Raw genomic sequence first — 53,892 nt, forward strand, 5'->3', positions numbered from 1 at the left:
TTTTAACTTGCAAGCTGATTAGATAATGTCTAAAGTCAGTTTTTAAAGCTACTTTTGAGACAGAAAGAACACAAAACCTTGTTTCTTTGAAAGAAACACTTAAATTGAAACTTTTGTAATTTTTGTTCAGTAGCAAATTTTTGTTCAGTTATTTGATGCATTCGCCACACATTTCATTCAACTTCATAGTTTCCACCCAAAATTGGAGATTTAAAAGGAAAAACAAAACCAGAATTATATTTATCCCTTTTACTTACAAAACTGGCATACTTGGAGAAACAAATTAAGGACATACCAAGTAATGATTTCAACTTAATGTAGAAGTTGTTTGATTATTTGATTCTGCCTTGGTCAGAGAAAAGATAGAACAAACCCCACGCCAAAGGTAAAACCAGCCATGTTCTCACTGCAAGAAAGATTTATACGAACGTTTGGGAACCAGTAACAGATCTTCAAGTTTTCCAGTTTAGGCAACTACTTTGTGCTTGGCTTTAGTTATTCCACAAGACTACAGTTAACTGTTTTATGGACTTTTTATTTGCATTACCACTCTTGCAAATGCTGCCAGGAAGATTAATGTTTTTTTTACCACAACCAGAAAGTAGCAATTCAGTTCATTTCTTTCTCACATTTGTTATTTTAGTAGAACTGTTTCTGAACCATTGCTGTATTTCCTATGAAAATAATTTTTTTGTTCTGATCCTAAAAATTGTTTAAAGTGAATATTCACATTCCATTGGAGGAATTAAAAAAAAATCAAACTACAATACAAGTTTATGCAGGATTAGAGCCAAAGTTGTTTTCTGGTAAGTGATGCTAAGCATTCAGTTTTAAGAAATTAATTTCTCTTTACTTTATTCCCCTCAAACATCTTTGGTACAAGCTCCAGAGTCCACAATTTAAATAGCAAAATCAACACTGAAGAAGTGTAGTGTAATGCCCCGATTTTATTTCAAACTCATACCCTTCAGCAAAAGCAATTTTCTTCTGGTTTTGTAGCAATACATTCCTAAAATTCCTCACAAGTTTTACTCCTTGAGGAAATCTGAAATTAATCCTTAAGGCTGAGTAAGAACCAGTTGCTTTACAATTTTGCACCCAGTATTAATACTTGATTGAAACCATTTTTATGCTCACCTGAATTCACAATCATTTCCCTCCGTACAACTAATCAGACATTTGAAAGCTGTGATCTGACAAATGAGATGCTTGCCCTTGGAAATGGAACATGGAAGTTTACATTCATAGTCGTTTGCTCACTCATCAGCCACCCTTCCAAAGGGCTTTACACATCCAAAACAGATCAAATAAAGGTACTACCAGGCCAGAATTTGTCTGTTAATGCCTGCATGAATTCAGTATGGTTTTGTAGGAGATGAAAGAAAAGCAACTTCAAAAGACAATCATTTGTTTAATTTAAATTAGTAGTATCTGCAAAACCAAGTTGGCACATCCTTCCTTCATTGTGATAAATCTCAATAAATTCTTAGAAGGACTTAATCAAATCATGATATAGAAGTAGACGCAGATTACCCCCACCCCCTCAGGTTAATAAAGATGCATCTTAGAAGCCAAGCTAAAAGGTCTACAGATATTCTATTTACGTTTCAGAAGTTTTAAACCAATTGTGATACTGCCATCTGTCTCAATTGTTAAGACATGAATAACATTCAAGTTTTGATTCTAGGTTTATGATTTTTTTTAAAAAAGTAATGTCTGTCACACAGTGAGGCTTACAAATTATTGCTGCACTTTATGGGATGAAAGCATTTTTGCACTGAACCTGTAAAGTAACACAACTACTTAACAGTGCCGCAGAAAAAATAACTTTACAATGCAAAATACAGGAACAGTGGTTTGACACTAGACTCATATCACCTTGCACATGGTTGCTATTTAGAATGTAACTTATTTGCATCCTTATTCATGCATGATACTTGGTTGATAACCTCCCACAGCTAACATTTTGAAGTGGTTCTTGATTTACCTGGCCAATATCAGGCCCAGTAAGCAACCATACATTTATTCTAAATGCTACCTTTGCAATTTGTCATAAGGCCAGATAAAAGGAGATCAAAATTTTAGGGTTTTAGTTACAGGTAAGCTCTTACCATAAAGAAGACAGACTGCAGTGTGTTCATAAGCAATAGTTTTCAGTTTACTAGATAATAAGAGACCTAGCAACATATTCTGCATGGTTGCAAAATGAAGCAAATCTACAGCAGACGATAATGAAGAAGGGATGGGGGGGGGGAACCAAATCAGAAAGCATACATTTAAAAAAAGTGATGCCTTAGCCCCAAGACTCAAACAAATGAAGTCAAAATCATCGTTAACAAGGGTTCCCTTAGGAGAAAAGTTACTTTGCAAAGTTACGTGTGTTTCCCCCATGTTGCTGGAAGCTTGCCATAGAAACTAGTGCTTGTGTTCATTCACAGCTGAACATTAGAGCATCTTAACAAGCAAGAATTGTATTAAACTGGGGATCCAGTCAAGTACGCAGAAGAAGAGGGTAGTAACTGGCGAAGAAGTGAGCAATCACTGTAATCCTATGGATGCTTAATTTTTGAACATTTTAGTATGGAGGATCATTCTTTCTTGGGAAGCCACAGTGTTTCTTTTCCTCTCTAAACTCTCTTGAAGACTAATAATAGTTTTGTCATTTTTTTTTTTAAAAAAATGATCATTAGGACTTATAGTTAGATGTTAACCATGTCAGTCCTTCGTAGAGTCCATCTCCCGAGGTGGCACAGGATGGCTGAACATACCAATTCCTATCCCTGATTCGGGTCAGGCCTAGTTTCTCTTGGATCTCATGTGGCTTCATGGCATCAGGAAGGTCCTGCTTGTTGGCAAAGATAAGGATGATCGCATCCCGCATCTCTCGGTCATTGATTATGCGGTGCAATTCCTGCCGAGCCTCATCAATGCGGTCCCGGTCGGCACAGTCTACCACAAATATCAGGCCCTGAGTGCCTGTGTAGTAGTGCCGCCACAGTGGCCGGATCTTATCCTGGCCCCCAACATCCCATACGTTAAACTTGACATTTTTGTAAGTCACCGTCTCCACGTTGAAGCCCACAGTAGGGATAGTTGTGACCGCCTGACCCAACTTCAGTTTGTACAGGATGGTGGTCTTGCCCGCTGCATCCAGGCCCAGCATCAAGATCCGCATCTCCTTGTTGCCAAAGATCTTGGACAGCACCTTGCCCATGATGATGGCGATAGAGAGGCAGGCATCCACAGGAGGTGCAAAGGGTTGTTGCTGCACCCACCACCACCAAAAAATCCAGGCAGGACACCTAGCTGGGCAAAGGAGGAAAGCCCAAAAGTTCACTGGTCTGTGACCGACAAACCACGAAGGCTCCAAATTGGAGAAAGGGGCCAGTGGGGGTGGGGAGATGAGATACAGGGCAGGCCCCCCTCACCTTATATCTGCCAACAAAGAGAATGAAGAGCTAGTGGCATATATGGGGGTGGGATGGGGGATGCTGCTTGATTTAACACTATGTCATGCTGGAGAAAGAGGAGTGAGAAAGCCCCTCCCACTAGATGGCGGGGGTGGGGCTAAAAGCGAAGGGGCGGGGCCTCATGGGTGAGGGGCGCGGAGGCCTCCCCGTCTGTCACACAGAGCAGGCCTGGGAGTCTCCTCCGCCCTCGGGTCTTCTGGGCGACGCTTCGCGGCTGTGAGGGAAAAGAGAGAGAGAGAGAGGCAGGCAGTCAGTCAGTCAGTGACGGCGTGAGGCGGGGAAGGAGGGGAGCCGCCCCCGCCCGTCATTACCTCGGATCGCGCCGGCTCGCCCTCAGCGTCAGCAAGGCAGCCAGCCGGCAGGCCGGCCTTTCGGAAGTGGCAGACGGGAAGGGGGCGCCTGCCCAGCCGGCCCGCCTCGCTGCTTCCCTCACAAACTCTCCGCCCGGGTTGACTGGCTCGCAGCGGCCGGCAGCAATGCACATGCGCGCAACTCGCCCGACCGACTTGCGAAAAAGAAGCCGGCCCCGCCTATATAATACGGGAGGAGCGGAGGGAAGGCGCGCACGCGCGCTTTAAGTCCTCCCTCGCGACTCGAGCAAGCATGCGCAGAGGCAACGGTTCGGCTGTCACAGCGGGAAGAGGCAGCGGGCGGGGAAAAAAAAAATCACCGCCGCTGCGCACGCGCACTGGGCCGCACTCGCTCGCGCTCTCCTCAAGCTGGCCACGGCAGCCCCGCGCCTGTATGTATGCTCTCAGTTATTGCAGTAAGCGCGCGCGAAGCGCCACGCCCTCTCCCTCACCCAACTGTCGAGAAAGGGAAAAAAAAGCCACCTGAAGTTTTTTAGTACTTTCATCTACTCCGCATGCGCACCGTCGATTACCGCCTTTCCGGACCCACACACACGCATGTGCGCTTGCTCTTCGCGCAGTCGCATTTCCAGTCCCGGAAGAATAGAGAAGCCCCGCGGGCGGAATTTACCTTAAGTGCCCGACACGGGGCCGCGCAAGCGTAGCGGCGTTCTCACCTAACGTGGCCTTGCTCTCTTGCGCATGGTTGATAGAGGCCGGCTCGGCGATGGAACTGCGCACGCGCATACACTAGAGGCGCAGCCATCTCGATGAGGCGAGGCCGCGCGATCGATGTCAGTCCGTGCGCGACTTGGCCTCGCGTCGCCTTAAAGGGCCAGGCACGAGGCTGTTGCACCAATCGGGTGTTGAGAAGCGCAATCATGTACGTGTTTGTGGTCTCCTCTTAAGGGCTCCGTTGCCCAGACTGAATTAAAACAACCACGTGGATGAGAGGGCGAAGAGCAATTGCAGCCTTTCTTTACCCTCCCCGTCCTCTGGAGTCACAGCTGATCTCATAAAAAGCTTCTCTGGCTGGTTTCTATATTATGAATTCTTTTGCCTGAAATTCTTGTCTCTTTGGTTGGCCCCAAATCTGGGTTTTGTAAAGCTCATGTTATTTTATTTATTTATTTATTTATTGTGCTTTTATACCGCCCTTTAGCAATAAGCTCTCAGGGCGGTGTACAACAATAAAAACAGGTTAAAATACAAGTGAGTATAAATAAAATGCACTATAAAACATATGTGAAAACAAGATTGCAACAAAAAAAAATTAAAATTAACATTTGAAATTTAAAATTTATTGTAATAGGGAGAACGCTATTTTTGACTGCATTTATTCTTCGCTTACTACCTAAAATATCTCAAAGCGACAGTCAAAGAAGCTGTCAGAGGCAAGAAGTCTTCCTTCAAAAAATGAAGAATAAAAAGGAACACATACTCTGGCAAAAGAAATGCAAGTGGACAATTAGGAGCGTGAAAAAAGAATTTGAGGAACACATTGCTAAAAACATAAAGACCATCAACAAAAAAACTCTTTAAATACATTAGATTCACAAAAGAAAGCACTTCTTCACACAGTGCATAGTTACTTCCACAAGAGCAGTAATGGCCACCAACATGGATGGCTTTGAAACAGGATTAGGCAAATTCATGGAAGATAAGGCTACCAGTGGCTACTAGCCACAATGGCTAGTAGCTCCAATACCTCCATTGTCCGAGGTAGATTAGACAAATTAAGGGAGAGTACCAAAGGTCATGCTCCCTCCGTGGCGCAGAGAGGTAAGCGGTGGTAACGCAGCCAAAGCTCTGCTCACGGCCGGAGTTCGATTCCAACGGAAGGAGGAAGTCGAATCTCCGGTAAAAGGGGCCGAGGTCCACTCAGCCTTCCATCCATCCGTGGTCGGTTAAATGAGTACCCGGCATATGCTAGGGGGTAAAGAAAGGCCGGGGAAGGAACTGGCAATCCCACCCTGTATAAACGGTCTGCCTTGTAAATGTCGCAAGACGTCACCCTCAGAGTCGGAAACAACTCGCACTATAAGTGCAGGGACACTACCTTTACCAAAGGTTACTAGCCACTGTTGGAGGCAGTGTGTCTCTGAATACCAGTTGCTGGGAGGAATCACAAGTGGGAAGAGTGTTCTTGCATCTATGCCCTGCTTGTGGGCTTCCTTTTAGAGCATCTGGCTGGCCGCTGTGAGAACCAGATTCTGGACTAGATGGGCCCCCTTTGGCCTGATCCAGCTGTAGGCATGGTAAAAAAAAGTTTCCCACACAGCCCATATAGATGAGTTTCCTTAAAAGAAAAATATAATTATTATTTTGCGTAAGGAATTGCTTTAGGATTTTGTTCTTTGCTGCCATCTTCTGGCTGATGGCAAACAACCAGCCAGGCATGGGGCTCCTGCCTGTAATCTCAGCTCCCTGGGAGGCTGAACCTGGAAGCTTTCTTGAGCTCCAGAGACCTAGGCTGCTGTGGTCTGTGCTGAGCAGGTGTTGTCGCTAAAGTCAGCATAAATATGGGGGTCCCTGGGCAGCTGGGAACAACCAGGTTGCTGGACTTGCCCAGGTCAGAGCTCCCATGCTGAGCAGGCTCTCTTTTCAATCTTATGATATGTAGGTCTTTGAGCTTGTGCAAAGTGTGTCCTCCTGGAAGCCAAACATCGCACTCATCCCAGCTATCAGTCTGGTTGCAGCATTCGCCAATTGCGTTTTGAACATTCATCACTACAGTTTTACACACACACCCTACTTCTTCAAGCAGTGAGAAGTCCTAGGGGTACAGGCTGTACCTAAGTTAAGTTTCCATTAGGCTTACTGGCGTTTTGCAATATTTGCATTTTTAAAAAACAAAAATTCAGGCTGAGCATAACTGGAGTCACAGTCTGAACCAGCAGCAGAAAAACTCCAGACCCTGGGCTTAATTAGGTCTGCCAGGTGTCCCCGTTTCTCCTTCAAGGCTGTTTTGTCACATCTGCCCTATCACCAGAGCTCATATATAACATTAGGTGTGGGGCAGGTAAAGACCTGGCTGGGCCGAAAGTGCTTGCAAGGTACTGTGCCTTTGCCCATGTCCTTTGATTTTAAACCACCATTGGTAAAGGAAAATAGGTGACCTGCTGCCCTTGTGACATCATATGACTGACAAGTGGGTGGTCCTGCTTGTCAAACCTAGCCCTCAGACGGTGGGGGAAATAAGCGTCCAGCTTGTCAGTTCCTCGTCCCTGGTTTAAATGCCTCAGCAGATAGCCGAAGTCCTGTTCTCACATCAGATCTGCAGAGAGGGATACCCAGCCCCTGCAAAATGTTGTTGGCTTTGTTGTTGTTATGTGCCTTCAAGTCGATTACGACTTATGGAGACCCTATGAATCAGAGACCTCCAACAGCATCTGTTGTGAACCACCCTGTTCAGATCTTGTAAGTTCAGGTCTGTGGCTTCCTTTATGGAACCAATCTATTTCTTGCTTGTTCTTCCTCTTTTTCTACTCCCTTCTGTTTTCCCCAGCATTATTGTCTTTTCTAGTGAAAAAGTAGTGTTGGCTTACAGAGGCAAAATCCAGCTCTCACTTAGTCTCTCTCTTTCCCTGCCCACCTTCCACTTAAAAACCAGTTTCTATTGCTTCTTTCTATTGCTTCCCCCTGCCCCCCCCTGAACTTACAAGATCTGAACAGAGTGGGTTATAAAAGATGCTATTGGAGGTTGCTGATTCACAGGGTCGAAATTGAAATTTACTTGAAGGCCCACAACAACAACATTGCTTCTTTCCATATACAGACACCTAGATTACATCATCCATAGCTGGGGGTTGGGAGGCCTCATTTTGCTCCATTCAGAAGCCTGAAGAGAGATCATAACAATTAGTAGCCATGGAAACACATCACCTGCACTTTCCCTACCAAAAGAGGTGCCTGACAACTTTGCCAGGATTATTAACAGAGTCTCCAGGAGAACTTCTCTTGGTCCATTAACTGTCTCCTGTCCAAACCCCCAGTCTCACAACAATACAATGGTAAACCCCCTCTGAATACCGCTTACCATGAAAACCCTATTTATGGGATCGCCATAAGTCGGAATCAACTTGAAGGCAGTCCATTTCCATTTTTTCAAATAAGACCATTGGGAATAACATTACAGAATTATTTTCCTAGATGCTAGCCAAACCAAAAATCCCACAATCTGAGTTGAAATCAACAGCTAGACATGTTCCTCACTATATCAGCTTCAATATGATGGTCTCCGGGGGGCCCAGATCAGAGACGGAGCAGGTCAAAGCTCCCATGCTAAGCAGTGGTGGGACTGCATCTATGAGTAGCCCCTGCAGTGTAGCCTGGACAAGAGAGTGAACGGCAGTCTTTATCTTTTCAGTGAATGGCAGGGGCATAGTTATCTGGGTTTTGGGGGGTCTTAGACCCCTTACGTTTGGGGGTGAGCAGGGTCCCAGCAAGATCCTTATGTCTCCAGAATTCTAAGAGCCAATCAGCATGAAAGGGTATATTAGCCACTGAGAAGAGTCTTCTAACACACTTCCTTGTCCTTTCGTGCTGATTGGAGCCTATCAGAGTGAAAGAAGGCAAGTCAGCCACTGAGATGACTCTTCTCAGTAGCTAACACACTCCCCTTTCATGCTGATTAGCTCCTAGGGATGTCTGTTGTTATGGGAGAAGGCGTGTGGGAAGGACTATGGAGACGATGACAGAGAGCAAGCAAGCAATGGGGTGTGGCATGACTATCATGAAGGGGCCCTGCACTTCTGAATTGCCACTGCACTGCTGGTGAAAGGGGAAATGGGGAGGGTATGAATTAAGCAATTGCAATACTTATACAGGGAATTTTATACTGTGGGATACAGGCAGCTGGAAAGGTAGGGACGATGCTTATACATGGAACAGGATTTATTAAGTGGGACAAGGTCAGTGTGGTGTAGCAGATCCAGAGGTGGTATAGTGGCTAGAGTGTTGGACTGGGACCTGGAAGACCAGGGTTCAAATTCCTGCTTGGTCACGAACCTCACTAGGTGACCTTGGGCCAGTTATTGTCTTTTAGTCTAACCTACTTCACAGGGTTGTTCGGAGGATAAAATTGGGAAGGGGAGAACCATGTTTGTAAGCTACCTTGAGCTCCGTAGAGGAAAGGTGGGATATAAATGTAATAATAAATAAAAATAAAATAAAGGTAAGCCGAGCTGAGCCCAGATTTTCTCTTTCTGTCCCTCTGCACAAGAGCTTCATTTCAGCCCTTCCAGGAAGGGATCACCAGAGTTTTTCTCAACATACAGAGTAGGACTAGCCAACTCCCCTACCCACCTCAAAATATGGGAGCTCGAGGAGATGAGCCCCTCATTACTCTTCCCTCCCGAATATTTCACTTGCTTTTGTACACGCAGCTCTCTGGAGTGAATGCTGCTTTCACCACTCAAGATTACATTTTTCTGGGTGATGTGCTGAGCCAGTATCAATTCAATATTAAAATCAAACTCAGGACTCTCTCTCTCTCTCTGTTTCAGAAAATAAAAAAATTAAAAACAAATCTGAAAATAAAACAAACAGCAGTAACCAACCTACTCAAACATCATTGCAAAAACCCAGTATTGTTTGGTTTGTTGTTTTTCATACTATTGTCTTTGCTTTGATTGTTATAGCTGTTTTGGACTTCCTTTTGACATGAAATTGGGTAATATTTATCTTGCATGCTTCCCTGCCTGTGGATGCTTTTATGTTGCTTTGATGGGAAGTGTGTGTGTGTGTTGTGTGTGTGTGTGTGTGTGTGTGTGTGTGTGTGAGTGTGAGAGAGAGAGAGAGAGAGAGAGAGAGAGAGAGAGAGAGAGAGAGAGAGAGACCTGCCAGGAAGTGGGGTGGGGTGGAGGAATTAGGATACACCCTAATCTCAGATGTTCATGTGTGTATCGTAGAGCATGCCAATATAAAACAACATCAGAATAGCCTGGCTGCTGCGTCTCCTGTTCTCACAGTGGCCAGGCAGATGCCCATTATGGGAAGCCTGCAAGCAGGACCTGAGCGCAAAGAGCACTCTCCCCTCTTGCGGTTTCCAGCAACTGAAAGCATAATGTCTCCAACCATGGAGGCAGAGCATAGCCATCTTGGCTAGTAAGCCATCCAAGTTGGTGGCCATCACCGCCTCTTGTGGGAGCAAATTCTACAATTTGACTTCGGCTATGGGGGGGTATACAAATGCAATAAATAAATAAATATGTGGTGTGTAAAGAAGAACTTCGTTTTTTTCTGTCCTGAATCCTCCAATATTCCGCTTCATTCATATGTATTGCGTAGTAGTCTGTCTGATTTGAAGGAGGGAGGCCTGTGTATGAATCCCTCCTTAGCTCTGAAGCTCACCAGGGTAACCACGAGCCTCTTGCTGCAACTTGCCGTACACCACAATCCTGTGCAGGCTTATTCAAGAGTCAGTTGCATTGTGCTCTATGGCGCTTACTTCCAAGTTAATGTGCGTCAGACTGTAGCTATCATCTGCTTTTTAGGGTTATTACGATTTCCCAGTAGGAGCCCATAATTCCCATATCTATGACTACAGCAAGGGTGTCTATCCAGGTGTTTGATTTGCATGCTAAGGGGGAACTGAATTCAATGCAGCTTACTCCAGGGTTAGGATTGCATCATCATCATCATCGTCATCATCATTTATTGCTCGTTTTCAGAGCTTGGAAAAGTTACTTTTTTGGACTACAACTCCCATCAGCTCACTCCAGTGGCCATGCTGGCTGGGGCTGATGAGAGTTGTAGTTTTAAAAAAAGTAACCTTTCCAAGCTCCGCGAGTCGTTGCTTCATTCAGAGGCCCCAGGACGGGTTACTTACAATAACTTTAAAATACAGTGTTAACAATGGTTAAAGACAACCAAGCTCACAAAACGGTGTGTGTGTGTCCAAAAATATACGCCTCAGTATCAAAGGCTAGGCAGAAGGCAAATAGGCAGCAGCAAAGTAGCGGGTACCTCTAAGCATATAAAAAGTGTTCCCCTCCAGCACTGAACCTCTTTAAGTGCTCCGACACCTTCCCTAGTTAAAGAGGTGCTCCGACACCTTCCCCCCCCCTTCCTTTAACCCTCTGATCACATGATGCACTTGATCAGCGAACCTTTCTCCCGCCCTCCACTGGCTGTTGCCATTCTTACCATACCCGGCAGGGGGCGACTTTCTACAACGCGGCGCGCATTGTTTCGGCCTAGCGATGCCGCCGTAGTTCACGTGGCCCGGCGCGCGTGCGTGTGGGCGACTCTGCGCCTGTCAGGGGACACCGCAGGAAGCGGGCGAGAGAAGACGGAGCCGAACCCTCCGCTCAGTGACACCGGGGCCGCCCGCCTGCCTGCTTCTGTCCCGCCATGAAGTCCCGCTTCAGCACGGTCGATATCCGGGCGGTGATAGCTGAGCTGCGCCAGAGGTAGGTACGACGGCCCTTGACAAACGGGCGGCCCCGCCCCCTCGGCGGACGAAGCCCCGCCCACATGCAATGCAGGCCCCGCCCACTGCCCCTTTTCTCTCCATTCCCTCCAGCCCTTTCTGTCCATCTGTACCTGGTGCCACGACCCCCTCCAGGTGATGTTGGACTCCAGCTCCCATCAGCCCCCGCCAGCATGGCCAGAGGCCAGGGAGGATGGGAGTTGGAGTCCTGCAGTGCCTGGAGGGCACAGTGCCTGTGTTCAGCACAGGGACGAGCATGTACACATCATTAATCTTTTATTTAGGTTTGGACCCATTATGTCAAACTCTTGCTGGATATGAAAGTACAGTGTAGAATACTACAAATATTCACCACATCTCATTAGTTCTGTACCAAGCATATCTCAATGTCTCCCTCTTTACCCTCCTTTTATTCCCATGCCTATATACAAATACCAGTTTAGGAGACTACTCCATGTATATGACAAAGGGGCCTTAGGCCAGAAAAATGCTTGTGTTACAATGAATTTGTGGTCATTTTGTTTTTAAAAAACTGTTTGTTCTCTGCGTTCTCTGCCCTGTCCTACAGTAAGGTTGACAGTCGTTCCTTCAACCTTGTTGTTTATAATCTTGTATAGATGATAAAATAAATACACATGATTTTTTCTTTTTTCTTTTTTTTTACAGCTTGTTGGGAATGAGGGTGTACAATGTTTATGATGTGGATAACAAGACGTATCTCATCCGTCTTCAGAAGTAAGAGTTCAGTCTCTTTGTTTTTTCTGTTTCAGGAGCAGGGAACATGTGGCCCTCCAGATATAGTTAGACTTCAGTTCCCAGCCAGCATGGCCAGTGGTAAGAGATGATGGGAGTTGTAATCCAACAACATCTGGAGGGCCACAAGTTGGCCATCCTTGCTCCATTTAAAGTTCTTTTAATTTAGCCAGCAATAATGTATTCTTCTGAGGCTGTTAAGTGAGGGAAGAAGTGTTTCCTATCCTTGCTTTTCTAAGCACCTTCACACACTGATGCAGTCCTTGAGGGTTTTAAACATTACATGTGGGAAACCTTTTCAATCCTAGGGATGTTGATGATGACCGACGGGATAAATTTATCACAGAGCGTGTGGATTTTCAATTGTGCAAACTCAGAGTTTGATTTTGCAAAAATTAAAAACCCAAACTAGCAATTTCCAGGGGAGGAAGAGGGTGTGCAATGCCCATTTCGGTTCTGAGATAGTGAGGAACAAAACAGAACTGTGACTTGATGCCTGGATGGTCCCTGATTCCTTCTGTTATCATTAGGCCAGACCTCAAGGCTACACTTCTCCTGGAATCTGGTATAAGGATTCACACGACAGAATTTGAGTGGCCCAAGAACATGATGCCTTCTGGCTTTGCAATGAAGGTAAATTCATCTGGTTTTTTTGGTATGCTGAAGATTTCTGTAGTGGGGGGAGAAAGCGTGTCAATGCTATCATGTTATCTCCGGGGCTACCCAAACCAGCATCCTTTTTATTTTTCAAACATGAGCCTTACAGTGTGAGACTACAGACCATCTCCCCCCTCCCCACTTTAATTTATAACAACAGTGATGGTGTTTAATGTTCAGATAATAGCAAGGGAACTGCCTCGGTCTTCTCTTGCTTAGTGGGGAGCAGTCTTTTGTCTTTTCTCCAGTAGCAGAAGATATATAATTTCACTTTGTGCATTAAAAGTCCTGGAATGTTTTACACATCTATGTGTGTTGACATGTGTGGCTAAATGCAGGCTTGAAATATTATTATAGTTGATGATGATCGATGGGATTAATTTATCACGGAGCATGTAGATTTGCAGTTGTGCAAATTCAGGGTTGGATTTTGCAGAAGTTAAAAACCCAAGCCAGCAATTCCCAGAGCAGGAAGAGGGTGTGCAATGCCTGTATCTGTTCTGAAATAGTGAGGAACAGAACTGAATTATGACTTGATGCCTGGATGGCCCCAATTCCTTCTGTTACCATTAGGCCAGACCTCAAGGCTGCACTTCTCCTGGAATCTGACATAAGGATTCACATGACAGAATTTGAGTGGCCCACAAACATGATGCTGCAGCTCTCCTGGGTTTCCAGCAGAGAGGGGTTTTTAACTGGAGACGCTGATGACTAAACGTGGGACCTTCTGCATGCAAAGGAGGTGTGTGGCTGCTGAGCCATACCTCTTCCCAGTAATACTTAAATCAGCTTTTTAAGATTGGCCAGTATTATTATTTGTACGTGGCAGAAAGTTGGCTCAGGCTTGAGAGAGTGGCTTGTCTGAGGCCATCTTAACTCATGGGTGAGCTGTGATTTTTGAACTTAGCCTACATCTCAGCCCCTGACTGTGCAGGCCCCCAATGACAGGTGTAGCTCAATCTTTCAAATGAATGAGTAAACCCATTACAATAACCCTATGAGGTAGGTGATCACTATTTCTGTTTATAGATAGGAGGACCGTGTTTGAGTAGTGATGTCGTTCCTAAGGGAATCCATGGCTAAGCTGAAATTTGATCTCGGGTTTCACTGAAGAAACAGCCTATTGTGACCAGTGATAACAGATTTGGGATTTTATGACAATTTAGGCCAGCCTTCCCCAACGTGGAGACTTCCATATGCTTTGGACTATGAACCCTGTCAACTCCAGGCAACTCAGCAGTGCTTGCTGGGGCTGATGCAGTTGCAGTCCAAACCATCTGGAGTGCACTGTGACGCCCTTCCCTGGCTCTCCCTGTCAGGTTCCTACCTGCTCGTGGTTACTGCCTGTCACTAGGCACCACCAGGGACTCCACCAGTCCGGACTGTCCTTTTTTATGGTTTCTCTCCCCGCTCTAGCATAGACCTCACCAGATCCCCCTGCTAGGCAGCACCACCAGTCACGTCCTATAACCCGTATTCCCAGAGACTCTGCCTGAGTCTCTCTATCAGGTTACCTCTGTGACTGTGTGCTTAAGCTGTCCCAATCCCTTTGTATCAATGCAGATAATCCTGGTTTGCTCTGAATACTTGTGGTGTTATTCTCTTCACCGCTGCCACCATTTGTTACCCTTCAGCCTTGGTATTTACCTTACCCTCCCTTCTGGTCTGTGGAACCCCAGCCAAGGATCAGGCCTTTGGTAAACCAAATATATTTATTAAATAACAGAGATAACAAGATTACTTTATAAAGGCACTTAAGCATATGGTTTCATCTATTCCTGAAGTACTGGTCTTAGTATTAATCCGAACTCCACACTCTCCTCACATCCACCAACTCTCCACCCAATCTCCTCTCAAAAACCCACCAAAACAACCCACTCACGTTCACCGTCCACCCAGATTTAACTGTCATCCTTCCATTTATACCCTCAGCCATTCTAAATACTCAGCCAATCATCCAGCATTCTACTGCCCATTCACTCCCCCCTCCTCTTTCATTCCACTTACCATGTATCTCCTATATACAAACAGCACTTACCATATATACACTAATACATGAACATCACATGCACCAAGTTGGGAAAGCCTGACCTAGGCGATTGTAGGGTTTTTGAATGTAAATTCAATACAGATTTCAGGATCAGCAAACTTTGCTGTTTGCCTTGGTGGACCAGTTAGTTTCTGGGCCTGTCCAAACTTACCTCGATAATCCACATTTTCTATATTCTCTTTGTCATCAGAGAGTCCCCATCTTGCCTGTTTGTCTGCTGTTTTCAATGTTAACAAATCCACTGTTCTCGCGCCCAGACATGAAATACATTCATTGCAGTTTTCCCCAAAGCTACATCTGTCACTCTGCTCCTATGAGCCAATTGGTCCGCAAAATATGACGTGTGCTAGCCCCCCCCCCCATATGTCCGCCCAAGCACATCTAATCTGCATTTCAACACGCAGGCGCTTTTGAGACTAGGTGGAACAATGCGAAAGTTTGAATTTGCTGTGGGTATTGCAAGACCCTCCGTGGTGCAGAGTGGTAAGCAGCGGTAACGCAGCTGAAGCTCTGCTCACAGCCTGAGTTTGATTCCAACAGAAGGAGGAAGTCGAATCTCCGGTAAAAGGGGTCGAGGTCCACTCAGCCTTCCATCCATCCGTGGTGGGTAAAATGAGTACCCGGCATATGCTGGGGGGTAAAGAAAGGCCGGGGAAGGAACTGGCAATCCCACCCCATATATTTATTTTTATTTATTTATTTAAACATTTTATATCCCGCCCTAGTTCTTAGAATTCAGAGCGGCGAACAAATAAAACAATGTCTATTACAACTCAATACAATTAAAAGATAAAGTTAAGAAAATCAAATTATACAGTAATTATAACCATTTAAATGTTAACTTTAAAAGCTTGAAGAAACAAAAATGTTTTTAACTGATGGCAAAAGACCGTGAGTGAAGGGGAACATCGGATCTCTGGTGGTAGGTTATTCCATAAGATGGGAGCTATGCACGAAAAAGCTTTGTTTCTAGTATTGGAGCGGCGGATTATAAAGGTAGAAGGAATGACAAGAGAATGTTCGAGGGGTACTCTTGTCGGTCGCTGAGATTTAAATTCCAGAATACGATTTGATAGATATTTTGGGGCTAATCCATGTAGGGCCTTGAAGGCTAATACCAAAATTTTAAACTGGTGTCGAAATAAAATCGGTAACCAGTGAAGTTGATAAAAGAGAGGTGTAGTATGCGTTTGTGGACCAGCTCCAGTCAGCATTCTGGCCGCCGCTCTCTGAACCAACTTAAGTGGGCGAAGTGATCTAGTAGATAGACCTATATAAAGAGCGTTACAATAGTCCAATCTTGAGGTCACAAGGACCTGTGTCACTTGCCTCAAGTCCAACTTCCTAAAAACGGACGAAGTTGGCGAACTAGCTTTAATTGGTGGAAAGCACTTCTAGATACTGTTGCAATTTGTGGTTCAAGGGTCAAAGCAGAATCTAGAAGAATACCCAAACTCCGAACTTGGGATTTCAAAGGGAGCGTGACCCCATCTAGAATGAGTATGTTGTTAAATTCATGAGAGGGTTTATGTCCAATTAGTAGAACTTCCGTCTTCTCTGGGTTAAGTTTCAGCTTGTTCCTGTTAGTCCATTGCTGTATTGCAGCTAGGCATTGGTTTAAGGGACGAACCGCCTCTGAAGTATCTGGCGGGAAAGAGTAATAGAGTTGGGTATCATCTGCATATTGATGGTAATGTATTCCGAATTCACGGATGATCCTTCCTAAGGGTTCCATATAAATATTGAATAACATTGGGGATAATACGGAGCCTTGGGGAACACCACATCGTAATGGCCAGACCTTAGATGAAGAGTTCTCAAAGACAACTCTCTGGAGTCTGCCCTCCAAAAAGGAACGAAGCCATTTTAGTACCGTTCCACGGAATCCCAGATTAGAGAGGCGGTGCAGAAGAATGGTATGGTCAATAGTGTCGAAAGCAGCTGACAGGTCTAACAACACTAAATAAGTTAGATTTCCTTTATCTAATTCCAGTCGCAGATCATCCACCAGTGCTGTTAACACTGTTTCAGTCCCATGTTTGGGCCTAAAGCCTGATTGAAAGGGATCGTAGCAATTATTTGAATCTATAAATGTTTGGAGTTGTGAGACTACAGCTCGTTCGATGACTTTACTGATGAAGGATAAGTTAGATACTGGACGGAAATTACTGAGAAGTGTGGGGTCAAGGGAGGGTTTCTTCAATAATGGAATTACAATTGCTTCTTTCAAAGTTTCGGGGACATGACCTTGTTGGAGTGAAGCATTAATTATCACACTAAGCCAATTCGCAAGTTCAGCTTTAGACGTTTTTATTAGCCATGAAGGGCAGGGATCAAGTGAACAGGTGGTTGGTTTCATTCTAGAGAGAAGTTGGAGAATGTCATCTGGTTGGATAAGTTGAAATTCTGATAGAGTGTCTTTAGATTCTGCTAATTTATCTACCTCATTATCTGATGGACCATCATTATATTCTACAGTTTTAGCAGAGTCTAAGGTGGAACGAATCTGATCCACCTTACCTTCAAAGAAAGTAGCAAATTCATGGCAGCGTGTTTGGGAATATACTGTATCTGAAACCAGGTCTTTTGGACAGAGAAGACTGTTAACTATCTGAAAGAGTTGTTTAGGTTGGTTTCCAGCTGAAGTAATTGCAGCAGAATAATATGCTTTTTGAGCAGCATGTCTAGCCAAAGTATAAGCTTTCACAGATTTCTTGGTTTGATCTCGGTCAGATGGGCTCCTAGTTTTTTGCCATCGGCGTTCCAGCTTACGATAGGTATGCTTCATTTCTAATAGTTCTTTAGAGAACCAGGGGGCAGGTTTGAATCTTGTAGTTTTTAACGGACGAAGGGGGGCCATTGAATTCATAATTTCGACCATGGTGTTATTCCAAAAAGAGATCAAAGTATCAATTGGAGTTCCAGTAGGGGGGCATGGATATTCCTTAAGCTTTGATAAGAATATGTCGGGATCTAATAATCTCTTAGGACGGTATAACTTAATAGGGGTTCTGATTTTAAGAGGTACAGGAGACACCAGGAGGTTAAAGCTGATTAAATAATGGTCCGACCAAGATAATGGGGTGGAAGTTATATTCTCTATTCGAAGGGCAGAAGTATCTGCTTCTGATTGGAAGACAAGATCTAGGGTATGGCCTGCAATGTGAGTTGGGACTGAGATTAACTGTTGTAGCCCCAAAGTGGACATTAAAGATAAAAAATCAATAGCATCATTTGAGGTGGGGGATTCTATATGGATATTGAAATCTCCCAACAATAAAAGTCTAGGAGAATCCAGGAGTAACCCAGCAATTAGATTAGACAGGTCAGATAAGAAACGGCTTGGTGAATTGGGGGGGGCGATAGATGACGAGAATCACAATATAATTTTGAAGACCAAGCTTCAGGCAGAGAGATTCAAAACCAATGGAAGATTGAAGGAAAATTCTAGATAAGGGAATAGATATATACGGTCTGCCTAGTAAACATCACAAGACGTCACCCTAAGAGTCGGAAACGACTCGCACTACAAGTGCAGGGACACCTTTACCTTTACTTTATTGCACTTGTGGCAGACATTTTTGGCTGTAATGCAGTTGCGTCTGCAGAACCACAAAAAATATAGTTGTAGGCCTTTGCAGATGTTTGCTGGCATGGCAGATTGTACCTTCAAAAGAGTCCTCTTGTTTTTCCTCCCCAGGTTAGGCTGTCCTGCCCTGTACACTTACCCGGGAGTAAACCCAGCCGAACTCAGTCGGGAATTACTTTCGAGTAAGCGCAGAGGCAGCAGGATTGTGGCGCTGTGACTTCCTCAGTCCAAATCCCCTCTCCGCTTTCTCCAGCTGTAGAAGAGAATCTCCCTCCGGGAGGAGGCAAACAGCTCAAATGTCTCATCAAAGCTTTATGAAGGGTGGGAGGGCAACGGAGTTGTTGGGAGCATCTGATCTCTTTCTCTCCCTTCCTCCCCTGCCCCCCTGCTAGCGTAGGAGCCTCTCATGGGCCTGGCTGTACCGCCACCTCCCCCCTGCGTCTGGCTTCTTCTCACTCAGGAATTATTTAGATCTCCGTTTGGGCTTCCAAGCAGGCACACCAGGACTGGGTCGCCCGGTTTAAAGGAACCGCACATCCTCCCCATCACCAGTCCATCCCAACGCAGGACAGCAAAGAAAGCACCCCGCTCCCACTGCTGCCAAATGCTGTTTGTTTCCAAGAGGGGGGTGCATGTGTAAATTTTTTTGTGATAGGTTCAGTCGACCAAACCTCTCTAGGGAAAGCACATGCAGCTGAATGATCGGGTTTGAATACACACTCAAGATTCGTTTTTCCTGGCACGCATCTCTCTCTCTCTGCCATGCCCCATGATCACGAAGCAATCATAAAGTTGCACAACAACAACAACACACACACAATTAAAACCAAAAAAAGCTACTAAACCCATCCTTTCCCTCAGCTTCAGGTTGGGCATTCTCACGCTGCCATTACATATAAATGGCTACATTTGATTCTGCGCAAATGCACAGTTTCGCATCTGCACAGAACTGCTGGCATTGCCCCCAAAACACGGCTCCGTTACACTGACTGGTCGAGATTTGTTGTGCTTAGTTCTCGTGCTGGGATGGAGGGAAGGGGCTCAGAATCTGAAACGCCCATGGACTGCCCCGGCACGCCTATTTAGGCAAACTCTGCGACATTGCATCTGAGCTCCATGAAAGTAACGCAATTGTTTTCTGTTTAAGGAAAGCATATTGCATTTTACAAGGAATCGCAAATGTGGATTTGTGAGTGTGAAAATCCGCAACGACGAGCAAAGTCGTATGGACCACAGAGAATTAATAACTACACAAAGCGATCATATTGCAGATTATACAGTCGTTTGGATGGGCCCTCTGTTGCTCGTCTGCATCTGTTTTAAAGAACGGTAGCCAGAATGAGACACACTGTTTGAATATATCAGCTTATTTTAACTTATTCATGGAAAAAAATCATACTGAACTTGGAGTGCTGTAATGCTTAGCTTCCATTTTCAGAGCAAGTTTCTAGTCCATGTGGTGGCAGAGTGAGTTCTGGAAACAAGTGGGCAGTAGTTGCGGAAGGCACAGAACCCAGACAGATGGAGGGAAGGGCTTTCAGTAGCCAAGGGCTCGTCTGTTCTTCCACCCTGCACTTCTGCCAGTCCTTCCCCATAGTTTTTCCAACAGACTGTTTCCCCATTGCTTCTCCCCTTTAATCAAGTCCTTGATTGAATATGATCCAAAAGCTTAGGATGGACTGCAGTGTTCATATTTTTTTGGTTTGTGAATGGGGAAGTTCCCAGCTTCCATCACTCTTGTTGGCAAAAGCATCTGGCTCTGCTTAACTGCACCTTTTGAGACCGGTTTGTGCCCTCTCCATTGACAGTGCCGCAAACATTTAAAGACCAGAAGGCTCGTGAATGTGCAGCAGCTCGGTGTGGATAGAATAGTTGATTTCCAGTTTGGGAGTGATGAAGCTGCCTATCATCTGATAATAGAGCTCTATGACAGGGTAAGTGGGAGGGTGCCAGGGCGGTGGATGTTGGGGGTGGGAAGGGTGGTCTCTTTCCCTCACAGTGCTAGTATTCTTGCTGGGTGGGGAGGGTTGATCTTTTCTTTTCATGTATTGTCATGAGGCTGCCTCTTGGGGTGTTAAAATAGTCCCGAAGAGGGGCTCTCTTGCCCCATTTATCTTCCTGGCTCAGAGTCTTTGTCTGTCATATGCCTCTGTGTTTTATTTATTTATTGTTGCTGTTATCAATTCATCACTTTCCAGAAGAAAATGTCCCAAAGTGATTTATAAATCTATGAAAATATAAAATAGCTTGACCATCTTTTAAAAACCAAACACGTTGAAAAAATAGAATGGGAATCTAGCAAAGGTGCCCTGTTACTGCAAGGACTTCCACTTGCACAACTTAACTTCCCCTCCTTCTCCTGCCCCCTCCCCCAAATCTATTCTGGGTTGTCCCCCAACCCTCCGGAGCAGATTAGAGAGGCATATGGGGGAAGGAGAGGGAGGGGACGTTCTGTTGCTCAAGCAGGAGTTCTTGCACAAATGGGACAACTTCATAGGATACAACCCAATATAGCCACATTTCTAAAATGCATTCCTGAAAGCTTACAATGATGGTGCCGGGTGTGTGTCTCTGGGGAGAGTATTCCACAAATGGGAATTCTGAAAAACCATTCTCGCATTGCCCCTCTCAGCATCTCCCTCAGGGAGTCACAGGCAGAAGAGCCTTTGATAATGCTTGCAGTGTCTGGGTAGGCTCACGTGGGAAGAGATGGGGTTCCCAGGGTGTTGGGATCCTGAGCAGTGTAAAGCTTTATGGGTTAAAATCAGCACTTTGCATTGAGACTGGAAGCTATTTAGGGCTATACTCCCAAATGAACTTCTGGCAACTTTTCCCTCCCAGCTATTTGATGTTTCTTGGAGTGCTAGGGGGGAGGGGTCCAGAAGCACACGCACCCCGGCTAATACTGCATCTGTGTTGGAATTGTTTTCAAGACGTTTTAAAGATTTTAGGGCTTGTTGTTTGCGCCCTGGGTTCCCTTGGGAGGAAGGCTGGATATAAATTTTGATGATGATGATAAAAATATCTTACGGCCTTTTGGTTTGGGGATGCCACTCTCTTTGAGTGCAGGAGAGGCTGCAGGCTTCAGTGACAAGCTGTGTGGGATTATTTATTTATTTATTTATTTCATTTTTAAACCGCCCATAGCGAATAGCTCTCTGGGCGGTGAACAAAACAAGATTAAAATACAATATTACAATAAAATTACAATAAAATCAGCAACAAGTTAAACGGAAAAAAAATTAAAAATTTGTCACAGGGCAACATTGTTCTTACTGACCATGAATACCTAATCCTGAATATCCTGAGGTTTCGGACAGATGAAGCGGATGACGTCAAGTTTGCTGTGCGGGAACTCTACCCGGTCGATAACGCTAAAGCCTCCGCACCGTTGCTCAGTTTGGAAAGGTACTTCTGTGCTTCGTGCAACATTTCGACTGGGGCGAAAGCAACCCCCCTGAGACACCCTTTCAGTCGCTGAGTAGAGATGGATAGCTTTTCAGAGACTTGGAGGCTGGGCTGCAAGGCTTGCCTTTGGTTGTCTTCAATTTTTTCTGCATTTTGCCATGGACTCTGCTCTCAACTGGTATCGTATGGCTACTTTTTCTGCTTTGTTGGAGATTCTGGTTTTTTAATCTCCTGTTGAATTTGAATCGTGATTCTTTTATTGTAAGCCTCTTTGAGACTTTTTTTTTGTACAAGGCAAGGAATAAATACAATTAATATTGTTAAATAATGGGTTGTATCTAATGTTAGCCATACTCAGAGTAGATCCATTCAAGTTAGACAGGCTTGTTTATATCAGTAGATCTGCTTTAATGGTGAATACAACTTAATAATAACAATGACACATGTTTTCATAGGGCTTCAGTCTGTACCTTACAAAAACTGACCCTAGCCCCCAGATGCACAGTATGCACTAGTGTAATAGATGTGTATGTTTGTTGTGATTGTTGCTGGCACCTATTGGACAGTGCCTGGGACAAGCAAGAAGTGGCCTGAGCATTTGGGGGCTTGAAACTGATTCATCACATTCATGGCACAGACAGGCTCCTGGCTCCTGCACCATTGTCTAGGTTCTAATGCAAGATCTAGGCTAGTGTCCCCACAGCAGTTGTGGAGAATAATCCTGTGTACCAGAACTGAGCCAATACATTTTGCTGCGTGCGGCAAAGGACTAGATGGTGCCTGCTGCCATTTCCACACAGAGAAGCCAACCAGACTCTCAGCTGAATCTTGCCTCCATACTGGTGATGGGACAATGCCCTCCCGGCAGCTGACAGCAAGGTGTGTGGCACAATCAGCTCGGCCCTCCAACATCTCACTGCCATTCCTGGCCCTCTGGCATCTGCTGCCTGGGGCAGCTGTTTTGCTCTGCTTAATGGTAGGGCCGGCCCTGCTGTCTGCACATGCTGGGTTTAGGTACAGTGTGAATAATCTGCTGTAAGGCCCGTAAGCATTAGGCATGGCTCCTGTGTTCTGAGCAGAACAACATCTCTTTGCTTTCCTTTTCAAAATCATTTTATAGGAATTTATTCTTTTTTCTGGTGACTTTCCAATAGGTTGACAGAAATAATAACCAGAGTACCAAAAGGGGAACAGATAAAGAGAGTCCTGAACCCTCATCTTCGTAAGTACCATTTGTGTTAGATTAAAATTAACAGTAAACTGAGTTGTATTCAACTCCTACGCAAAGTAGACCTATTGAAATGAGTGAATCTAAGTTATTCATGTCCATTAACATGATCTACGCTGTGTAGGACTAACATTGAATACCACCCACTTGTTTTGTTCTGAACGTTTGTAAGCAGGATTATAAATACATTAAAGAGATCCTGTTGGAAAATGATATAAGAGATACCTTTCTACCAATAATGGACAACTGCTTTTGAGAGCTCTAATTCACATCTCTGACAGGTTTCTTGCCTCTGATACACAAAATAGCATATCCTCGTTTAAAGTTGGGGGACAAGATGGGCCAAACAAATTCTTATCTGTGTATAAAATGTTCATATTCTGCCTTGCAGGAATTGAAACAAAACCTTTTAAATCAAAGCCTCTGTCTAACTGCTTTAACTGGACCTTTTTCTTCCCCACTCCTTTTTATAGCTTATGGAGCCACACTTATTGAACACTGCCTTATAGAAACAGGATTTTCAAGTAACACCAAAACAGAACAGATAGAAAGTAAAGGTAAGTGCCCAAACACTTAAGTACATAAGAAGAGCCAGCTGGACCAGGCCAGTGGCCCATCTCGTCCAGCATCCTACTCACACATTAGCCAACCAGATACCCCAGCGGGAAGACCCGAGTACAAGAGCACTCTCCCCCTGTTGTTTCCAGCAACTGGTATTTGGAAACATACTGCCTTCGACCATGGAGGGATAACATAGTCTTCATGGCTAGTAGCACTGATAGCCTTATCCAGCATCCATTTGTCTAATTCTCCTTTAAAGCCATCCCAGTTGGTGGCCATCACTGCCTCTTGTGGGAGCAAATTCCATAGTTGAACTATGACTGGATATCAGGAAAAATTTCCTAACTGTTAGAGCCATATGACAATGGAACCACTTATCTAGAGAGGTAGTGGGCTCTCCGACACTGGAGGCATTCAAGAGGCAGCTGGACAGCCATCTGTCGGGAATGCTTTGATTTGGATTCCTGCATTGAGCAGGGGGGTTGGACTTGATGGCCTTATAGGCCCCTTCCAACTCTACTATTCTATGTGTGGTGTGAAGAAGTACTTCCTTTTGTCTGTCTTGAAATCTTCCAACATTTAGCTTCATTGAATGTCCACGAGTTCTAGTGTTACACAAGAGGAAGAAACTCTTTTCTCTATCCACTTTCTCCATGCTATGCATAATTGTATACACTTCTATCATGTCTCCTCTGACTCGCCTTTTCTGTAAACTAAAAAGCCCCAAATGCTGCAACCTTTCCTCGTAAGGGAGTCTCTCCATCTCCTTGATCATTCTGGTTGTCTTTTTCTGAACCTTTTCCATCTCTACAATTTCCTTTTTAAGGTGAGGCGACCAGAACTGTACACAGTATTCCAAATGCAGCTGCACTGTAGATTTATATAACAGTGTGATGATATTGGCAGTTTTATTTTCAATTCCTTTCCTAATGATCCCTAGCATGGACTTTGCCTGTTTCATAGCTGCTGCATACAGTGTCAACATCTTCATCGAGTCGTCCATTTTAGTGTGAAATGCACAGCATACCCTCTTTCATGTAACACGACAGAGTAGTGTAGTGCCTTGTATTTAAAGAATTTATTCTGTTTCTAAATAGAAGCCGATGGGTCGTATCCAGTGAATCCATACTCAGAGTAGATCCATTGAATTAATGGACCTAAGTCAATCATGTTCATTAACTTCAATGGATCTTCTTTGAGTAGGACTACGATTGGATAAAACCCAATTTTTTGGTGTTATATAGTGTATAATATTAATTTTATGTATTGGGCCTGCTTAATTCCCTGTTTCTTGTGAATAGTTCCCTGTCACACCAGAGGTGTTAATACAATCAGTTGCCAGTCTTCTACTCTAAAAGGTTAAATTTGTTCGTAGTTAACATATATATTTCTGCTCTGATATTACTGACTATAATTTCTGCATTTCGTTGCTATTCAACTCTCACTGTACCATATTCTCCTCTATCTACCTACCAACTAACATTTCCTTTCATGCATCTGACAAAGTGGGCTTGAATCCATGAACAGTTATGCCATAATAAACATGTTCCTCTTTGAGGTGCCACAAGACTTTTTCCCACACAAGACTAACACAGTTACCCTTCTGGAAATGCTTCATTTCTTGCTCAGTGGTTGAGCACCCGCTTTGCATGTAAAAGGTCCCTAGATCTCTAAGTGCAACTGGAGGACACCTGTCTGAAACCCTGGAGAGTTGCTGCCGGCCAGTTTAGACACTATTGAGCTAAATCAGGGCTGGGGAGCATCTGTGACCCTCCAGATGTTGTTGGGCTGCAACTCCCATCATCCCCAGCCAGCATGGCCAATGGTCAGAGATGATGGGATTTGGAGTCCAACATCATCTGGAGGGCCATGAGTTCCCCATCCCACAACTAGGTGGACTGATGGTCTAATTTGCTACAAGGCAGCTTCCTAACATGAGGCTACCACAGACCACATCCAGCATGCAGAGGGTATCTTGTAGCATAGCAGGAAGCCACAGTCTCAAAAATCTTACGGTTCTTGTTTCTCTCTGTTTTTAGACATTGAAAGGGTACTTGCTGCTTTACAGAAGGCTGAAGAATATATGAAGATAACTGACAACTTTAATGGCAAGGTAGGAGAGCTTTGCAGATACCATGGACCATGAAAAAGACAAATTAAACCAGAACTGTCACTAGAAGCTAAAATGATGAAACTGAGATTATCATACTTTGGACACATAATGAGAAGATCAGATTCCCTAGAAAAGGCAATAATGCTGGGAAAAGCAGAAGGGAGTAGAAAAAGAGGAAGGCCAAACAAGGGATTGATTCCATAAAGGAAGCCACAGACCTTAATTGACAAGATCTGAACAGGGTGGTTTATGACAGATGCTACTGGAGGTCGCTGATTCATAGGGTCACCACAAGTCGTTATATGCCTTCAAGTTGATTACAACAACAAGCTCATAGTAATGCTCTTATTTTTGTGCACCCCATCCCATGATCTACAGAAGCAGTTTTCAAACTTTGTGATAGCAAATCTCCCAAGGGTGGTGGTGGTAGGTAAATACCCTTGAGCTGCCCTACCCCAGAAGTGGCGGTAATCTGGGATTGTGATGCAAAAGGCAGAAGTATGTGTAGCCCAGGGGTAGGAGTGTGGAGCCTGGAGAACCTCATGATATATACCTGTGAACTAAGGAGTGCCACCTCTTAGGTTCCTCTCTCAGTATGTTCTGGCCAGAGCTTGGAAAAGTTACTTTTTTGAACTACAACTCCCATCAGCCCTAGGTGACATGGCCACTGGATTAGGCTGATGGGAGCTGTAGTTCAAAAAAGTAACTTTTCCAAGCTCTGGTTCTGGCCTAGTGCTTACCTCTCCTGACATGAACCCACTTGTACCTACATTCAAGATCAAAGGCCCTCCTCCGGGTGCCTACTGCGAGGGAAGCTCGGAGGCTGCCAACAAGGGAGAGGGCCTTCTCAGTGGTGGCCCCCAAATTATAGAATGATGTCTCTGACGAGGTGCGCCTGGTGCCAACACTGTTATCTTTTCGGCGCCAGGTCAAGACTTTCCTCTTCCAGGCATTTTAGCATGTGTTTTAAAATTCTTTTTTTAAAAAAGTGTTTTTAAATTTGTGTATCTGTTTTTAATTGTTGTAAACTGCACAGGGAGCTTTGGCTATGGGGTGGTATACAAATGTAATCATAATATGAGGCGAGAAAGACTCTGTTGCTATCAGGGGAGGCTTTTTCCACCTGCCTTGCCCCACCCTCCAGCCTTCAAACGCAGCTTCTTTAGGAGGACTTTCTGATCTTTGGGTTGGGCTGTGTGGGTTGGGGGATAGCGTCTACTTTGTTGGTTAGTTTTATTGCTTGTTTTTTTGATGTTTATATACTTTTATGTTTGATGTTTATATGTCTTTATTTTGTATGTCGCTCAGAGTGGCTGGGTTTCTAGCCAGATGGGCGACTAATAAATTGAATAAAATAAAATAAAATAATAACAATAATAACAATACTAATACTAATACTAATAACACTAATACTAATAATAATAATACCTTCCAGTCTTGGTACCTGGACTTGGAGCCTCTCCCATCTCCCTCCCCTGAGCCCAGACTCTGGTGCAAGATTTGGAGTCTGGGAGGAGCAGAGCTTGGGAAAGTTACTTTTTAGAACTACAACTCCCATCAGCCCACTCCAGTGGCCATGCTGGCTGGGGCCGATGGGAGTTGTAATTTTTAAAAAGTAACTTTTCCAAGCTCTGCCTGCAGGAGGAGTGGTGGAAGGCATCTCACAAGTGAATAAAAATAACATTCTCCCCCCCCCCCCCACTTTGTGCTCTCTTTTTGGTAGGGCTATATCATCCAGAAGAGGGAGAAAAAGCCAAGCCTTGAACCCACCAAACCTGCAGAAGAAATCCTCACGTATGTATTTTAATGGAGGCATCCCTTTCTGCCGCCCTCTTTCCTGCCGCCAGCTGGCAATATTATCCAATCTGTGTCTTGCAGATATGAGGAATTCCACCCCTTGTTGTTTTCGCAACACAAGAAATGCCCGTGCGTGGAGTTTGAATCTTTCAACAAGGTATAGTGCTGTGCTTGATACTGGATTTTATCAGTGGGGTGTAATTTTTATTGTATCACCTGGGGCTGGGACGCAGTAATGAACGGCCAGGGTGTTAGAATTCTGCCTGCTGTGCTTGCAGCGTGGTGAATCAGAATGGGGATTAGCAAGTTTAAGAAGTGAGTGTGAAATTTCGGATGGCAGGTTTTTGAGGGGTGGTGGTGGTGTTTGTTGGGTTCTTTGCTTTTGCGCATAGTTGAATTTTGCAGCAGACCTTAAAGGCAAAAGCCCATCAGAATGTGAGCTTCTGGAGTTAATGCCAGTTTGTTTCCGGTCACAATTCAAAGTGCTGGTTTTGACCTTTAAAGCCCTATACGGCCCAGGTCCAGGCTATTTGTCAGACTGTATCTCCCTATACGAGCCTGCCCGGGCCCTGAGATCTTCAGGAGAGGCCCTTCTCTCAGTCCCAACACCCTTGCAAGTGCGATTGGTGGGGACGCGAGATAGGGCCTTCTCGGTGGCTGCTCCTAGGTTCTGGAACTCCCTTCCTAGGGAGGCACGAATGGCCCCCTCCTTGCCATCCTTCCGTCAGCAGGTTAAGACTTTTTTATTTCGACAGGCTTTTGGGATAGAAGGTGTTTAGGATTGGGCTTTACGAGGCTTGTTCTATTGTTTTATATTATTATTTGTATTATTTTAAATTGTTTTTAGATTTTTAAGTACCTTTTACGGTTTTAAGGTTGTGCATAGTTTAATTGTATTTTAATTGTATGTTTTTCTATGTTTTTAACTACATGTAGTTCTATTTGTAAGCCACCCTGAGTTCCAGCTTGGAAAAAGGGCGGGGTAAAAATAAAGTTTCAGTCAATCAATCAATCAAAATTTGCAATTTTCCAGTTGAGATTTGAGAACATTTACTTAAGAGGCCTGTTAGATGTAATTGCTTTTGTTTCAGCTCTGTTTTTACTTTAAAGCTGTTTTTAAGATGTTTTGTTTTAATATGTTTTTAGAGATCTTTTGTTTTCATACTTCTTAAAGTCTCTTTTTAAAAAAATATGTTTTAGAGCGCTTTTAGTGTTTTGTTTGCTGTCCTGGGCTCCTTCTGGGAGGAAGGGTGGGATATGAATTTAATAATAATAATAATAATAATTTCTCAGAAGTTGTAAAAAAAGAGAATAATTCCTGATTTTTTTGTTTAACGTTTTCATCTCTTTTTGAAAGGCAGTGGATGAATTTTACTCCAAGCTAGAAGGACAGAAGATAGACCTGAAGGCTTTGCATCAGGTACCGGTCTCTTGAAGAAGTTATCCTTTGCCATGGCTCCTCCAGGTCATTTGCCAGCTGTGATTTGTTGCAAAGTGGGCTTCCTTGTTTAACTGGGAAACATTATACTTCTGTCCCTGTTGAAAGCCCTGATAGCTTCAACGTTAGCTGAATACATTTGCTCCTGTTCAGCAGCCCCTGAGTGTACAAAGGAGTCCCCGTACATACCCAGGGAGCTCTTTGCGAGATAGCTTCCCTACTTTTCCTGAAGCAGAGTGAGGCACAGCCTCAGGTTTGGAAGCTGCGTCTTATTGACTCAAGTGTGCAGCCAAACTTGAGGTGATTCAGCCTGTGCACTTCCCAGCAGTGTCAAAATGTGGAAATAGAAGCAAAACCTCCTTTTGCCAGTTGGCCAAAGCGGCTCCTCCTTAACTGCTTGCTCGCTTGGAGGACCCCTTCTGGCTGGCTATGGGCAGCCATTGCCATCACTTTCCTCCCGCTCTGCCATTGACTTGGACTGCCTGAGTCAACGTTAGCATCAAATCAGCACAGTTCTTTTCCCCCACATCTCTTCCCCCCCCTTCTTCATTTTTGTCCTCGAAGGAGAAACAAGCCCTGAAGAAGTTGGAAAATGTTCGGAAGGACCACGAGGACAGACTTGAAGCTCTTCATCAGGCTCAGGTGGGCCTATCAGTTGTTCTTTATAAGTCAAGCTTTATGCAAAAATCAAGGTCAGGGTTCCTGCACAACCACTATTACACCATAAACAGTGGCTTCACTTCATTTGTCAGACTCCAAAGAATCTCAGCTTCTTCTTTTTTTCTCAGATGCAAGTTTTCAGCTCTTATGTGGGAAGGACAGCTTAAAGATGTGAAGATGTAAAGGGGAAAGAGTCACTCAGTGGCAAAGCAATTGTTTTAACTGTTTTTGTATACATTTTTATTATAAATCTCTTCAGGATGATTCATGGGAAGCAATTCATGAAATAAATAAAAAATAAAACAATGCAGATGCTATTGGAGGTCGCTGATTCACAGGGTTGCCATAAGTCGTAATCGTGCACATGGTCTCATATTCAACCCTTGGCGTCCCAGTTAAAGGACCAAAGCTAGGGAAGACCTCTCTTTACCTAAGAGCCGTCGGCAGCCGTAGTAGCAATGTGTTATTATTTAATTCCATTTAAAAATTGCTTAGAGGTCACTGATTCACAGGGTTGTCATAACTCGAAATTGACTTGAAGGCACATAACAACAACAACAAAAATTGCTTCCTGTAAAATATCCCAACGTGATTAGCAATGAAAACATATATTAAAAACATTTTCATACATGAAAAAAATTAAAACAAAATTGCACATGAAAACAATCTCAAATCCAGTGCAGATCCTGAGTGGGATAAAAATCTCCCACTGATGGAAAAGCTCGCTGAAAAAGGAAGGTCTCTAGTAAGTGCCAATATAGACAGCGCCTGTCTGGTATGGATTGATTAATTTAGAAAATTATTATAGGCCACTTGCTCAAAAAATTTCTCCAAGCAGCGTACAGGTTCAATTATGTATATGTAACATGACTAACATAGAGAAACAGTGGAAAGCAGAGATACATGAAACTGTTGTGATATATGATATCCAATGTGAGAGCGTTCCAAAGGGCAGGGGGGCCAGGCTAAGCAGACTGACCACCTGACCTGGCCTGCGCCAGCTTCCTTGGAGGAAGGGCAGGGGAGCCATCATGGCATATACATTTCAGAACTGCTGTTGGGATGCTCCTGTAGTGCAGTTTCACAAGCGGAGCCTTTGGCCACACTCTTCTTTGCTAGAATTATTCCTGTAGGCCAGCGTGGGGTGGCCGTCTCTCAAAGTGTCGGATTCAGATCCTGGGTTCAAATACCTGGAGGTGCTGAGCAATGTCAGTCTCTCCGTCTAACCTGCCCTGCAGGATCGTTGTGCGTAAAGAGCACTCTGCTTGGCCAGTAAATCGGTACTTAATGTCTCCTTCACTTTCCCAAAAGGAAATTGACAAGGTGAAAGGCGAACTTGTGGAGATGAACTTAGAGATAGTCGACCGAGCCATCCAGGTGGTCCGGAGTGCCTTAGCCAATCAGATTGACTGGACGGAGATCGGGACCATTGTCAAAGAAGCCCAGGCCCAGGGGGATCCCGTGGCGAGTGCCATCAAAGAGCTGAAGCTGCAGACAAACCACATCACGATGCTCCTGAAGTAAGCACAAGGCAGATTGCAGGAAAGAGCTGAGAAGGGTGTCAGGATCTGTGCCCAGCCCGGCAACTGGCGTCACTTCTTGTCTTGACACCCCTTGTTGGGAGGGTCCAGGATTAGGCAGAATTGGGGGAAGTGGGACTGTACATAGCTGAAGATGGGATCTGTACGCTTGGAAATGGGGCCTTATTCTACGAAATTGTTGCATTAGAGAAAGCCAGTGCAGGGATTCTTGCTAGCGCAATGGGACTTTCTCCCCCCCCCCCCGCATGCCTCCCCAAATCTGCTCCGGAGGGTTGGAAGAACCCCCAGAACAGCATGTGGGGGGAGGATAGGAGAGGGGAGATAGTTCTGTTGGGTAAGCAGAAACGCTTTCGCTGACGGAACGTCTTTTTAGCTTGGTGTTGAATACCACCCTGTACACTCCTCTGAGGACCAAGTGCTGGAGCAAATGGAAGCGGGGGACTCCCTATTGCTGACCTTCCTGCTCCAGCAAAGTCATTCTTGCCTTCTTAACTGCAATTTACTTGGATGAATAACCGCTGACCCCTGCCTAGGTCGACTTCAATAAGTGCAGTCCAGAGAATATTGGAAGCATTTTTGTACCCCTGAAATGCATTGATCCATCGAAGCGAATGTAGCTTGTACTGGCTGGTAATGGCTCTCTAGGATCTCTGCTGCTGGTTGAGATCCTGTAGCAAAAGGAATGGGGAACATCTGTGGCTTTCCAGGTGTTGCTGGACTATAGCTGCCATCATCCCTGACCAGTGGCCATGCTCCTTGGGGCTGATGGGCAGGGGTCCAACCACATCTGGAAGGCAACAGGTTTCCTGCCCCCTGCTTTAGCAGATGCTTGGACGCGGGGCCTTCTATAGGCAGAGAGAGCGTGTTTTTTTGTGCTGTGTGGAAATGACTCCTGTGACTCCATGGCCGGGATCATGCCGCACAAGTTCAGGAATTATTTATTTATTTATTATTCCTTACATTTATATCCAGCCTTTCCTCCCAGGAGCTCAAGGTGGCGTACAAACATGGTTCTCCCCTCCCAGTTTAATCCTCATAACAACCCTGTGAAGTAGATTAGGCTGAGAGACAGTGACTGGCCCCAAGGTCATCTAGTGAGCTTCATGGCCAAGTGGGGATTTGAACCCTGGTCTCTGAGGTCATAGTCCAACACCCTAACCACAACACCACACTGGGCCCTGTTTGCAGAATTGCTGTAGGATTCAGCATCCTTAGAATCTCAGCTCCAAGTTTCTAGCTGTGATGGTTGCCAAGATCTGTTTTGAAAGCATATGGGTGGCAAAATGGTAGAAGTTGGAAGGTGGGATGTCAGTAACCTGAAACAGCTTTTCCTTTCTCCTCCACGTGACTGACAGAGGCAGAACAAAGCCTGCCAAAGAAGGGAGAATCTGAAAACTTGCTTGATGTGTATCATTATTATTTTGTTGTTGTTGTTATGTGCCATCAAATTGATTATGACTTATGCTGGCCCCATGAATTAATGACCTCCAATAGCATCTGTCATGAATCACCCCTCTTTAGATCTTGTAAGTTCAGGTCTGTGGCTCCCTTTACAGAATCAATCCATCTCTTGTTTGGTCTTCCTCTTTTTCTACTCCCTTCTGTTTTCCCCAGCATTGTTGTATTTTCTAGTGAATCATGTCTTCTCATGATGTGTCCGAAGTATGAGAACCTCAGTTTCATCGTTTTAGCTTCTAGTGGCAGTTCTGGTTTAATTTGTTCTAACACCCAATTATTTGTTATTAAAATAACTTATATCCTCCTTTCACATCAGGAAGATCTACCAAGGCAGTTCACAAACAAAAAAAGACCAGCAGCAAAATAACAAGAATAAACCCAATTATAAAATATTTTTATTTTATTTGTATTTATTTAACAATTTATATATCACGTGATTCTAATAAAACCTCTAAGCACATAATGAGAAGACATGATTCACTAGAAAAGACAATAATGCTGGGAAAACCAGAAAGGAGTAGAAAAAGAGGAAGGCCAAACAAGAGATGGATTGATTCCGTAAAGGGAGCCACAGACCTGAACTTACAAGATCTGAACAGGGTGGTTCATGACAGATGCTCTTGGAGGTCATTAATTCATGGGGCCAGCATAAGTCATAATCAATTTGAAGGCACATAGCAGCAGCAGAACAAATTAAACCAGAACTATCACTAGAAGCTAAAATGATGAAATTGAGGTTATCATACTTTGGACACATCATGAGAAGACATGATTCATTAGAAAAGACAATAATGCTGGGAAAAATAGAAGGAAGTAGAAAAAGAGGAAGGCCAAACAAGAGATGGATTGATTCCATAAAGGGAGCCACAGACCTGAACTTACAAGATCTGAACAGGGTGGTTCATGACAGATGCTCTTGGAGGTCGCTGATTCATTGGGTCGCCATAAGTCGTAGTTAACTTGAAGGCACATAACAACAACAATTCATAATTAAAACATATAGTAAAGCAACTACATAAAAAAATGAAAAGAAGCTCATAATAACTTGAATTCAACTTTCTAAGCACTGAACAGAATGCAGAATTTTGGAATTTTTATTGGAGAACAGACCATGTGTGCAATTAGCAGAATGAATGAAATTTTTAAAAATGTTCTTCCTGGAGGTAGCAGTGTACAGACAGTTTTTAAAAGAGAGACCTTTCTGACCCCAGACTTTCAAAAAACATGTTTTTCTACTTCCCTAGAAACCCATACTTGTTCTCAGAAGAAGAGGAGGAGGAGGAGGAAGCTGAAGAGGAGGTGACGGAAGAGCCAAAGCGGGGGCGGAAGAAGAGGAATAAAGCCAAACCACTCCAGAAGCCCCAGAAGAACAAGCCCTTGCTGGTGGACGTGGATCTCAGCTTGTCTGCTTATGCCAATGCCAAAAGGTAAGAGGTCTGAGTGGGCTGGGGGCACCTCCCAAAGCATCCCTGGGATGTAGAACAGCATGCACCTATTTTGTTCTTGTTGTTATGTGCCTCCAAGTCAATTACAACTTATGGCGCCCCTATGAATCAGCAACCTCCAAGAGCATCTGTCATGAACCACCCTGTTCAGATCTTGTAAGTTCAGGTCTGTAGCTTCCTTGATGGAATCAATCCATCTCTTGTTTGGCCTTCCTCTTTTTCTACTCGCTTCTGTTTTCCCAGCATGATTGTCTTTTCTAGTGAATCAGGTCTTCTCATGATGTGTCCAAAGTAGGATAACCTCAGTTTCATCATTTTAGCTTCCAGTGACAGTTCTGGTTTAATTTGTTCTAACACCCAATCATTTGTCTTTTTCGCAGTCCATGGTATGCGCAAAGCTCTCCTCCAGCACCACATTTCAAAGAGCTGATTTTTATGTGCAGCTATTACTGCCTCTGAATCAAGGGCCCCTCCTTTTCCCCTTCATTGTCAGTTTTTCGGTTCTGCCCAAGGGATGAAGCTGAGGTCTTCCTTTGCTTCATTCGTTCTGGAAAGCCTAAGCCTTCCCTGACCTGGTGCCCTCCCGGCATTTTGGACTGCAGCTCCCATCAGCCCCAGCCAGCATGGCTGTGTTCCCATGAGCCTCAGCATCACACAGCGAGGCCACTGGGCTATGCAGGAGGCGCCCCTGCTGCAACCTCTCCTCACACCAGCTTTAACTCAGCTTCCTGAGTCAGTGCTGACAGGGGGAGGAGCTTCAGCACAGGGCCCTTCTTGGCAGACGTCTAGAGCTTTTTGCATTTGCTGCCAGCACAAGAGCAGGTCTTTGCTGGCCAGCAGCACAGGTTCTTTAGCACTCTAAAACAAAGCTTCAGTACTCATATCTTCAGCCGCTTACGTTTCTACCCAAGGTTCTCCTCCTCCTCTCCTTGTTTCTCCCTTTGTTTTCAGCCTCTAGCTTGCCAGTTTCTTTGTAGGCAGGGACCTGGGTTTCCTCTTGCCCCTGCTGCTTTGCCATGCAGAGAGCCATGCCTTTCGATTTGATCCACAGATGGCTTCAAGAACCGATGTGTGGAGAAAGCACCACAATTGGTGCTACCTTTTTAAAGAAATTGCTCCCATCCCAGTTAATATCTCCCAAACTGTGTGGCCCTGCCATTTATCTGGGCACATAAGGTATCCATGGATGGAAAGCCAAAAGGGATGCGTGCTTACTGAAAAAAGAGGTGGGCTGGAGACATGATGATGCGACCGTATCTTTCCCAGGTACTACGATCACAAGAGACATGCAGCCAGAAAAAGCCAGAAAACCGTGGAAGCTGCAGAGAAGGTATGTTGATGGTTTCTTTGGCTTTCTTCCTTAGTAACATGTTAAAGCAGTAGCCTTATGATCTCTTTCCTCTCTTACGTGACTCCAGTTTGCCTGTAGCTTTATGCAGTTTTTGCAGTTCTCCCCCAGATGTTAAAAAAAACCCAAACCAAAGATAACTTCAGTAATATAGAGTGTGTATGTCTGGCGTGCAGGCATCGTAAAGCCCGCCAGTCCTCTGAATTTGGTCTGCAAAGCCATTTTTGGGCAGCAGTGAAGGATGAGGTGGTCAAAAACAAATGTGACGAAAGCCATGCGCGTGTGTAGACAGCACATGGGCAGGCTCAGAAATGGGAATGCTAATATAGGAACAGGAATGCCATAAACCTGGCAGCATTTATGGGCTGTGTGAGATCAGGGAAACCAATCTTGTTGCAGGCAGGAAGAGAGCAGTAGCTTTGTATGTCCAGAAGGTGCTGCCTCCGCAATATTCACACCTGCGAAATGCTTGGTCTCATGGAGCTTCTGTGTTCAATTTACATGCCCAGGGCCTCCTGGCTGTAACTTAGGAGACCTCTTTGTCTGCCTGTCTCTCTCTGTCTTGCTGTGTCTTTGCTTGCCTATACAGGCCTTCAAATCAGCAGAAAAGAAGACTAAGCAAACGCTGAAAGAAGTTCAAACAGTTACCACCATTCAGAAAGCTAGAAAAGTTTACTGGTGAGTCCCTGTGCACAGATATAAACAAGTGACTCTTGGAACCGTCTGATTCTCTCTCTCTCTCTCTCTCTCTCTCTCTCTCTCTCTCTCTCTCTGTGTGTGTGTGTGTGTGTGTGTGAGAGAGAGAGAGAGAGAGAGAGAGAGAGAGAGTGAGAGCACGCAGGCATGTGCATAGGAGGACTGGAGTGCTTAATATTTAAGATTATTAATAAAATAATAATATTTAAGATCTAAATGTTTATGCATTTGGTTGAGAGACTTGCCATTTCTCTTTTGGTTGAGAGGGGTTAGCCGGTGGTGGGCTTAAATGTCCCTAAAATCCAGGCTGTTCTCTGAGAAAGGCTTAAGTAGGGGTTTTTGGGGGGGGGGTTATGCCAGTGCCTTGCTCTGTCTTGATGGCTTGATGTAATCTCACAGGTTTGAGAAATTCCTGTGGTTCATTAGCTCTGAAAATTACCTTGTGATAGCTGGAAGAGACCAACAACAAAATGAAATGATCGTCAAGAGGTACCTGAGGCCAGGTTAGTCTGCCTCATTCCTTGCACGCAAAGTGCAGTTCAGGTTCAGGACAGACAAAAGAAAATATAACTACACATTCACAGAACTAGCACTTCTGCATAGCACTATGGAATTCCCTCTTGCAAGAGGTAGTGATGGCTTTAACTTGAATGGCTTTACAGGAGGGTTTAGACATATTCATGGAGGATAGGCTGTCAGTGGCTACTGTCCTGCTTGTGGGCTTCCTATTGGGGAATCTGGTTGGCCACTCTTTCTGACTAAAGGTCTACAGCTGACTCCACAGATGCCTTGATACTCACCACTGGCCTCCCTTTATCTCTCTCCTTCTGTGTAAGGTGACATCTATGTTCATGCTGATCTCCACGGAGCAACCAGTTGTGTCATAAAGAATCTAACAGGTAAAGGTTTCAGTGACGTGAGTTCTGAGAAAGGGTAAGAGCGAAAGAGTAGTCTGTGGTGGTGGTGGTGGTTACGCTGATTGGTTTTTAGTTTTTTTTTTATTGTAGCTTAACATTTTTCTGATTTTTGAAAATTGTGTGAACTGTCCAGAGGACTTGGTGATGGTTAGGTGGTATATAAATTGCCAAAATTGCCACCCTGGGCTCCTGCTGGGAGGAAGGGCGGGATATAAATCTAATAATAAATAATAAATAAATAAATAAAATGAAGAAACTGAGTCAGTTTCCTGCTTTTTGTTCGGCAAGCAGAGGATGTTTGCTGAAGTCACTTGAGGCTGATCTGGAGTTCTCCTTTGTTCTGCTTTCTAGAGAGCAAACCTAAAGAAAGTAACCAAACTGCATCAGGTAGTCCAATTGCAAAGGTTTTTTTTTACTTAATTGGCTCATCTCTTTTTTTTTAAATTAAAACTTTTAGTGCTGAAATCTTAAAGTCCTGATGGAACACCTCTCCTGACACAAACCCACCCGTACACTACGCTCAACATCAAAGGCTCTCTTCTGGGTGCCTACTCCGAGGGAAGCTCGGAGGCTGGCAACAAGGGAGAGGGTCTTCTCAGTGGTGGCCCCGAAATTATGGAATGATGTCTTTGACGAGGTGTGCCTGGCGCCAACACTGTTATCTTTTTGGTGCCAGGTCAACACTTGCCTCTTCTCCAAGGCATTTTAGCGTGCGTTTTTAAATTGCTTTTTAAAAATGTGTTTTTAAATTTGTATATTTGTTTTTAATGTTTTTAATTGTTGTAAACCACCCAGAGAGCTTTGGCTATGGGTCAGTGTACAAATGCAATAAATAAATAAACAAAGTCCTTGTTTGTTTGCTTTCTGCACAGTTTAGCAATACTAAACTTTGAAAGCTGCATGCTAGCAAACCTCCCTGGATTTGTGAAGTTTTGTTTCCCTGATACTAACCTCCTTTTGGTGCTGCTGCTCCAGGGGACCCCATCCCTCCACGGACACTCACTGAGGCAGGCACAATGGCTCTGTGCTACAGCGCTGCGTGGGATGCCCGGGTCATCACTAGCGCCTGGTGGGTGTATCATCATCAGGTAATGAGGTCCGGGGTGGCCACTGTATCTGAGAATGTGTTCTTGTTAGAATAGCTCAGCTTTCCCCAGCCTGGCGCCCTCCAGGTGTTTTGGACTGCTGCTCCATCAGCCCCAGCCAGCGCGGCTGATGGGAGTTGTAGTCCAAAACGCCTGGAGGGCCACCAGCTTGGGGAAGGCTTGCAATAGCCTCATACAGCTTCTCCGCTGCACTCTTGTCACAGAGGCAAAAGGCTTCCATATCTGCCTTTTCAGGGTGTTTTAACGAATGTTGTACCTGGTAGAGTCGCAGGGGAGTCCTTGGGGATGGGGGCCCTCCCTCTCCGTAGCTGGTCACTCCCCTCCTCCAGCCCCACGCAAGGTAAGCCAGCTAGCGCTGTGGGTTGGTGTCTTCCCCCCCTTCCTCTCTGCTTCTCAGGCCGTTGTTCTTCGTGCCGCTGCCTCCTATTCCCACCACCAGCGGCTGACCCCACCCAGCTCTCCCACTCCTTGCATGGGAGGGCAATCTCTGTGGGGTGGAGAAGGGGGCTAAGGCTAACGGGGGGGCGCTCTGCACATCCGTGGGCCAGGATCTCCGTTAACGAGCACAGCCCTGTTTTCTTTAGCGTGCCGGGAGGGGTGGAGTCTCTGTTAGCTTGCGGTGGTCCTGGGTGCTCCTCAAAGGCTGTGGGGCAGGCAGGGAGGGCAGCACAGAGGAGGAGGAAGCCAAAGCAAGAGAGCGTCTGCATCTGTCCCTTCCCCAGAGCTACTCTCCCTCTCCCTGGGTTCCACGAGCGCCAGGAAGAGAGGAAGCTGCCTTCTACTGAGTCAGGCCCTTGGGCCATCCAGCTCAGTGTTGACTACTCTGACCGGCAGCGGCTCCCCAGGGTTTTGGGCTGGGCACATTCCCAGCCCTACCTGGAGACACTGGGGATTGAACCTGGAGAGCCGATGCTCTGCCGCTGAGCTGCTGCCCTTTTGCATTGCTAAAAGCTCTTTCAGAACGTTAATTTCTGAAGTACTGGTTTTTCCACTGCAGTTCAGCCCCAGAGGCTCCCAGAGCAGCTTACAAAGCTCTAGCAAGATGTTCTCTGCCTTCAGGGTTACCATCTAAAGGACACGATGCACAAGGAAAAGTGTATGAGGAGGGGAGAGGGGAGGAGGGGAACAAGCAAGCTCAGGAACAAGTTCTTAAAAGTTTTAATGACCAGCTGATACGGAAGGAGACCAGCTAGCTGGATGGAATGGCTGCCGCTTGGCGAGAGTTGAGGGAGGGCCGAAGGCGGCTGGTCTCTCACAGGAGGCATAGCACAGTGCTGCAGACTCTACAAGCAATGCCATGCCAAGAAGTGGGCGGGAGCAGGTGTGTGTGTGTGTCTTTTTCTCTCTTCTGCTGTACATCTGGATACGCCCTCAGCTATGTAAGCATGAAACATCAGGACTCCCTGGCTGAGTAACTCTGGGTTGGGTTGGAACAGGTTTCCCCAACCTGGTGCGCTCTCCAATGTTCGGTAGTGCAACTCTTCATCTGCCCTGGCCAGCATGGCCGTGTTGGAGAGTCCCAGGTTAGGGGTTTTGGTACTTATGATCCTTATCAGTGTTTGATTAACATCTCTGGATAAACTCCATGCAGGTGTCTAAAACGGCTCCCACTGGAGAATACCTGACAACTGGAAGCTTCATGGTTAGAGGTGAGACCTTCAGGGGACACCCGCTACTTCCCAGAATTCATACCTAGCCGTGGGAAAGGGACAAGTATTGGCTTCTTCTCTTTGGGCGTCTTCACAGCGAGGTCCCAAGATCCCTGAAGTTTGCACGATTGCTCCTGTCTTTGCTGGGCAGAACAAATGGAAAGTCCACAACCTTGACCAGGTTTCTTTCTTTGTCCTCCCCCCAGGCAAAAAGAATTTCCTCCCCCCTTCATATCTGATGATGGGCTTCAGCTTCTTATTTAAGGTACGGTGCGTTTAATTTGTTGCCTCCATATATTTGGGGGACATTATTAAAAAAATAATCATCATCGGTTGTACTCGGTCCTCTGCACATGTAATTGTGCTTCTGCATCAGATCTTCTGTTTTGTCTCCTGCCCCCACATGCCCCCAAAATCTGTCCTGGAGGGAATGGGCTAGAGAGAGCAAGGAAGCACTGCTGTGCACATGGATGCTTGTTGCTCCAGCAGAGCTGCCGTTTGGATACGGCCCCGTAGACCAGAGGTTTATGTGGACACCTCTGTATCCCATGCCACCCTCAACTACAGTGGTGTTGAAACAAAGGGTGGTATTCAGCCAAAAAGTTGCCTTAGTGCAATGGGATTTCCCCCCTTCCCCTGTGTGTGCCCTGAACTGCCCCGAAAGCTGCTTTGGGCTGTTGGGAGAACCGCTAGAACAGATATAGAGGGGGCCTGGGGAGAGGAGAGGGGCAGGTTGTTCCTTTGCACAAGGAATGCTCTGCTTAGCACTGTGTTGAACACAATCCCCAGAGGATATTTTCAGTGCAGGGAAGTGGGAAAGATCCCACAGTGAAAGCGTAGCTGCTCTTACAGTAGGGCCCCGCTTTTTGGCAGCCTGCTAATATGACGGCTTTCAATTAGGCCCCACTCGTACGGCACTTGTTCCGCTTTTATGGTGTTTTTCGGGTGTCGGGCACCATTTTATTGACGGAGTTCCGCTATTTGGCGGGTTTCAATTTTAGGCGGAGGTCCGGAACGTAACCCACCATATGAGTGGGGCCCTACTGTACTCTGTCTGGGAACGGGCGTGTGAATGAGTACGTAACCACAGTAACAATTGCTGATGTGCGTTGTATATGGTGGCAGCTGTTTAAAATGGTCTGGAAACTGCAGATGGTTCAAAATCAGAGCCGCAGGGAGAATGGTTGTTTTGATCTGATGTGGCCAGTGCTTTATGAGTTGCACTGGTTCCCATTCTCTTTCCAGGCCCAGTTTTAAATGCTGGTTTTAATTTATGAAGCCGTAGGCAACTTGGGACCACGTGACCTGCCAGCTTGCCTCCTCCCCCTGTATCCCTACCCAGACCTTAAGAGGTCCTGTTCTGGGTGTCCCCACCAAGTGAAGTGAGGCAGACGGCTGTCAAGGAGAGGGCTCTCTCAGTGGTTTGCGTGGTTCCTTCTCTTTGATCTTTTTCAGCACTCTGCAGAGACCTTTTTATTCCCTCCAGCTTTCAAATTTTGCTTTAAATCCAGACTGTAAATGGTTTTCTGCTGTCTTTTATTCTTTGTCGTTGATCTAAATGTTTAAAAATATGTATTTTTAGTGAATGTTTTGATACAAGCCTCCTGGGGGGATATTTACTGATGGGTGGCTGTATAAATGTATAATAATAGCTTGTGGGCCTTGCAGGACTCTGTTTCTTAAGAGGAGGCCTGATAGCTCTGTTGAACCCACTAAGAGCCAATGCACACTTTACTTTTTGGACTTGGAAACAAAATCTGCCCAGTTTGGGAATGGGGTGCTCATCTGAACCCTCTTATGTGTTCAGTGAACTTTTAAGAGCCCCCCCCCGTGCCGGTGCACTTCCTGCTCTGCCCCGCACTTCCCTACTAGCTGCATGTTTAGCCTTAGTGTGAGAAGAACCCTGTGTGCGTTCAGTTCTTCCATCTGATCAGAGACCTTGATGGGGCCAGAGTCCCAGGTTGGGTGTAGGGTGGCTGTGTCCTCCTTCCGCTGTTGGAGATGGTATGCCTGCAAATGCACGTGGATGGGAAGGGTAAGGAGTGTTGTTCTTGCACTCAGGTGCTGCCTGTAGGGTTCTCAGGGGCATCAGGTTGACCACTGCAAGGACAAGATGTTGAACTAGGATGGACCTTTGGCCTGAGCTTCCCACAGGGCTCTTCCTATGCAGATAACATCTGCACGTACGGTGCAGCTGCTGCAGGTCTGTCCTCTGATGGGCAGCACTCTGGTACCTGGGAGTGTTTCATGCATCCCACGAAGCGTGGCTTTTGCTCTCCTCCTCCAGGTGGACGAATCCTGCGTGTGGAGACACAAAGGGGAGCGGAAGGTCAAAGTGCAGGATGAAGACATGGAGGCGGTAACCAGTAGCACCGGTGAACTGGCAGCAGAAGAATTGGAGCCCTTAGGTATGCCGGCGAAGGGGTGTGCTTAAGGGGGTGGTCTGCAGGTTGCCAGGCAGAGCTTGGGGGAAGCCACAGATGATGACACAAAGCCCATCTACATGGTGAGTTTCATGGCAAAGATTTGTTTTGAGGAGAGATTGGAGGGGGAGAGAGAGTCCCAGGTCTAGGGAACGCCAGAGGAAGAACCAGCAGAATCTTTTCCAGGGAGCAAGAGGCACTGACACTCTGAGAAGGAACTCGTTGCCCCTCTTCACAAGGAGCCTGATGATTGAGAGATCCACTTCCCATATTCTTCAGAGGAGTCTACCCTGTAGGGTTCTTGGGCAGATCTTTATCTCCCCCCCCCCCATGTAGGCCAACTTTGACAGCTGGATGTGGCCTGGGACCTTCTGCGTGTGAGACCATTGCTCTGCCAGTGAGCTATGACCTTTCTCCAAAGGAGCAGATACTTCTTCATAAGCTTCTCTTCCTTGTGAATTCCAAGAGATGTGTTGTTGTTTAAGCTGCACGTTTTAAGCCTGTCGAAACCTGGAGCGCCCCCCCCCCCAACAGATGATTTTGGCTGAAATTCCCACCAGCCCCAGTCACAAAGGCAAATGATCAGGGATGAGGGGAGTTGGAGTCCAAACAATCTGGAGGACACCAGGTTGCGGAAGGCTCTTTGAAGCCACGGAGAATGCAGTTGTGTTTTCCTTTCCCAAGATGCACCAGAAGGAGATGACAGCAGCAGCAGTGATGGTGGTGAGAAGGAGGACCCCCAGGATACGCCTGTGAAGGGGGAAGACCCGGCGGAAACCCACCAGCAGGAGGGTGACAGGAAAGGGGCGGGTGATGCCCTGGCTCCAGAAGGGTCCTCTGATGAGGAGTACGTTGACTCGGAAGAAGAGGGCAAAGGGGGTCAGGAACCAACAAGGAATGCTTCGGAGGAGCCACATTTTCCAGATACAACCATTGATCTCTCGCACCTCCAGTCCCAAAGGTAACTGAGACTGGCTATGCCAAACGTTGAGTGTGTGTGTGTGTGTGAGAGAGAGAATGGGGCTGCTCTGCCTCTCGGATGCCCACAACCCCTCCTTGTGGTGGCGCCCTGTTGTCCCACACAACTCTTTGCCTGACAGAAGCAGCATCCACAGCGGTGTCTTGGGATGGTGTGCAATGACCAGCGGTAGCAAAGGTGACCCAAGGAAGTCCAGCACTGTGTTGTGACAATGCAAGAGCCTTTAAGGCTTAGACTGGCGTGATGCCAATCTCCATCCATGTCACCATGGAGACGACAACAAATGTTGCTTGTTGATATGTGTTTTTTTACATAATATGTTCTTAACCCTTTTTTAAAAGATGTTTTTAAAGCTTTTTTTAAATCTTTTTAACGTTGTTTTGTTTTAATGTATTTTAAGGTCTGTTTTTATGTTGTTTTTGTGATGTTTTAACGTGTTCTTAGCATTTCTGTTTACCTCCCTGGGCTCCCGCTGGGAGGAAGGGCGGGTTATAAATCAAATAATGAATGTATGAGTGAATGAAGGGTCGGCTTTTGGCGGAGGACATAGGAATGATAGTTCATCTGCTAACAGCTGTATGGATGACAATATCTTCTAACTGGGGGGGGGGAATCTGAACCCCTTCACTGGATAATGAGAATGTGGTGAAACTGACATACTCTACTTTCACACTGCAGTTTATTTCCTTATACTGATGATTTCTTATCTGGGAATTTGCACATTTTATTTGATCTTTCACACACCATAAAAGCTAGTTTCAGAAATCGAGTGTGAGGTTCATGTCTGTGGTAAATGATTCCAGGAATAATCCATTTGCCTACTTGGGAATCCGGAAGATCGTAGGCATTTTGCGCTAGCTGATGCTGCTCATACGACAGGCATCCTGGCCTGCAGTGCATTCCTGCCCTTTAGGTACTCGTCTATTTTTTTTTTGAATGATGAAAATTGTACCGGTATTCCAGCATTGGTGTGGGTACCAGCTTTCCCTTCCTCCTTTTTCCACACGCACCCCTGTGTCCAGACACCCCACAAAAAAAGGTTACATGCTAAAGGGAGAGGGGTCTCATGGTGACGGGACAAGATCTGAAGACCTTCTACACAGTGGAGAACTACAGTGCGCGTGGGTGTAATGGGTGAGGGATGAAAACAAGGTGCTGTTCATTGCAGCAGTGTGAAAGACATTTGCGCAAAATGCTGGTATATTGGCCAAAAGGTTCCTTAATGCAAAAAGTGTAGTGCAGTGAGGAAGGCATTTTAGAAATCAGGACAGAAGCGCTTCCATTTTAATCTGCAAAACTGTGTGAAAGCAGCCATAATCTGGTGAGGGAAAATTTAATAATTGATTGGAAATCACAGGAGGGGAGAATGCTCTTGCACTCAGGTCCTGCTTGCAAGCTTTCCGTGGGCATCTGGTTGGCCACTGTAGACAACTAGATGCGCACCCTCTGGCCTGATCCAGCAGGCTCTTCATATATTCTTACATTCTTATTTATTGAAAGATGGACACGGTCTGCCTCTGTGTTGGAATTGCTTTTTACTATGTTTTTAAACTTTTTTTTAAAAAACCGTGTTTTTAAACTTTTTCTTTTAAAGATGTCTTGAAAGCTTTTTTAAAAAAATGTTTTTAAAGATGTTTTGTTTTAAAAAGTCTGTTTTTATGATGTTTTAAAGTGTTTTTACTGCTTTTAGTTTTTTTATATACTTAAGTGTATAAAATTATGCATGGCATTGAGAAAGTGGATAGAGAAAAGTTCTTCTCCCTCTCTCATAATACTAGAACTCGTGGACATTCAAAGCAGCTGAATGTTGGAAGATTCAGGACAGACAAAAGGAAGTACTTCTTTACTCAGCGCATAGTTAAACTATGGAATTTGCTCACACAAGATGCAGTAATGGCCACCAGCTTGGATGGCTTTAAAAGAAGATTAGACAAATTCATGGAGGACAGGGCTATCAATGGCTACTAGCCATGATGGCTGTGCTGTGCCACCCTAGTCAGAGGCAGCATGCTTCTGTAAACCAGTTGCCGGAAGCCTCAGGAGGGGAGAGTGTTCTTGCACTCGGGTCCTGCTTGCGGGCTTCCCCCAGGCACCTGGTTGGCCACTGTGAGAACAGGATGCTGGACTAGATGGGCCACTGGCCTGATCCAGCAGGCTCTTCTTATGTTCTTATGTTTGCTGCCCTGGGCTCCTGCTGGGAGGAAGGGCATGATATAAATCAAATAATAAATAAATAAATAAAATTTATTATGTATTAGTGTAATGAGATGCAAGAAAATACCCAACCTTATACCCCATTTGGATGTATATTTGTAATGTATCAGGTGTAATTGCCCATTGGTTGTTTAGTAGTCATAAGAACATAAGAAGAGCCTGCTGGATCAGGCCAGTGGCCCATCCAGTCCAGCATCCTGTTCTCACAGTGGCCAACCAGGTGCCCCATGGAAAGCCCGTAAGCAGGACCTCAGTGCAAGAGCACTCTCCGCTCCAGCGGCTTCCGGCAACTGGTTTTCAGTCAGAGGCAGTATCCTTATGGATACTATGGTGGCAGAGCACAGACATCATGGCTAGTAGCCATTGTTAGCCTTATCCTCTCTGAATTGGTCTAATCTTCCTTTAAAGCCATCCAAGTTGGTGGCCACCACTGCCTCTTGTACTGCGTGAAGAAGTCCTTTCTTGTTGACCTCAGCTGGAGCAAGTTTCTCATTTGGAGCTCTCCATGGTACTTACTGCACCCTCTGAACTGCCTTGCAGAGCGGGCTCTGGGACCGGACCAGACAAATGGGGGAGGGGGGAATTGGTTGAAATATGATGGCACTTGTGATGGACAGGGCTAGATCCCGCCCTTTTCCATCAACTGGCCAATCCCAAAATTGGAATGTTGAGAAGGGGGGAGTGTAAAAAAACTGGTTTTGTCAGTACAGTTGACAAATACAGTTGGGGGTTAATACAAGTTGGGGGTTTCAGAAGAGAGATAGACAGACAGTTGAGTGCAGGGTAAGAGTAGGTTAATATAGAAACACTGAGTTCAAGAACGCAGGGAAAGGTGAAGATTTATGGCCGCCATGCTTACATGCCAGCTTTATACACTTGTCTCCAAGTAATTCTTCACTTGCAAATAAAAGTTCTCTTTTTGATTTGCATTACTGCCGGGATCACTTGAAGGTAGGAGGGGCGATACCTTACAAACAATACTGGAGCCCATGTAGAACTGGGCACACATATCAAGATCTATTGGGAGACTCAAGCAGGACCCGAGTGCCAGAGCACTCTCCCCTCCTGCGGCTTCTGGCAACTGGTTTTCAGAAGCTGCCTCTGACTGTGGTGGCAGAGCCTCCTCCTCCGTGAGTTTGTCTAATCTTTAGTGGCCATTACAGTCTCAAGTGGATAAATGACTTTTTATACTACTATGTTCATGGCATTTTTTGTTCGTTTCTGTGTTCGTTCTTTTAGCTGTTGTTATTTTGATCATTGTCTTAATGACAATACTGCAAAATAAATAAAAAGTAAATTGAGTATTACTTTGAGAAGGTGCCTGATCCCTGGTACTTCTGCTGTAGAGGCTCCAGGTCAGATGCTTACTGAGCTTTCTTGCAGCGTGATACACTCCAGGCACTTGACTCGCACTCCCTTCCCAGCTCCTCTGGCATCCTCTTTGCGTCACATTGGTAGATTCCGGTAACAAGCGACTTCTTTGTTTTCTTACAGATCCCAGCTGAAACATGCTCCGAAAGAGGACACCTTAAGCTTGGTAAGCTCTTTCCTGCTGTCACCCAGTGATGGTCCTCCATGTTGGCCATCTCAGAGGAAGCAGCAGCAGCCTGAACTGCCTTTTCCTTTGCAGAACGATAGCAAGTCCCACGGCCGGAGGCATCTCTCAGCCAAGGAGAGGAGGTAAGAGGGCCGCCTGACGTGCCGGGAGAGTCCTGCACCTTAGATAAGGAATGAGCTGTGAGCAACAGTTTCCTGGCTGCTTGGTAAGTGCAGCAGATGTCCTCGGCCCCGGCTGTTGCGACCTGGCTTGCCAGCCTGCCTTTCTCCCTCCCCAAGGAGATTTCTGCAGTTCCAAGCCACACAAGCAGAGCAAGTGGCTGGCTGGCTGCTTGCTTGGGTCAGCTCAGGGTGGTCCTTGCTCCCTCCCCCACTCTCCAAACTGGCTGCCATGGCTGTCCCTGGGTCTGTGTGTGAGCAAAGTGAAGCTGAAGTTTGGAGGGCCCGGCCCCTGGCCCAGATGCCCTTTTGGCCGTTCCACCCACTGGCCGAACCTCTGAGCGAGGCAGGGTAGGTGGCAGGCTTTGACGTCCCTGCTATAAGCAGCAGCAGAAAATGTAAACTTGGGGTGGGGGGAGAGAAAGGGGTGGTGGTAAAAAAAGTAGTGAGTAAAAAATAAGTAAGCTTGTGGGAGGGGGGAGAAGGAAGCGGAGGGGTGGCAGAGGCATGGAAGAGATGAAGGCAACGGGGGGGGTACACACCCAGTCTGATTTGTCCAGGGCCTTGCAACCCCACCCTGCCAGAATGGCTCTTCTGGCTGCAGCCAGTTGGTGCCTCCTTGCCACTTTTAAAGCAGTCAGGCCATCTAAGGGCTCAAGAGTCTGAGGAAAACCTGTTTTTCCTCAGGGAGATGAAGAAGAAGCAGCCGGCAAGCAACCGAGATGATGCAGACCTGCCCAAGGGGAAAGAGGAGGAGGAGGAGGAGGATGGCGCTCAGCCTTCACCTCTGCCCAGCGCCAGCAAGAATGCAGCAGGCACCCAGCTGCCCATGAAGAGGGGGCAGAAGGTGGGTGGGCGGGGATGGTTGGCACATTTATGGGGTGCCCTGCCTGGGTTAGGCTGCTGAACACATGCAACTGGGGGGCAGTTCCAGAAGCCAGCCTTCGCCAACGCGGCACCCTCCAAGCTGGCTGGGGCTGATGGGAGTTATAGTCCAAAACATCTGGAGGGCACCATGTCGGCGAAGGCTGCCATAATGGTTCTTTGATGCGTGGCTCTGTCCCGTGGCTTCCCGGCAACAAGACTTCAGCCTTTGCACCCCTCCCTTCCCAGCAATCCTGCAAAGCTCTTCAGCTCTGTTCCCTCCCTCTCTCTCTTCTCTGCAGAGCAAACTGAAAAAAATCAAGGAGAAGTACAAGGACCAGGACGAGGAAGACCGGGAGCTGATCATGAAGCTGCTGGGCGTAAGGCAGAAAGAGGAGAGCGAGAGAGCTCTTTTTTCTTTGGGGGAAGGGCTGTGGCTCCATGGCAGAGCATCTGGCTTGCGTGGTCAAAGCACGAGGCTCAGTCCCCAATGGCATCTCTTGGTAGGGCCAAGGGAGGCTCCTGCCTGAAAGCCTGGAGAGCTGCTGCCAGTCAGTGCAGACAGTACTGGGCTAGATGGACCCAGTGGCCAGGCTCAGTGTAAGGCAGTTTCTCTGTGTTCTGCATTTGGAGCGGGGGGGGGGGCAGGAGAGGGAGAAGATGGACATTGTGTTTGCTGGTGATTTGTGTTGAGTCCCAGATCCTAACCCGCTTGGTCTGCCCGATCCAGTCTGCAGGGTCAAACAAAGAAGAGAAGCCAAAGAGAGCCAAAAAAGGGAAAGGAAATCAAGACTTTGTGAAGAAGCAGCTCCAGAAACCACGAGGGGGCCAGAGGGCCACCAATGAGGGGGTCAGGATAGATCACCTGTCCCTCGAGTTGCAGGACGCTGCTCTGGAGGAGCACCCAGATGAGAAGGTAAACACGCCAGAGGAGGCTGCTGTGGAGAGCTCAGGGCGGGGCGGAGCCTTGCCTCTGAGCAGGGCTGCACCTCCCTCTTCCGGGTGCCAGCCCCCCATGCCCGCCTCCCTGCACTGTGAGGTTAGGGGCTGAGGCGAGGCCTTTCTCTCCTTCCTACCCCCTTATTCTGTTTTCTTTTTTCCTAACTTACACTCGTCATTCTGTTGCTGCATTCTGAGCATGCTCGACCCTCACTGGTGGCCTTTTTGGGTATGGCGGGTTCTCTTCCCTCCCCTTTGCTGATTTGTGTTGAAATATTAATTGTACTTCTGCAAACCTCGGGGTTCTCTTGAGGAGGGCAGGATGCCCCTCGTATTTTGCAGGAGCACCGTTTGGGTTTAGTTTTTGTCAGTTCTATTCGAGGGAAGAATGATGGAGATATCCTAAAGACACACGGGAAGCTGGCTGCAAGAATTAATTTTGCTTAATTTTGTTGCTTGTATTGTATGGTTTCTGTCTCTTTTTCTTGATATAAAGCAGCATACAAATACCTAAATAAAAGAAAAATATAGAATAAGATACACAGTGCAAGAGATGATGTCCAGCTGACCATGCTCGGAGTAGATCCATTGAACTAATTGGATCTAAATAACTTAAGCCCATTGATTTCAGTGGGCCCGCCCTGAGTTGTTGGATATCAGCCCATAGTAAAACACTAATAAAGGCAGACAGTTTTAAAAACCCAGCAGCCAAATCAAAAGCAGAGAGCAGGCATTTTGACTGAGATTTCACTGGTTTCCAGCTTTTGGGGCAGCCAAGTAGAGCTGAATGGGGTATCCCACACAGCAGGCTTTTCTGCCACTGTTTCTTCTTTTTTTCTGAGGAAGGCTCAGCATGTTACTTGACTTTTGCAGGAGGAGCATGACCAGGATCAGCATGTGAACGAGGTAAATATGAACCATGTAACTTCTGGGGAAGCGTTTGGAAGTGCTCAGACTTCTTTATATACACAGGATCTTGAACAGAAGGGAACTACAGTCTGGAAAGTGAATTATGCTCTCTCCCCCCTCACCCCCTAGTTGATGGTAGGCAAGGTTGTGTATTCTCCATTCTTTTCTTTGTTTTGCAACCTGCCTCCTGCCAACAGTGGTGGAGCTTCAGCCAGGAGTGCTGGTTTCAAATCCTAGTTAAGCTGTGGGGGACCGCCTGCTTTTTTCTCAGATGGTTCCTTCCAACTTTGCTTGTAATATCAGGATTTCCTGAGATGTGTGAGGGCAAAAAGAGAGCAAGCTGACAGGGATTTGCAGGATGCTGAATTCTACAGCCAGTTCCACGTCCAGTGCATTTTCTTCTTTCCAGTTGAATTGCAGCAGGTGCCCACCCCTGGTGACAAGCCACTTGCAGAGATCCCATCGCTGAAAAGATGGAAGGAGTTTTTTCTTTCCTTATATTATGAAATGAATATTCCACATTCCTCACCCAATGGCCTCTGGAAGCAGCTTAGTTGAAAAGAAAATGGACTCTTAAAACACAAAAGCATTCATGTAAAGTATAAAATAACCACAGCAAGAGAAATCCCATAACACATGTTTGTCATCAATAAATAAATTGTAAAAACAAAAAACAAAGTGGCCAATGGGGAGACCTAGATTTATTTATTTATTTATTTATTTATTTAAAGAATTTACGAACCACCCACCACCGGAAAATATTGTGGCCATGTACAAAAAAAGAAATAAAAACAAAATTACAAAGTTAAGACTGTAAGAAAACATTAAATTCATTTGTAAAAGCAGCATGAGCAAACCCAGCAGTGGTGCCCTGAAAAAGCCGTGTTGAATTAAAAACAGCCTCAAGGAGATGCCTGGAAGGGTAAAGCCCAGTCCAGGCCAGTACACCCTCCGTGCCCTGCACAGCCTGACACTTGCATGTCCTCCTGTCTTCTAGGAAGGGGAGACTCTGTTTGATTCTCTGTCTGGGCAGCCCCACCTGGAAGACATTCTCCTCTTTGCCATTCCAATCTGCGCCCCTTATACCACCATGACCAACTACAAGTGAGTGGCAGTAACTCTTGGCCTGTTTGGCATTGCCCGGAGTTAATTAGCCTCCAATTAAACATGATGCTTCTTCTTCGTTTGCTTTTCAAGATACAAAGTTAAGCTGACGCCTGGCACGCAAAAGAAAGGAAAAGGTATGTTTCCTGTTGCAATTCTTTCCGGCCCCTTTTTGCTCAAAAAATCAAAATAAATAAATGTTTAAAACATCCTGTAAGCAGCATTACTCGGTGAACTTGTGTATTATGAGGCGGGTTGACCTCTGAAATTAGCCCTCCATGCTTTCTCATGCCGCCTCTTGTCAAATTTACTTTCTGACAGCACCGCCTTTCCTTATGTTTATTACAATCATTTCCAGACAAAACTATGCAATGCAGCTCACAATTTTAAGCATAAAACAGAATATTTAATAAATACATGCTTTCAGCAAACAACTCACAACCGCAAGTGGCATGGCCTTTTTTATAAAAAAACAATTGGTGTGGGTTGAAGTCCCCCCCCATCAAATAGAAGTGTGGGGTTTGAGCAATGCAGAAAGATGTGTGGGCTGGTGGTGAAAGGAGGGGAAGAGATGAGGACTCTGGAAGGGTCCTTTTCAAAAGCCAAGTGACAGAGGGTTGGGGTGGCCCAGAAATTTGTCAGGCTTGTAAACAACCACATGCTCACCTGTCATGATATAAGAATCACCTCCAAGTGAGCAGGCAGAGATTAGTCAAGAAAGGGGGACCTTTTCCCCTTTGGCTGCCAATATGCCCAATGGCATCCACTGTGGGCAGAAAGGCTCACAGTCACTTAGTTGGGAAGTAGCAGCTGTTGCAACTGAATGAACTGTGTACGTTTCCATCTCTACTGATGATGCCTCCCCATGCATTGTGTCTTTCCAACAGCGGCAAAGACTGCTCTGCACAACTTCATGCAGTCCAGGGAGGCAACCCCAAGAGAGAAGGATCTCTTTCGAAGCGTGAAGGTAAGAAGTTCCTTCTCTGGGAACAGTGCGGTTCTGTAGCTTTGAGTTGAGCAACTGACTTGAAAAGCAGGGAACACATACACAGCAAAGTTGCTGACGTTAAAAGAAACATAACGCCCAACAACAAATTGCTCCAAGTTATAAGCAGACTCTTGGGACAAAAAAGGCCTCCCGTGGTTGCAAGTATGTGTCACCCCTCTTGTACCTGGGACTTTCCAAACTGCCACCCCCAAGCTATTCCTTCTGCCACTGAATGCCAAATATTCCTGGGATGGGAATAAGAAGGGGGCACAATCCAGAAAGTCCTTTGTAGGTGAATCAGGAAGAAGCAGGGAGAGGAGAACACCTGACCGGTTCCCCGGAGTCGCGCTGGAGGACTGTTTGGAAATTGCAGTTGGTTCAGAAGCTGCTAGATCAGGGATGACGATTCTTTGGTCTTCCAGATGTTGTTGAACTCCTGTCAGCCCCAGTCTGCATGGCCAATGGTCAAGGATGATGGGAACTGGGAGTCTAGCAACATCTTAATGACCATGGGTTCCCCGAACCCCATCCTAGATTATCAGCTGGAAACATGGGGTCATTGGAAACATAGCTTGCCACTGCTTTAACCTCTCTGGCCTCTGCTGCATTTGACCATCCTTCCCTTCCCTTCTAAAAGCCACTAAGCAGCTTGGGACTATCTGAAGTAATGCCTGCTCCTGCATCAGCCTGCCCATGCAGTGAGGTCACCTTGGAAATTCCCCTCTGAGCCTCCCCACCATCTGAAGCAATGCAGCCAGAGAGGGGATGTTCTTTGGGAATGCACCCTGCCTCTGAAATTCTCTTCCCAGGGAGGCTTGCCTGACACCCGCCTTATCTTTTTGGTGCCAGATGAATATGCTCTTGTTCTCCCAGGCTTTTAAAGTTTTGATTGCTTTAGCTGCTGGTGATGGTTTTTTTACCGTTTTATTTTTATAACTGCCCTGGAGGCATGATTGAAAGGTGGGATCCAAGTTCCTAACCTAAACCCCTGAACTATCCTAGAGGACAGTCCCAGGTTCTTGCGGCAAATGAATGTCAACCATCCCTTTCACAAATGCAGATGGGCTGCCTATGGGCAGGAGTGCCTGTAGGTCGAATGCGGGCATGTGTCTTCCTCCCGCCCAAGGTGAACACATTAATGAAAGTCTCAGTCCATCTGCACATTCAAGGCACTGCAGTGAGCCAAACTAGGCCAGGCCAGGCCAGGGAAGAGTGTGGTAGTTTTTTAAGATGGAATCTGGTAGCTTCCTCCAGTATTTCCACTTTCAAAAATGGCATCGTTTTTAGCCCATGAGACTGCAGAGAGACTGAGTGGGTCTGTGGGTGCTGAGCACATCCGCCTTATTTCTGTCTCTGCCCTTGCCCTTCTTTGGTAAGGCCCAAGATCCAAACCTCTCCTTACAGCCTGATGCAAGGGCTGGATGCACCTCACCCTTTGCAACAAAAAGAAAAGTTTGCCTCTTGTGTTTTTTACTTGAGTTTCGTGCTAACAGAACAAATGGCTTACTATGTGTGTACATACAACTAATCAACATGTGTGATTCTTTTCCCTAGGATACAGATCTATCCAGAAATATTCCAGGCAAAGTGAAGGTGTCAGCCCCTAATCTCCTGAATCTGAAAAAGAAGTGAGGGTAGCCGTTCACAGCTTTGCAGCCCTTCAGCCCCGGACTGTCTTTGCAAGGGCCACCGGTGACTTGCCTCGCTGCTGGTGCACCTTCCAGTTTTGCTAATAAATAAAATCCAGTAATATGAGATTGATTACTGCTTCTGCTTAATTGACCAAAATTAAATTAAATTAGCTCCAGTGTTTTGCTTTTGTTTGGGATGGATGAGACTCCAAATCACAACAAATTGCATTTGAACATTTGTGTTGCTTATAGTGACGAGAAGCCTGCTTTTGGCTGCATCCTCTTGAGATACTTATTAAAGGCCCAGGAAGGATCAAGGTAGGTTTGAAACAGGATGGTGCATTCAGCAGCTGTGAGAGAAGCTCCCACTTCATTGTTTTAGTTTTCAAGCTTTCCAAGTTTTTTATTTCCGGGGTTGGGGGAGAATTCAATGCTGGAATAATACAAATTAGCTCT

General features: G+C 45.8%; 2 protein-coding genes across 5 annotated transcripts; one reads left to right on the top strand and one right to left on the bottom strand.

Annotated features, from left to right (window-relative positions):
• Window positions 1-929: 929 nt before the first annotated feature.
• ARF6 (ADP ribosylation factor 6) lies at window positions 930-4,633 on the bottom strand. Of its 4 annotated transcripts, none has more exons than XM_061612606.1 (2): window positions 4,498-4,633; window positions 930-3,684 (listed from the first exon to the last, which is right to left on the bottom strand). In XM_061612606.1, the coding sequence occupies exon 2, from the start codon at window positions 3,212-3,214 to the stop codon at window positions 2,687-2,689; it is 528 nt and encodes a 175-aa protein (XP_061468590.1). In that variant the 5' UTR covers window positions 3,215-3,684; window positions 4,498-4,633; the 3' UTR covers window positions 930-2,686. The 4 variants fall into 4 exon arrangements, with proteins under 4 accessions (XP_061468590.1, XP_061468589.1, XP_061468591.1 ...); XM_061612605.1 differs by having other exon boundaries at window positions 4,452-4,633; XM_061612607.1 differs by lacking the exon at window positions 4,498-4,633 and adding an exon at window positions 4,304-4,437.
• A 6,372-nt stretch (window positions 4,634-11,005) lies between these two features.
• On the top strand, window positions 11,006-53,566 carry NEMF (nuclear export mediator factor). The gene is made up of 33 exons (XM_061612611.1): window positions 11,006-11,235; window positions 11,922-11,990; window positions 12,539-12,641; window positions 20,113-20,238; window positions 21,564-21,712; window positions 22,867-22,934; window positions 23,414-23,497; window positions 25,541-25,614; window positions 27,338-27,408; window positions 27,493-27,568; window positions 28,769-28,831; window positions 29,414-29,491; window positions 30,821-31,029; window positions 33,753-33,935; window positions 35,220-35,283; window positions 35,891-35,979; window positions 36,397-36,500; window positions 36,834-36,896; window positions 37,890-38,002; window positions 39,612-39,669; window positions 39,876-39,934; window positions 41,957-42,077; window positions 42,777-43,053; window positions 46,780-46,822; window positions 46,916-46,965; window positions 47,689-47,848; window positions 48,168-48,245; window positions 48,596-48,781; window positions 49,678-49,710; window positions 50,711-50,817; window positions 50,911-50,954; window positions 51,705-51,784; window positions 53,360-53,566. Exons 1-33 carry the CDS (start codon window positions 11,177-11,179, stop codon window positions 53,435-53,437), a joined length of 3,219 nt encoding a protein of 1,072 aa, XP_061468595.1. The 5' UTR covers window positions 11,006-11,176; the 3' UTR covers window positions 53,438-53,566.
• The last annotated feature ends 326 nt before the right edge of the window (window positions 53,567-53,892 follow it).

Source organism: Rhineura floridana, chromosome 2 (assembly GCF_030035675.1).
Source record: "Rhineura floridana isolate rRhiFlo1 chromosome 2, rRhiFlo1.hap2, whole genome shotgun sequence".
Classification (NCBI taxonomy): Eukaryota; Metazoa; Chordata; class Lepidosauria; order Squamata; family Rhineuridae; genus Rhineura; species Rhineura floridana.

What these genes read in the sequence shown, in the direction of transcription:
- ARF6 (XM_061612606.1), bottom strand. Translation starts at nt 3,214, where the DNA reads ATGGGCAAGGTGCTGTCCAAGATCTTTGGCAACAAGGAGATGCGGATC.
- NEMF (XM_061612611.1), top strand. Translation starts at nt 11,177, where the DNA reads ATGAAGTCCCGCTTCAGCACGGTCGATATCCGGGCGGTGATAGCTGAG. An exon ending in CCTGCAGAAGAAATCCTCAC is followed by an intron (nt 27,409 to 27,492) that starts GTATGTATTTTA and finishes TGTGTCTTGCAG; the next exon opens with ATATGAGGAATTCCACCCCT. An exon ending in CAAGAGGTACCTGAGGCCAG is followed by an intron (nt 36,501 to 36,833) that starts GTTAGTCTGCCT and finishes CTTCTGTGTAAG; the next exon opens with GTGACATCTATGTTCATGCT.